Source organism: Octopus sinensis, linkage group LG1, assembly GCF_006345805.1.
Source record: "Octopus sinensis linkage group LG1, ASM634580v1, whole genome shotgun sequence".
In the NCBI taxonomy this organism is placed as follows: domain Eukaryota; kingdom Metazoa; phylum Mollusca; class Cephalopoda; order Octopoda; family Octopodidae; genus Octopus; species Octopus sinensis.
The window spans coordinates 3903948-3976036 of record NC_042997.1 but is presented as its reverse complement, the minus strand read 5'-3'; the positions used below and the strand labels follow the sequence as shown (position 1 = coordinate 3976036).

At 33.0% G+C, this 72089-nt stretch overlaps 1 long non-coding RNA gene and 1 pseudogene across 1 annotated transcript; one reads left to right on the top strand and one right to left on the bottom strand.

Annotated features, from left to right (window-relative positions):
* Window positions 1–22924: 22924 nt before the first annotated feature.
* LOC115220791 lies at window positions 22925–23043 on the bottom strand (annotated as a pseudogene).
* Window positions 23044–41587: 18544 nt separating this feature from the next.
* LOC118766134 lies at window positions 41588–57346 on the top strand. The gene is made up of 3 exons (XR_005002048.1): window positions 41588–41808; window positions 48440–48443; window positions 57336–57346. It is a non-coding gene; the product is annotated as an uncharacterized LOC118766134 (long non-coding RNA).
* Window positions 57347–72089: the final 14743 nt, after the last annotated feature.

The window sequence follows — 72089 nt, the reverse complement described above, 5'->3', positions numbered from 1 at the left end:
ATCACGTTCAGCATTCTATAAAACATGGTGGCTTCAATTCGCTGCCCTCCTCATATTTACTATGTATACAAATGGCTTAGGGAAATATGAAAATTGTTATTGGAAACTGAATGTAATAGGTTAAAATAAAGAATATTTAAACAGTATTAAGCAAAGGAAATTTACATTACACCTACGCACCGGCGCGCACTCATAGAATAAATATAGCATATGGGTCTGTGTGAGAGAGTGCTTGTGTGTGTGCGTGTGCTGGTTATGCGTGTGTAACTGTGTGTATCTGAATTTACATATAAGTATATAAATACAACAAACACATGCAAACAAACAACACTCACACGCACACAGACACACACACACACACACACGCATATACTCTTATACATTTTATGGCTGTCTCATCGTATATGTATGCATATGTATAGATATATTTACGATAAAAAATTGTAACATAGATTATACAAAATTTCACAGGGAATAATTAACGACAGTTTTACTTTGATAGGATGATATCTGCTAAAATTCAGACACGTAATTATCAAAATAATATTTTGAATTATTCCTCTATTTAGTATCACATACATGAATTAGATTGTTGTCGGTAAAAGCCAAGCCCTTTATGTTGATTAATTTACAATTTTCTTTCCTAACAGAATTAAATAAATGTTCTCTTTTGAAATTTTAGTTTCACGTTTGAAACACGAATGTATACAATATGTAATTATTAGAAACCAGTTCACCTTTGATGTTTTACATCAAAACATGTTTACACGAGAGGCATTTAGTACACGCAATTTTTTAAAAACTTTTACAGCATTATTTAGTGATATATATTCAGTTTTCTATTTTTTATCTTTGGGTATTGTTCAGTTAAATTTGGCTGTTGAAATCATTACTTACAGAGGACCAGCAACATTTGATTTTCCTGAATTAGTAGTGTTAGACGAATTGCCATAGAGTAATTACTAATGTTCGACCTCCCTAATGTTGACTACTTAAATCTTGAGTGTATAAAAGTATTTCGTATCAGACAAATACTGATGTATAATTAGTCACCTGTATTCTTCGCTCAAATATGCCCATGTTAATCAAAAATATTTATAGTGTGGTAAATTTAGAAGATAAAATCATACGTTTAACAGTGCACAAGATATTTTGTGACGTATTGTTACGTAAATTTAACTATTGAAATATGATTCTCCCCATTCTCGATGTTATTGCCTCCGAAGCAAATTAATTTCTATTAAAACATTCGATATTATCGAAGTTATCTCGCCTCTATGTGTGAAAATATTTCCGGTATATACAGGCAGAAAGAAATTCGTATAGCTCAGGTACCATCACACAATAGGAGTTTTCATACCCAACACACAATATTAGTTTATATGGTATGAATCACACAATATGAGTTGATATTATACCAAGCACACAATATTAGTTGACATAAATCATAAGACATTATTAAATGATTCTCTAATTTTAAGCATATATAATAATAAGAACGTGTTGGAATCATATACATTGTTAGAAAATATATATGCTTGGCATGTTATTGTATTTTCTTTATATCTAGATTTTATTGTGCAAGCAAGTATATGTACATATGTGTGTATATGTATGTGCTTGTGTGTGTATGCACGAATGTATGTATGTATGTGTGTATTATGTATATATGTAAACGTGCGAATTGAACATTGAACGTGCGCGTAACTTTCCACACATTTGTTAAGGGCTGCACATATAAATTTAAAACGGCTTGACTAAGCTTCATGCAACTTAAAATTTCCTAGGCTCGCCGTAAGAACGTATTTTCTCAGTCATATAAAGAGAGCAGAGTTATGAAAGAAATTCAAGATGGGTTCTAGACGTTAGCTAGATGACGGTTTCTTGATTTGAGAGCAACATCACTTATTTTATTTATTAATCGTAACTAACCACGCACTCCTAAAAATTAATGATATATTTAAGTCGCTTAAGAACACCATCCGACCTGATTTGATCAACAGAGGTCTAACATCTAGATGTCATCGTCGGTTGTTTCATAATCCTTTATTTTTCTATAGACGCCTGACGAAATTTATATTTTTTACGAGTGAAGAACCCTATAATTTGCATGAGAGGAGTTATTAAACGCATATATGCTATCCTCGTCCTCTACTTTGGAGCCTTTCTTACTTAATACCTTAACTCCTTTGGATCCTGAACACACACACACACACACATATATATATATGTGTGTGTATGTGTCGTATGTATATATATATATATATATATATGCCAATCTTGAGGACTTCTTAAAACCAGAAAAAGGGAAGCAACTTTGGAGACTACAGATCTAATCCATCAATGGAAGTGTAAAATTCTGTAAAAGTTTCCAGAAATTTATCATTGGAATTTATCAGTGGCTGTATGGTAAAACGCTTCCTACCCAACCACATGGCTCCAGGCTCAGTCCCACTGCATGGCTGCTTGTGTAGATGACTTTAATGGTATAACGAAAGACAGGTTGCAGGCTCAAACTTCCGAGGTTTTTTTTTATAGGATTCAGAAAAACTGAAGTGCCGCAATGATAACTTTGTGGAATATGCTGTATAATAGAGGAGAATCTATTGAATAAAATCATACTTAACTGATATTCCTGTTTTCCCTTGTACCCAAATTCAAGAACTTTATAACACTCCCTCGTATCTTTGTATGTGTGTGTCCGTTTGTTTGTTTATTTGATTCGTTTTTTTATGTCAGTCCACTCCAGCGATTCAGAACAGTCGTTGTCTTGTTTACGTCCTACTATCCTAGCGTTTCGGCAAAGGATTGAGTGCCTGTTCGACTGAACCCTTCAAAGAAGTGCCCCACAATGGATGTAGTCTAAAAAAGGAAGCACGTAAACGACAAAGGAGAAACGTAAGGCATGCATGGATTTTCTCTTTTAAATAAAACATTTATCCATCAGTGTAATATTCTAATAAATGTGAAAGGCTAGATTATTACATATCTGAAGAGAAATAGAGAAATGTTATACCTTCCATCAGTATTTGCTGATGGTATTACTAACGTCAGAATCAACTAATTTGTTTGGGATATTTTTAGTTATCCTTCTTTAAAACTTGTGACATTATATTAGTACGACATCTGGCTTCGTTAAATATATTGCATGTTGCCTTTCTCGGATATTATTTCATTCGTGTTTTGAATAAATTTTGAAAAAATAATTTCATACTTTGGCCTTCATTCTCCTCAAGTTTATGTTTTAGTAAAACATTATTGATGAAAAATATTCTACACCAGACTTTAAGATTATTTAGTGAATTGCTGCGAAATATACAACCAAAGCACATACGTATGTTCGAATGTTCCACAGGCACACACGGATGTAGATGAATCCGTACACGCAGATATATTCACAACACGCTCACATCATTCATAACATGTTCTGCTCATTCTGATAACAGGGATCACTAAGAATTCGCTTAGTGTTAATATAGGGCTTTGAATTCTGCGAAAAAAAAACTGTAAATAATTTCCGGAATCTATATACATTCATATGTGTAAATGTGTGTATCCATATGGGATTTTACTTTTTTTTCATAAATGAAGCATCAGAAGCATTCCTAGTTGTGTAGGCAAATATTGAATTGGGTTCAGGATGGTAACGTTTATCTATAGCAGGAGACATAATTTTATCCAAGTGTCCTTGGTTTTGTTTATTAACGAAGAGATACGTAAAATATGATAATTTATAAAATAAGTGAAATAATTTCTCTTAAGGGAAGCTAACTGTTACTGAAGTGCTAGCATAAGTTCTCTGGTTTTGCATGTAATGTAGATTTACTAATCGATTATATGTCGTACTCTGTTTCCTATCATGAAGTACACCCACGATGTAGTTCCTGGAGGTGTATACTATTTGTTCTTGAATTGTTATTTAATTTCAAACTGCGTCTCATTTTTTTTTTACATATCAAATAACTTACAAAGTTACTAGACAACAACCATGCATGCCGTATATTTTGAAACTGGATATTTTAAAGACAACAAAGTATTACACATGCACGTATATCGAGAAACAGTGGTATTTATTCAAATCTCTTGAAATGATACGAGTATACATCAATATACTGAATCGTTTTCCTTTACGTTTTTGACAGTGAATATCGTTTTATGAGATAACTTTTAAGACAATATTCTATATTCCAATATATCTCGACAATGATGTAACATTAAATATTTCGTTGATTAGATCAGCCATTCAAGTAGTATGTCTCTGTCCATAAAACAGGAATTCATTGCAAGCTTCCTGTATTAGTTTCATCGCGATTCTATTAATACAAATATCAACTTCTTCCGTAGCAGTTCCAGATTGTTTTGTTATATATATATATATATATATATATATATATATATATGTGTGTGTGTGTGTGTGTGTGTGTGTGTGTGTGTGCGTGTGTGTGTGTGTGAGCGTTCGTCAAGTTCAAAAATGTCACGAAATGTATACGATCGTGTGTGAAGACTGGCAAACTGTGATCCAAAAATGTAGCGATTGCGGATAGCAATAATAAAAGGGAAAATAGCAATCATGACAGTTTAAAATTAAGGTACAGTATGATCGAGAAATGTTGACTCAAGACGTATGTCAACGGTAAAAGAAAGAAGTTGCAAATTGCGAAAATTCGATCCAGAAATTCTAACTTCTTGCAATTTTTGAGGTACAAAGCTGAAGGAAAATAGTGGAGAATGTGGGATGAAAAATTTGTTCACTCATATATATATGTGTATGTATGTGTGTGTGTGTGTGTGTCTTTGTGTGTACTTATACATATACATATATCGATGTGTGCGTGTGTGTGAGCGTGCGTGCGTGTATGTCTTAGGAGGATTAATTAGACTCGTGTTATCTCATTTCTGTATAAATTTCAACATAGTTATTTGGTCTTAATATTATGAATTATGAAATCGCTATATGGTGTTCGGTAAACTACTTCCACCGAAATGCAAGTGTGAACGATAGATACTCACTTGCAGTAGCATTACCAATGTGAATCATCAACAATATATGAAGTCCAAGGTTACATTATTCACTACGTCGTTTCATGTATAGACAAAGGAATGACATCCCAGTTAGATTTTGTACAGTCACACAAAACCTTAATTAATTCAGGTAAAATTCTCTTACTCATCGTATTAGTGTGCTCTTTCTGACTTCAGGAGGTAATGCATATAGAAGCATTAACGCCAACGAAGTAGAGACAAGTATCTTGCGATTTTAAATCGAGAAGCAAAATTTCTTCTAAGGAAATGAAAGTGCACCTATTTTATCTACTAGCATTATAGGGTTGAAGCGATATCCTATCTTACTCATACGAAATTGGAGCAGTTTTATTGCTTTCAAATCGTTTAAGATGTTGCTGTTTGTTCATTGTAAGTTTGATCATTGAAAGTTTGCAGTTTTGTATCCAACAATAAAGCAAGTATATCTTCCTTTTCCCACCAAAATTTACTCATTGAAGCTGTCATCTTCTTTAACAATGTTTATTTCTTCAATAGAATAAGGCTTTGTTTTCCAAGCTTTCCAACTTGATTTGAATCCATGTATCCAAGCTGAATAACATAACCAAATCCATTTACCTCTAGTGTTTATTTTCAAATCTACTCGACGCTAACAGTTTTACATTTATTCTTTCCTCTTTATTCTAGACAAGATGTTCCTTTATTTTTCACTTAAACAAACAAAATTTATTTGATATGCTCACTATCCAGAAAATCGTTATATTAAGCGTCGGGTTTTGACAGTATAAATATTGAATACAAATTTTAATTTCATATTGATAGTTTATTTCATATTGAATTATGCCTCACAGATTCATAACTCAAACACTGGATACCAGTTCTTCTGAACAGCATCCAGATGGTCATTGCGGGTCCATATAAGATTTCGTCGTTAATCTTTATCTGCAATAATTTTTTTATACTTCTATAAAACATAAAATATTTTAACATATTTGTATACAAATCTTAATAATATTTAAACATGAAATATGATAGGATTTTTCAAAACATCGATTGTATAAGGGGTGAAGCCGATTTTATGATCCTTTGTACTTAGGCTAGATCATATATTCCAAAATATTTTGTGCAATCTAATACAGAATATAGCTTAAACTTTTAGCAACACATCTGTAAATGCTGTATTACAAATAATAAATAGAAAAAACACAACCCACAAAAGAGATTTCAGCGATTTTATATACAGGAAGCAATATTATTTTTCAAAGTGACATCCTTATTCTAAAGTATAACAGTTAAAATATTCCATAAGAAAACATTTTAAAATTTACCTGTCATTATTATATGGTATTTAAATGTCTAATCTCAGTAAAAGAATGAAATTATTATACGTAAACTTAACACATTCTATGTATGTGTGTGTAAAATTTCAATATTTTTGGAATTGTGCATTGTCAATATCCAGTGGTTAGACACCACAATATAAGAATTCTGAGGATATCGCAAGGTTACCTTTAGTATTCTGTGTATCGTTATAAAATATCGCCTAATACGTTTTTTCTAATTTAGGGATTATTAATATTATAACTTGCTAAAAAAATAATTACATCCCATCTGTTCCATCTAGAGTGAGGACTGTATACTGGAATACTTTGAAATCCAGGAGCTTACAGATATTTAACGCCCTACCAAATCATCTGATATATCTTGATGGAGTGGTGTTAGATGTTTCCAAGGACAACTTGACCTATCCAAGTTCTCAGATGAATTAATATCAAGGTAAGAGAATCAAAACAGGTCACCTGTGTCGTACTCCCTCTTTCAACAAAATCGCAGAAAACTGGTCGTTAAAAATGTGATTAACCTGGCGGTGTCCCAGCATGGTTATAGCCTTAAGCCTGAAACGTATAAATAAATAAAATATAAAAGAATTTGTGAAAACTATTATCGGTAATCTTCTCCATTTCTTTCAATATTATTTTCAATTACCTTTAATTTGCTTCGAATTATACATAGAACAATTACTGAAGATTTAAAGCTTTGGAGTTGAATCTTTTTAATCAAAATTTTAGCCTTTGCACAAACGAATGAATTAATTCCTGAATCTTAAACCTCGTTGCAAATACTTATATTTAAGGAAAGAAATATCAATGTAATACAACACACTATGCAGCCTTTCTCATACTATATACTTCATTTCTCATAATCTTCTCAACGGTATAATATTAGATTCTACGCTAAATATACATATACACAGGCACACATATTTATATGTGCTTATATAGTTTATGTTTTGGTAAATTAGCATTTGTTTCTACAAGTTAGGGCTAAAACGTTTTAAATTTTAAAAATAATTAGTATATATATATATATATATATATATATATATATATATATATATATATATATATATATATATATATATATATTCAGAATGAGGTAAAAATTCAACGTTGTGAAAGATTTTAGAAAATTTATAAATAGAATGTTTTACAGCTGTATCCGGGATATTTTATATATCCTTTCAAAAGAGACGGTGTGAGTAAATGGTTAAGCAATAGTTAATTTAGATAAGATATGAAATAGAGAGTGAAGTGGGGGAATGAAAATAGATGTGAGATACGCAGGGATATTGCATCTGTAGATACATTATTTAGACAGAATTGTATACATATAAGATTCCAATACGTTATGAGTAAGTTCAAATAGTGTTTCAAATTGGTCATTCCAAGTATAGAGTTTTCGATTTGACCTTACAAGTACATTCCCTAATTTTACGTCACATTAAATAAAACCATGGATTCGATACCACTGTGTACAATCTCTACACTTGGAAAGACCGATTTTAAATACTATTGGAACTTACCAACAAATTATTGGAATCTTGTTATATGTATAAATTTCTGCCTAAATGATGGATCTGCATATCTCACATCTATTTTCATTCCACCACTTCACACTCTACTTCATATGTTATCTAAATTATATATTGCTTAACCATTGTATCACATCGTCTCCGATGAAGGAGTTCATACAATATCCCGGAAACAGCTGTAAGACCTATTTATGAATGTTCTAAACACTTTTACGGACTTGGATTATTATTACGTTCTGAAACATTTATATATATATATATATATATATTATATATATATATATATATATATATATATAATATATATATATATATATATAAATTTATATATATATATATGTATATTATGCGAATAAGGAGTCCAATGTAGGTAATATATCAGGATGTGTGTATATATATATATATATATATACATATATATATATATATAATATATATATATATATATATATATATATAGATATATATATATATATATATATATATATATATATATATATATATATATATATATATATATATATATATATGTGATGATATATAATCTACATTGGACTCCTTATTCGCATAATAATCGAACCTGGTGCTTAACTTTGTTCTGTCCATAGCTATTACTCACCATTACCTGATACCTGTGGTTCTTATTGGCATCATTACCTCTCCTTACCCATATACACACACACATATATATATATACATATATATATATATACACACACATATATATATATATATATATATATATATATATATATATATATATATATATATATATATATATATATATATATATATATATATGTATAAGGGGAAAATGGAGAGGTATGTAATAAAATATTTATCAATAATAAAATATGACATCTCTGACAGGTGTTTCGATTCAGAAACCATTAGATAATTAATTTCTAAAATTGAAATCATTATAAGATGAATCTCTTGAGACATATATATATATATATATGTATAAACATGGATGCCGACTTTTGAAACTGTGGCCACTTACTACAATAGAATATGTCTTCTATCCTATCAATTAAAAATAATTTTTTTTTATGAAGATTTACTGAACTATATCGGAATGTTGCTCCGATTAAACTGAAATATATTTTAAACTGTAACGAAATACGCTGATGCAATGGACTAATGATAATGCTGAACTTAAAATAAATTCTGCAATTACTGTAAATTCTTGCAATTTGCTGTGTCTATAACGTACTGGAATCAAATGCACAGTCCCCAGAGAAGATTAACTAAAACATTTCAGAATCATCCAGTCACGTCCAACTCAGTACAAGGAGAACAACGATAAAACTTGAAGTAAACGTAAATTCAGACAACACCACTGAACATTTGAGGACTGTGACGCTCTCCATATACACCATTCAAAATATAATAAAAATTATATGTTGCTTAGAGCTCTAACAACAGTAATGCTAATAAATTGTGGATTATGAATGAAGGTTTTGGCATATCGCTTGAGTGGAATTAAGCACATAGTATAGCAAACTATTTACTCAATGAATGTAGCTAGCCAATGCTTAAAATATGACGCAGAATTTTTAAGCAATTCCGCATCGGAAAATATCCTTGGAAGTGAATTTTTCTAAATGAACACATGTCAGTGTAATTTATCAAGAAATATTAAGTATGAAATAATTTAATTTTGAAAAACTGTGTGACGTTTTGTTGACATAGATTTAGACATGCGTATTTCTTTCCGCAATTTTACGACATATTTGAAAAGGTACCGATCATAAGAAACAAACTTTGCCAGCAAAGATTTTCAATATTAGCAAAGTCCTATGTTTGATTAAAGCCGAAGTATCTATCCCAAATTTACAATGATATAAAAAATGGTCTGGCTATTTGTTAGGAGCGTTAATATCTCTCGAAGTAGGAATACTTTCGTTCGACAATCCTGTATAATAGTTTGCTGTAAAAATGGTAACATAGAATTTGGACGTGGATGCTTTTTGATATTTTCGCTTCCTTTTGTCAGCAATTGTCAACTGTATCTCTGTTACACTAACATGATTCTAGATGCCCTTCTGAAATACGTTTGTCTATAGCTATAACGGATTTGTGAAGATGGCTATATAGTTCAGATCAGATAGTGTCCAATCACTCACCCTAACTCAAGTGCAGCATCAACTGTTGAGGCACAAACGTTTGTCTGAAATCGAGCAGCTGCCACCAATTGTTTGAATTGTTGATGGAAATTTGCGATTCAATCATTCAAGCAAACAAAGATACTGTTTACGTCTTGGATAATTCTTACTAAGTTCTGAGGCGAAGTGAAGTTCTGATAGTGCACCTGGATTCAGAACAGGACATCTGAAATTTAAGTCTCACTCACAAATTTTCGTGTATCCTTTCACCAATTACACTTCCGCTCGTGACTTGATAAAATCATGAGAGACAAGGAAAAAAGAGTCCATCGAGTAATTACAATATCGTAATGATTGATGTCGCAAGCATAATCACGTCATTGTTTCAGAAAATCCTTTTCAACAACTCTGAAATTTGTCGAATTCACATTATTACGGGCGTCACAAAAAATAATAATACCACTTCCTTAAAAACTTTTATCTATACGATAATGAGAAGAAGAATTGTTGCCCTACAGAAAAATAATGGTATCTTTCATAGAGTTTTCATGTAGTTGCTGTAATTATTAATTAGATTTTAGCGATGACACTACTGCAGCCTACTACTCACATTCAAAATTAAAGCGCATTAATTTCGTTCGACATTTCTGTATAATAGTTTGCTGTAAATCTCAAGTGTGGGGAACAGCTGGTAGTGGTGGTGGTGGTGGCGGTGAACTTCGTAGTCAATTTCCCTCAACTTCTGAAGCGTCAATAGTGACACGTGTGGTCGATCATTGTCATGCAGAATGATTTGCCCTTTTCTCTTGACCAGTCTGTGATATACGACTAGCGGATTTTCGTTCGTTTTGACAATTTGCTCAGTATATTCGTTTCGAAATATTATTCAAGTTTTCGAGAGCACTTAGATCAAGACTTCTCGTCCACTTCGTAATAATGTTCATCTTCGGGTATGGAAAATATGGTAATTGTTTCGACACCGGGATAAATGCAATATAATTCATCGTGACGGCTGTAGAATTTTCAACAGTTTGGGTTATGTATAACTAGTTTGTGTGTGTGTGCATGCGCGTGTGTATGCGTGCATTTCAGGCGAATATTCTTCGTGCAGCAACAATAACTGACTTATCTTCACTATTTATTGCTCTTTTTCGCTAATGATGCAAAAATGACTCGAATTTTGGTGTTGTCGATACTTTGCTACTGTTGTTGATTTTGAGCTTGCTGGTGTGGCTGCTGATGCAGTTGCTGCTTCTGCTACAGTAGTGCATGATCATTTAGTTAGCAGGGATGTCTATTGACAACGAGACTCCTCTAATCTCGAAAACATTCCTTAGGATATTTCAAGGAAGTAGGTGAGTAATTTAGTGCAGGACGTTTCGATTCCAAAAAGATTCAGCCTTTTAATTGGTATTTAGACTAATGCCGGTAGTGTAGCAATTACCACATGAATAAACGCTCTCTTTGTCCTCCAGAGTCTACATATCTCTCTGGCGTGGTTCTCGTATTTCACAATTTCATGCAATTTCATTTAGTATCGACTCTATTTTCGTAGGGAATAGCAACATCAAAGATTTGGCACTGTTTCATTTTCATCAATACTAATATATAGCCTTCTTGCTTCAATAGTATTGTCAGTCCTTATGAGAAACTCCCGCAAGGACCTGTATTTCTCATTTTCTTTGGAAGACTGTTGATCATGATTGTAACAATTTCCAGTTATTCATTTATTTTATTATTAATATTAATGTTGTTATTATTATTATTATATTATTATTATTATTATATTATTATTATTATTATTATTATTATTATTATTACTACTACTACTACTACTATTATTATTATTATTATTATTATTATTATTATTATTATTATTATTATTATTATTATTATTATTATTATTGTTATTATTATTATCATTATTATCATTATTACCTTTGCACAGCTTCTAACGCTGGAGATGCACTACGGTGTCAGCTGTTCACAACCAATGAACTAAGGTAACACATCTTAATTTTCGAGCACCTTCAAGAGTATTCGTGCGGTCCTAAGCAGTACTGTTTTCTGCAAGTGCTCAACCCTTATTCCAGCTCCTGTTTGTTCCATGTACTTCTCAAGATTTTTATTCACTGCTCCCTGAGCTTCAACTATTATCGGTACTACTGTTACCTTTTTCAACGACCACAACTGCTGAAACTTCCAAGTTAATATGTCATATCTATGGAATCTCTTTCATCCTTATCGCATATCTTGTTGTCAGCTGGGCATGCTATATCTCTCATTCAGCATAGTTTGATTTCTTTCTCAACCAAGATTATGTTGAGCATCCTATTCTCTATCACATGGTCGTACTAAGTCATAAAATCCAACAGGATCTTTGCATTACCATTTTCGATGACGCCTTCGGGTTTGTCGTCGTACCAACTTTTTGCTCTGTCATGTCAGTACCTGTTGCAGAACGCCCAATGAACAAACCTTGTTATATTGTCGTGGTATCTCTTATAGTCATTTTTGGCTAGTGGCGTACATTGTTTGGTAATGTGCCATACGGTTTCACCATTTTGTCCCCGTATTCTGCACTTATCACTTTCTGATGTGTTGTATATTCTGTATTCTATGTATTTGTTAGTGCTTGCACATGGGCAGCACAGATTTGAGACCCTGTTTTCGGTTTTAAATCACTTTTAGTCATCCACAGTCATCTTTTTTCTCTGTCTATCGTATCTTCACCATCCCTTTGAAATTGTCCATGCATTCTTTTTTTACCCACCTATTTTCAGTTTCATTCATTTTCAATTGCATGTTACTTAGTAGTGTTGACATATTTTTCTCTTTTTTCTATTATTATTATTACTATTGTTGTTGTTGTAGTTATTATTATTATTATTATTATTATTATTAATAGTAGTAGTAGTAGTAGTAGTAGTAGTAGTAGTAGTAGTAGTAGTAGTAGTATCATCATCATCATCATCAATGTTATTAATAATATTAATAAGCTATGTTTTGTTTATTTCTGTACGTACATGTGGTGTGTGTCACAGTCACTTTAAAGGAAGAGTGAAATATTTAATTGGACAGGTACAAAAAAAAAAGAGAAATAAAAGAGTTTAAGCTCAGGTGACATCGCTGAAGCGAGTGGCAAATCGAGTTTGAGGGGATTGGCAAAAGCAGAGGAAGTATAATTGAAGTGAAAGGCAACTCTGCAACGAAGGGGAAGTGTTATGTATGTATGTATGTATGTATGTATGTATGTATGTATGTATGTATGTATGTATGTATGTATGTATGTATGTATTTATCTATCTATCTATCTGTCTGTCTATTTATCTAGCTAGCTATCTGCCTGAGAGTTATATTGTCTTTCTGTCTCTCTCTCTAAAACACAATATCTCTCCCTCTCTCTGTCTCTCCCTCTCTTTCTTTCAGCAAATTGCTGTGGATGCTACTGTTACTTTTCTACAGGGGAAGGGACAGGTAGAAAGAAAAAACATGATAAAATGTATTAAACAGAGGAAGTATATTTGAAGTGAGTGGCAGAGTGAGTGAGATTGAGTGATGGCTGAAAGGAAAAGAGGAAATGTTTTTTATCAATATTTTCAGAGTGGACTGATACATGCAGTAAAAGTAGGGAAGATACAAAAGAAAAGTAGATACATACAAACATTGTTTACTCAAAAACAAATAACTACAGCAAATATTGATGCCACTTTCAAGTTTCATTACCACACCAGGAAAAAAATTAAGGCGCAAGTAGCTGTGTACTCCACAGACATGCATGACATTAACGTAGTTCTCAGAGATATTCGGCCTCACACAGAATGTGATAAGGCTGGTCCTTTTCAATTAGAGCTGCAGCTAATTTTGGCCATGTGAGTGGACTGGAGGAAGATAAAACTTCAAGAGTTTGGAAGAAAATGAAACAATATTCAATACAGAAGCAGGAAAATATTTTCAGACATTAAGGTCAATATGGGTATTAAGCTGGTCTTAACAGCGGCCTATGTATGTATGTATGTATGTATGTATGTATGTATGTATGTATGTATGTATGTATATATATATATATATATATATATAATATATATATATATATTATATATATATATATATATATATATATCTAGCGATCGATCTATGTGACTGTCTGTCTGATTCTCTCCCTCTCTCACAAGCTCTCTCTCTCTCTCTCCTTCTGTCTCAGTCTTTCTCTCTCTCTCTCGCTCTCAGCATATACCTGTTGATGTTGCTCCAACATTGCTACACCTGAAAGGATAAGTAGAAGGGGAAATAGAAATAAAATGTGTTAAGTATTGGAATTATATTTGAAGTGAGCGGTAACGTGAAATAAAGGAGGGACAGGGAGGGAGTGAGTGGGGAATGAAAGAAAGGTGGCGTTTGCTTTGTGTTTTTAAATGATTCTCAGTATTTTCAGAGTAGACAGATATACAACCGCTGCACATATTGAATGTTACCTTTTCTTTTTTCTTTCCTACAATGCAATTTATTACCATATTCTATATATTGAATACTAAGCTAATGTTGGATATTTCTCTGTCACAATATAAACATATTTCTCTGCGCAGTAGAACACAATTTTCAAATGCTTACATTTTTAAAATATTTTCCGAGATGTTTACAGGGTCCATCTTATTATTATTATCATTATTATTATTATTATTATTATTATTATTATTATTATTATATTATTATTATTATTATTATTATTATGTTGAGACCAAGTCTCACCCAGGGACCACAAGAGACAACAGCTTAGATGTTAATGTTGATATTATGCCTAGGCTGTCATATATGTGATATAGAGAAAGTTTAAGTAAACAAGAAAATTATGAGTTTGTTTTAAAATTTGCGATTATATAGACAGTATTTTAAGTAGGTTATGGGCAGTTTCCATCAACAATATCATTTGAATTTCTGCTATTTTGTGATTTGCTGATATCTGAGATAGTTAGCAATCAGCCCCTTTGCTATAATTCCTAGGGCACATATGACAACATGTATTGTGTTACACTTGAGGTTCCACATTTTGCCAATTTCTATTCCAAGTTCTTTATACTTGCTCAGTCTTTGGTAGATCTTGACAGATACATTTATGTCGATTGGGACAGTCAAGTCAATGAGGAGGCATTGAATTGAGACCTGTATTTCGGGAATATTTGAATCAGGAGCTGATGAATCGCCCCAATCTGGTTCATCATTTGAGTACGCGGTCCTAGGTGAAGCGGGTGGCAGAAAGTCTGGATCTCTCTGTTTAAGATTAAGTGTTTTTGAACAACACCGCCTCCCAGTTCTTTGAATGAAAACATTGCTTGAAACGTAGCATGTTAAGGCTAACAGATGGGTATTCGTCTGTATTTTTTTTTTTTTTTTGCTGATAGATTTATTTACGGGCATAGTATTTTCTGGCGTTTTTAAACGTATAAATTATTCACTCCGTCTATGATAGTTCGGAAAATAAAATTATGTTTGGTTCTTAGTTTAGGTTTTGCTTCGTTTTTGAAACGTGTTTTGATATGCGTGTATATGCGTGTATATGTGTAAGTTTCACGTAGTTATGTCGACATTAGGATAAATGTGTAGTCATATGGGTATTAAAATGTATGAATATGTAGACATTCGAGTGTATGTCTAATTAAACAGTTTATGTACTTAGTGTTATGTTCCATTTAAATTTACACGTTGTAAACTTTCAGATGCTGGTTTCGTGTGTTTTTCGCGCATTTTTCACTGACACATCGTGCATAACAGAAACTTTGCTTTGTATCGGAATAAAGTTTCGCTTTTGTGATTATTTTCGTTAAATGTCGCTTCCTTCCACTATTCCACAAATTCATTTATCCCATTCCAGCAAAGTTATTGGATCAGATTTGTCTTTGTATGGCGAGCCCGTTGTACCACATCAGGAAAGCCCGGTGTAGCACACCTTAGAGCTAGGTTTTAGCACATATCATTAGTATTATTATTATTATTATTATTGTTGTTGTTGTTGTTGTTGTTGTTGCAATTATCATTACTATCATTATTATCATTATTGTTATTATTAATATTATTATTATTATTATTGTTATTATTATTATTATTATTATTATTATTAACATCATTATTATCATTATCATTATTATTATTATTATTATTATTATTATTATTATTATTATTATTATTATTATTATTATTATTATTATTTCAATTTAAGAAGTTGCTCAGTATTCAATATCGTGATGATTTTGATTGAAGATATTCTTTCTCCGGGGGGTTTTGTTATTCTTATTAATGTTGTTAACCGATCAGATCATCTGATATCCGATTATCCTTATGTTTACCAAATGCTTAAGAAAAACCCAAGCAGTATTGATATATGAATGTGTTTCCATGTATAAGATTAACTTTGTTCAATATTCCAGCAATATTTCTGATTAAGATAATTCAATACGAATGCATTTGCAATGAGAACTATCAGGCAGACTTCAAATTATATAACGCTTTGAAACAATAATATACATCAAAATATATTTAAAAAATGTGGAAAGTTTATGCATCAGAGTAAATACCATTATAATCAACACGTTTTTGCCTACGGGTTACAAGTTTGTTCATTCCGATAACATAAAAAGACAATGTGGTGTACTGGAGCTGAGGAAATCTTTGAACAGACTTTCAGCACGGGTTTGATTTTTGAACTCCTTGTGACGCAGGAAACAATGAAGGTGTTTGAAAAAGCGGTAGTCGCTAGGAGAAAAGTGTGGGGAACAGCTGGTAGTGGTAGTGAAATTCATAGTCAATTTCCCTCAACTTCTGAAGCGTCATTAGTGACACGCGTGGTCGATCATTGTCATGCAGAATGATTTGCCCCTTTTTCTTGACCAGTCTGTGATGGACGACTAGCGGATTTTCGTTTGTTTTGACAATTTTAGTGGATGAGTCTAGCCCTATACCACCAAAAAGTAACATTTTTTTGAAGAGCTCGGTTTTAGTGAAGGGTTTTCTGTGATTCATTTTGTTCCTATCACTACGAAGAAAGTATTATTATTATTATTATTATTATTATTATTATTATTATTATTATTATATTATTATTATTATTATAATTATTATTATTATTATTATTATCATTGTCATTTACGTTATTATTATTATTATTATTATTATTATTATTATTAATAATAATATTATTATTATTATTATTATTATTTTACAGAATCCAGTTCGTAAGTTTCAATACGGTTGAGAAATGGAGTGTTCTGGTTACGGAGAAGTGACGAACAAAGTACGTCTCTGCGCATTTTTGATTTTCATTCAAATCGTATGGCATACATTTTCCTAGCTTTTTTGATTTTCCGATCGCAGGTACTTTTCTGACTAACTTGAAATTATTTTGCCAGTTCTCGTGTGGTTTTACGTGGATCTTTCTCGATGATGGTCATTAATTGACCGTCATCGATGACAAATGTGCTTCCATTAAACTCATGGTCTTCAAGGCTCAGGTCTCCACTGCGAAATCGTTTAACCTTTTTGAAAGCCGAAAACTCATTGGTCATTTCCTCATCAAACATTTCGTTGATATCTCGAGCTCTTTCAGGTGATTTACGTCCTTTTTTGAAGCTGAATAGTAAAATTGCTTAAATATCGCACTTTGACAGTTCTATTTCATATGATTGCATCAAGGGTGAAAAAAATATTAAGGTTCATTTATTGATGAATTTGGTCAAGTCTGTGTATTATCAGATAATTGCAAAACTTTTTTCAGAAATATTAAAATTCTGCAAACATCCGGTACAAATTCTTTATGGTTCACTTCGTTGCTTTCTTCTTACTCGACCTGATATTTTCTTTCGAACTTGTCATCATATATTATACGAATGATTGACTTTGAAATCTTTCCTCAGTTTTAATATAAAACGGAGTGTTTCACGGCTCTTTTTATTGCATCCCATTTTTGAAATAAAATTTAATTTTCTATTGTCATATATAATAAACATAAATAATTAAAGTACAATAATATTCCATTTATGTGTCCAGCAATCTGAAGTATATCTCGCGATAATTCATTTTTAAAATTTCGCTAAGAACCTTTCTTCCAAAACATACTACTACTGTTGGCGTTCAATAAAATATATCATTAAGCATAGGATGTAATATGGTCAGACTACTGACGAATATAATTAACCACAAATACTCAGAAATATATACATTTAAAACAATACACCATTACATAATACACAGATACTTCTATTTGTCTATGATTTCAAACATGACATCCATTCAATAAATTCAAGTTCTTTCAGCACAATCAACGTTCTCAGTTGTGCAATTTTATAATGATAGGATACACGCAGGAAAGTGTATACAAGCGTAAGTAAAATAACTAACATAATCTGGCCTACTCACAATATTCAGAAATATCTAGATTCAAAATACTATACACTCACATTATACACTGATACCTCGATGTATATGTGATTTCAAAGATGACATTTATTAAATAAATTCAAGATCTATCAGCACAATCAATGAGCTCATTTGTGCAATTACATAGTGACACGATACACGCTTCAAAGTGTATACAGGCGTAAGTAAAGCAACTAACACAATCTACTCACATTTTGGGGCGGATAATACAATAATATGCAGGTTAGATATAAGACAATGATGCAACTCTTTTTCGCAAAACTCACAAAATTCATAGAAGTAACACGACGAATTTTGCAACTGGGTCTCAGATACTCCTGCCGTTGCTCGTTTTTACTTAACATGAAACCTTAGCATATATATATGAAACTATCTTATTCTACCTAACCCAACTTCAAATCTCTTTACTATCAAAACTCACATAACTACAACTCTAGTCATGCCAACACTCAACATACACACAGCTCCACGACAGATACCCTTACATTAGACTACAATCACAACCCAACCCATCTTACTGACACTACCCGGAACACCACCCTAACAAATAGTACAAGTAATAACAGCAATTGTAATAATAGTAATAATGATAATGACAACGTTAATAATATTAATAATATAGAAACTTCTACACTCTTCGCTACATCTCATCTGTTTGATATTACCTCCCCTATTCCTGAACACAATCCCTAATATTCACCTAATTGTAATTGCCGTCCTGGAACCATCTGCCCGTTACAAACCCATTGCAGAAGATATAAAGTAGTTTACAAATGCACTGTCCTTAATTTATTACACAACTCTATAACCATATACATAGGATCAACCAAAAATTTTACGCCATGATATACCGCTCACCTCCATTCCTTTAGATACGATAAACATAGTAAATCTACAACACTCGCCAACCACATACATCATCTCAAAAATACAAATATACCCTATATTCTATCATAGTCCATACTGGACTTAGGGATTCTCTACCGAGGTCAACGCTCAACCTGCAAACATTTGCCTGAAGGAGGCATTTCACATATTAAGGCACAACACTCCAGCACTGCTAAATAAACATAATGAGGCACTAAGCACATGAAACGACCGCTTTTTTCACACATTCAAATTCTACCTTTAATCCAAATGCTTAAACGTCCATACGGTATATTTAGACAATACCACTTAGGTAATCCCAATAACCTTATAAATCTGCTTTTTAACTCTCCATCCGTATCTAATTCCTCACTCATACTCGATTATCACACCCATCTCATTATATTCGTGTGTATATGCGTCCATGGATGTGTACGTGTATATGTATGTGCGTATGCGTGTATTTATGTGTGTATGTGTGAATGTATGTATGCATGCAAGGTATGTCTACCTGCGTATGCAGGGGCGATAATACATACATATACAACCTATATACGTGTGCGCATGTGTACATTTACACATGAGTACGAGTTATATATACATATGCATACATCTTCACATATATATTTTTTTCTTCTACTACTAATCACTGACGTATCCAACCACCTAATCTATATTCCAAAATTCTTCATTCCATATGTATACCCCTCTCTCTACCCCATCACTTAGACTCTACACTACATAACCGACACATTTGGGTCTTACTAACACCAATGCCTCTTATATATATATATATACAGAGAGAGAGAGAAAGAGAGAGAGAGAGAGAGAAAGAGAAACAGAGGTGCACAGACACGCTTACATGATTATCTAAATTTTGTGCATTCACTTAATTGTTTATTGCAGCGCTTTTACTCTCTATGGTTACCTGTTGTCATCCTAACTTTTGATACGTTACTGATCTACTTGAGGTACATCGCAGTGCTCGTTAAGTTTATAACAAATGATGAAAACAGAAAATGGAATTCCCGAGTATCTCTATTCATCAGGTGCGTTTCATCTATATTTTTAAAAAAATAACCTCGCTAAGTATTCTTCGCTTCGCTTGGTTCCATTATACATGTTATGCCGTATAATCGAACTTAGCGAAAACGGGTTTATTGAGACGGGTGTTGTTTTCTTTCTACATAAAGAAGCACCTGATGAGAGACATTTGCACAATAGGATGCAACACAACCACTTGTATAATATCCCACCCGCAACATAATTTATTTTCTAGAGATAAAATTTTCTCTATTTATATAGGATACATCGAAGTGCTTACTATATCTGAGCCATAAGGAAATGGGTAAAATAATCATGAGACATACATTACTAAAATGTATCATGTTGTAAAATTTTTATGTGCACGAAATAATGTTCCAAAAATACATAAATACGTTTAAAATATATTAAAAATGTATAGGTATAGATATATTTAAAATATATTTAAATTTATAGATATAAATATATAAATATGCTAGAATATATTAAGAACATAAATATATAATTCTACTTATAATGATGGCGTTATTAAAATTTATTCTGAAACGCACGATAATGCTAATATAATAACATGAACAGGATAAACTATTCATATATTTTAGAAAATATTGTTACCGGCCAGCCATGTGACGCGAAATCACATGTCTGATATTACGCGTCAAGCGCTTTAATTTTAAGGTAAACTGCCCATTAACGAATTGTTCTGCAATTTAAGGAATCTAGCTATATAAACGCTATCGTTAGATTCAACTTACAAAGAAAGTAAACATACAATGTTTGCTTTAGAAGCGTGGAAATGTTTTGAAGAAATTATTTCTGTATCTTTCACTACATCTAAACGCTTCTAAAGCATAATTTGTTTACTTTCATCCTAAGTTGAATTTAAGATTCGCATATTATAATCCTAGATTTACAAATCCTAAAATTGCAAAACAATTCGGTACTGGGCAGTTTAGCATAAAGATAAAGTACTCGACGCGTAAGCACAGGGGTGTAAGTTCGAGTCTCATGACCGGCTGGTAACGATTTTTTCTGCAGTATATGGGTAGTGTATCATGTTCATGCAATTGTATTAGCATTATCATGAGTTTGAGAATAAATTATTTATGTATCTTTCAATATGTCTCAACGCTTCTAAAGCAAACATTGTTTGATGTATTTCATAATAAGTTGAATTTGATATTAGAATTATATACACAGAATGGGTAGACTGTAGAGAAAAGCACAACACCATACAGAGCTTTATATATCATTAAAATCCGTCGGCTGTTTCTGGGGACAGAACGGTGGTAAGATGTATTATTATGGTGGGTGGATGGGTGCGTGGTAGACACGTAATTTTTCATATATAGAAGTAGGAGGGGAAAATATACTACTATTGAGGGGTAGATATAAATAATGTTAGAAACGGAGGGTTCGAGAAGATGACATATACCAAGACATTTTATATTTCAGATTTAATAGAATAATAAGTTAGGTAAATATGAACAGCGAACCAAATATCTAAGAATCAAAACATTCCTATGCCTATAAGAGAAGATGACATCTGAAAACGTATCTATCATTGAAGTAATGTGCATATGCAGAACGGTTAACGATTCACTACTACAAATATTATATTTACATATATATTAATTGTAAGCGGGCGGGCTTCCGTTGCTATCCAAAAAGATAATTTATACCGAATATTTCGCGCTTTGAGACTATGGATATGCGTAACTAAAGAAGTAGAATATTTGGTTTTAGGATTAATAAAAAATCAACATGTGCATATCTATGATTAACTTTTAGAGTGTTCTCAATATACATCATTGTTTGTTGTTTGCGGAGTACCAATATAGCGCACAGTAAATTTTTGCGTAGGCAAAAGCTTTCAAGAGGCCATAAATGGGATGCACCGACAACTTCAGGATTTTTTGTTTTTATGATAGTTAGTGTCGCCATAGTGAAGTTAATCTAGATTGAGAAGTCGCTGCTAAGTGTGGATCTAAAACGGTGTTTATGACACAATAGGGGTGGATGTATTTGTTGAAATGGTGTTTAATAGTTGATAATTGAGGTTGCGATATACTGTCATACTTTTAGAATTACTCACCATAAGAGAGTTGTTAGTGGATGTTGTACTATTATTGTCAGGATTCTTTTGGGGTGATATATAAGGATTTATATGTTCAATCAATTTACCTCTGAGTTTGCGACTATTGAGAGCAGCTATGATATATCCGAAGTTAGGTGTGGCAGAGTAAGCTATGTTTATTGAAGATTTATTGTGAGATGATGCAAATCGACCCCAGGACTTATTCTTTGTAAGCTTAGTACTTATTCTATCAGTTCTTTTGCCGAACCTCTAAGTTGTCAAGCGATCCTGGGTGACAGACACAGACACACAAACACACACACACATACACACACACACACACACACACACACACACACACAAATATATATATATATATATACGATGCGCTTCTTTCAGTTTCCGTTTACGAAATCAACTCACAAGGCTGTGGTCGGCCCGAGGCTATAGCAGAAGACACTTGCCCATGTAACTAGTCATCAAGCTAGTTACCACACAGCCACTCCTAAGTCTAAAAGGACAGAAAGACGTTTACTGCACCTAGGTCTCTCAAGCGGTCACGCATCTAAGCACTAACTAGGCTCGACGTTGCTTAACTTCGGTGATCGGACGAGAACCGGTGTTTTCAAGGTGATATGTCTGTAAACATATATGTGTGTGGGGGTTGTATACACAAACTTATACATTTACATCATTTGTGTAGCACTTAAAGTCAGTTAAATAAAAAATTCACTTTTCTAAAATCTGTGTATGCATGCATCAATATATGTATTCAAAAACATATGTATCTATAAAGGTTGGGGACCAGGAGTTTTTAAATATCTGTAATAATATGTAGTTAGACACAAAACGTTCAGTTATCTTGTAACATTCTTTTCTATTCTTGACTGAAGTTGTACTTTGTCAAATACAACTCGTCATACTAGCTGACAGCTTTTGACGGTATCCTATACCATGACGAATAACTCATAGAATTATCTCGTTCCGCGATTATAAAAAAGCTATTTCGATTTTTCCTAAAACTAGACCCAGAAATCTAGGAAATTAGACGTGTATCTTCGTCTAGAAAATCAGACTGATGTAGTTCAGAAATAGCACGAAATTAATGTTTCACTCACTTTTCTCTCCAGCAAACTACAGTGTTTTGTTTTGTACGTTTGAGCCCTCGTCTGTCTGTGTGCTTCTGAAGCAGTCTCCATCTCTTCCACTATTTTTTGTGTGTGTATCTATCTACATTGCTATTTATCTATCCATCTGTCTATCTATCACTTCTGAAGATGTGTATATATATGCATATATATGCACATATATACATATATATACATATACATATACGTATGTGTGTATGTTATATATATATATATATATATATATATATATATATATATATAATTATATGCGTGTGTGTTTGCCAGTGTTTTAGTATCTCATTACACTTTTACTGTTTCAGGGATTTCATTAACTTTGCTATCACCTCGATCGAAACTGAGGCTATAAGCCGTTATTTCATTACACATTTACGCCTATGACGGTCTACGATGCATCACAAAATATCAGCTATTCTGTTAAATATTCCAATATATGACTGCCTTCTGAAATCCCAAGAATTTCTCCTGTTTGACTATGATGTTCATACTGCAGCCTTTCCCAAACATCATTGTGATAGCTGCATATGGCGTTGACATATTTCAAAATAGATCACAGACATATTTTGAAAGGTAAAGAGCTACAAGATAATAGTTCACAAATGAAACTTGTTTATGGATTGAATTGATGTAACTTTCATCTATAATGATGTTCACACATTTCCGAATATAACAGGCTAAAGCTTCTGCTAACTTCTCTAAGACTGATGGGCGCATTCAATATATATTGATGGAATTATCATTGATCCTGCACACTACTTTTGAAACGGTTTTTCATTATATCGTGTTTGGCACCTCTAAGGATGGTAAAGATAATTATGTGAATCTGTAAGTCACTAAACGTGATAATGAGTTACATTTCTCTGGAAGATTATCAATTGTAATTTTTTATAGATTATTCATCATAATATCAATCAATTCGACACGTATTCTTCAATTTAATGAACTTGTGATTATTTTTCTTCATAGCAGTTGCTAATATCAGTTCATAGAAAATGGATTATCAATGCGATATGCGTTGTCTCTTTTAATATCAATCACATTGTGTTATCAAACATATCTTTATCAAATGGAAGGCTACCACTACAAGCACGCTCACAATACTGCATATGCGTGCCGACAGTTGAAAATAGAATTAATGACTCAGACACAACAGTACAGCAATTCATTCAGTGGTGTATTCTTCCACACGTCTTCAATCAGACACAAATAAACGTGCGCGAATAAACAAGACTACTTACGTATTTCACACACCACGCATGCACACATACACATACTCACTAACACACACACACACACCACACACGCGCGCGCGCGCGAGAGAGAGAGAGAGAGAGAGAGAGAGCTGGGTAGATATATAGATTCATAGATAGATAGTGAAACTGAGAGGGAGATAGAGAAAGATAGAGATAGATACACACATACATCCGTACATACATTGATAGATACGTACATAGATAGACGGATAGGTGCGTATCGTTTCTCTTGCCCCTGTTTACATTTTACTTCAAACCTTACACTGTACGTCAAACTATGTCGAATACTATTATTCAGATTATCTGGCGCCATTTGATGGTCCCTAATCTTTGTATCTACAATAAACTTTCACCAAGAGTAAATAAAAAAAGTCTCAAGTCCAAAAGTTCTACTTATCAATTTCGCTGAACACTTCACAACATGAATTTGGACACCAAATTATCTGTATAAATGTTCGGTTCGAAAAACGGGTGCACAAAAATATACATTGCACGTTAAAACCCTCCAAAATATATACAAAATCCAAATAAGAAGTGATACATAATGCATAATAAACTTCAAGTCGTATGACAATTATGCTAAGGAAACACAAAGAGTGATACAGATAACATGAACTATTTAAATCTATTTCATGGTGAAAATGTTCTTTTCATTGTTTTGCAGATATTGAAATATGTAAGTGTATTAAATGTATATATATATTATAAGTGTATCATACAGACGCGCGCACACACACACACACACATGCATATATCGATATATGCATATACATATGTATGTATGTATATATATATATATATATATATATATATATATATATATATATATATATATATATATATATATATATACTACATATGTATATATATATTACATATTATATTATATATGTAGGTCCCGGGTTGATTCGGGGTTAACCACAGTAAATAAGGTACTCAATACATAGTAGAGTAAAATTAATTTATTATATAGAAGGAGCTTCTACAGGACTAGAACTGTTTCATTCAAGAGAAATCTTCAGGAAGCTAGTTAACAAGAATTGTATTGGCATTTATACATTTAGGCAGGTTGGACTTTTTGGGGGTAGGCATAGCGCAAAATATCATACTTGGGGGAGTGGTCAAGGAGTCAGTGTTAAATTAGATAGAAGAATAAATAAAAAAATAAAAAAATATGTAAAAAAATATATAAAAATATATATTAAAAAAAATGATATATGTATACTTTTACGCATGTGTGTACTTATGTGTATATATGGATGCGCGCGTGTGTGTATGGGTACGCATGTACATGTGTATGTGCGTGTATGTGTATATGAGTATGTATGTATGTGTGTGCGTATATTTGTATGTATGTATGTATATGTATGTGTGTGTATGTATATATATATATATATATAATATATATATATATATATATATATGTGTGTGTGTATGTGTGTGTATGGTATGTATGTATGTATATGCGTATGTGTATGTATTTGTATGTGTATGCATGAGCGTATATATATGTACGTATATGTATACGTGTGGGTGTGTGTATGTGTATAAATGTATGTATGTAGGATGTATGGATGTATGTATGTATGTATACGTATGTATGTGTAGTGTGTGTATATGTATGTATGTGTATGTGTGTGTTATGTATATATAATATATGTATATGTGTATATGTATGTATATGTATATATTATATATATATATGTATTATATATGTATGTATATATATGTGAATATGTATGTATATGTATATATATATATATACATGTATGTATTTGTATGTAGGTGTATATGTATGTGTGTGTTATTTATTTATTGATGTATATGTATAGACTAGCCTTCTAAGAGTGTAGACATGAATCTGTAGGTACGGGTACGTATGTGTATATACGTGAATGTATGTAGATATATGTATGTATGAATATAACGCGTGCGTGCGTGTATGTGTATGAGTGTGCGAATGAGTGAGTGTACGTCCTAAAGAGTGTGCGTGAGTAAATGAGTGCTTGTTTCCAGTAGACAGAAATGGACTGGCTGTCATAGCCAAGATGTTGTGACCAGCGATCAAAGATAACAAAAGTAATAAATGAAGATAATAAAAATTAAAATTAGGGAATGGGTCTGTATTTGTATGTGTATATATATGGTGTATGTGTAGGTATGCATAGGTACACATATGTATATATATTTTATATATATATATATATATATATATATGTATGTATATGTATGTTGTGTATATGTGTGTGTATGTGTATATATGTATATATAGGGACTAGTGTGCTGTGTGGCATATGTGTGTGTGGATATGTGTGTGTATGCGTGTATGTGAGTATGTGTGTGTATGTGTATATATATTTTTCTGTGTGTATATGTATGTGTGGTCGTGTGTGTATATATACATGTGTGTATACGTGTATGCATGTGAGTGTGTGTATGTGTGTAGTATACATATATGTGTATGTGTAGATATGTATATGTATGTGTAAGTGTATATAATGTATATATGTGTGTGTGTACGTATGTGTGTATGTATATGTATATATGTTGTATGTGTATGTATAATGTATACATATGTGCATAGGTATAAGTGAGAATCTCCTTAGTTACCTAAAACTCTTTTTTATATATATTTTATATATTTTTTATATATTATTTTTTTTTTATTTATTCTTCTATCTAATTTAACACTGACTCCTTGACACCACCCCCCAAGTATGATATTTTGCGCTATGCCTACCCCAAAAAGTCCCCCACCAAAACCCCTTTAACCTGCCTAAATGTATAAATGACAATACAATTCTTGTTAACTAGCTTCCTGAAGATTTCTCTTGAATGAAACAGTTCTAGTCCTGTAGAAGCTCTTTATATAATAAATATATATATATATATATATAATATATATATATATATATATATTATATTATAATAATTATATATACATATAAAATATATGTATATATATATACATACGTACTTGTGAGCTATGAAAATGGAAAGAATAAAGTGTAAGAGTATAAATGGGAAACAATATAAAAAAAAGTGTTACGAATTATAAATTAGTCCTTCGAAGGTTTCACTTTTATTTTCGTGTTTTGGGACGTAATACGGAAGTAGTGCCAATGTTGCTTTGTTTTAATTTCAAAAATACATATTGACAATCACGGGGTCACATAGTATTATTACAATGTAAAAATTGATTGGATTTGGTTGACCCGTATATATATATATACATATACATATGTGTGTATACATATATATATATGTATATATATGAATATATGTATATGTATGTATAATATATATATGTATATATATTATATAAAAGGGCTTAGTAAAATAAATTACTTTGCCGCATACTGAACTCATTAGAAATAGCAGCTAAAAAACTTTTTTAAAGTTATTTCTAATACTTAAAGAAAATCTCTCTCATATATAGTGTTTGCTTAATTCAACTCACAAAAGTTTGGGGGTAAGGACATCGAAAAATCAAATGCTAAGGTTATTCGAGAACGTACGTTTCAAGATTAGTCAAAACAACATTTCTATCATCGGCTCAGAAAATTCTGGTTTGGATTTGGAACACTGAAAATAAGAACATACCCTTTCGAAGATCTGCTCCCAACTAACAGTGCCAACAAATTCAAATAAGCAAGCGAAGAATCTCTGTTCTCCCCTTTCCACCAGCGTGGGTTAAAATCATCAAACACTATGCTTATTTCGGTAAAATCCGAAGCATTAATCAGAGGGAGATTAATTATAATTTCAACAATTGAGGGCAAAATTAATTAATTATTAATCAATTTACCAAGTGTTCAGTATGCAAAGGGACCATTCAAGGCGAATTCAAATTATTACATTATATAAAAGGGCTTAGTAAAATAAATTACTTTGCCGCATACTGAACTCATTAGAAATAGCAGCTAAAAAACTTTTTTAAAGTTATTTCTAATACTTAAAGAAAATCTCTCTCATATATAGTGTTTGCTTAATTCAACTCACAAAAGTTTGGGGGTAAGGACATCGAAAAATCAAATGCTAAGGTTATTCGAGAACGTACGTTTCAAGATTAGTCAAAACAACATTTCTATCATCGGCTCAGAAATTCCTTGGTTTGGATTTGGAAACACTGAAAATAAAAACATACCTTTCGAAGATCTGCTCCCAACAACAGTGCCAACAAATTCAAATAAGCAAGCGAAGAATCTCTGTTCTCCCCTTTCCACCGCGTGGGTTAAAATCATCAAACACTATGCTTATTTCGGTAAAATCCGAAGCATTAATCAGAGGGAGATTAATTATAATTTCAACAATTGAGGGCAAAATTAATTAATTATTAATCAATTTCACCAAGTGTTCAGTATGCAAAGGGACCATTCAAGGCGAATTCAAATTATTACGTTATATAAAAGGGCTTAGTAAAATAAATTACTTTGCCGCATACTGAACTCATTAGAAATAGCAGCTAAAAAACTTTTTTAAAGTTATTTCTAATACTTAAAGAAAATCTCTCTCTCATATATAGTGTTTGCTTAATTCAACTCACAAAAGTTTGGGGTAAGGACATCGAAAATCAAATGCTAAGGTTATCGAGAACGTACGTTTCAAGATTAGTCAAACAACATTTCTATCATCGGCTCAGAAATTCCTTGGTTTGGATTCGGAAACACTGAAAATAGAACATACCCTTTCGAAGATCTGCTCCAACTAACAGTGCCAACAATTCAAATAAGCAAGCGAAGAATCTCTGTTCTCCCCTTTCCACCAGCGTGGGTTAAAATCATCAAACACTATGCTTATTTCGGTAAAATCCGAAGCATTAATCAGAGGGAGATTAATTATAATTTTAGTTAGTTGGGAGCAGATCTTCGAAAGGGTATGTTCTTATTTTCAGTGTTTCCAAATCCAAACCAAGGAATTTCTGAGCCGATGATAGAAATGTTGTTTTGACTAATCTTGAAACGTACGTTCTCGAATAACCTTAGCATTTGATTTTTCGATGTCCTTACCCCCAAACTTTTGTGAGTTGAATTAGCAAACACTATATATGAGAGAGATTTTCTTTAAGTATTAGAAATAACTTTAAAAAAGTTTTTTAGCTGCTATTTCTAATGAGTTCAGTATGCGGCAAAGTAATTTATTTTACTAAGCCCTTTTATAATGTAATAATTTGAATTCGCCTTGAATGGTCCCTTTGCATACTGAACACTTGGTGAAATTGATTAATAATTAATTAATTTTGCCCTCAATTGTTGAAATTATAATTAATCTCCCTCTGATTAATGCTTCGGATTTTACCGAAATAAGCATAGTGTTTGATGATTTTAACCCACGCTGGTGGAATGGGGAGAACAGAGATTCTTCGCTTGCTTATTTGAATTTGTTGGCACTGTTAGTTGGGAGCAGATCTTCGAAAGGGTATGTTCTTATTTTCAGTGTTTCCAAATCCAAACCAAGGAATTTCTGAGCCGATGATAGAAATGTTGTTTTGACTAATCTTGAAACGTACGTTCTCGAATAACCTTAGCATTTGATTTTTCGATGTCCTTACCCCCAAACTTTTGTGAGTTGAATTAAGCAAACACTATATATGAGAGAGATTTTCTTTAAGTATTAGAAATAACTTTAAAAAAGTTTTTTAGCTGCTATTTCTAATGAGTTCAGTATGCGGCAAAGTAATTTATTTTACTAAGCCCTTTTATATAATGTAATAATTTGAATTCGCCTTGAATGGTCCCTTTCATACTGAACACTTGGTGAAATTGATTAATAATTAATTAATTTTGCCCTCAATTGTTGAAATTAATGTATATATATATATGAATATATGTATATGTATGTATAATATATATATATGTATATATATGAATATATGTTATACATATGTGTATATATGAATATAAGTATGTATGTATAATATAATATATATATATATAATATTATATATATATATATATATCTATATAATATATATTATATATATATATACATACATATTGGGATATCGGGAGAGATTGAGAGTGAGAGAAGGAAAGAAAGAGATGAATCTAAATTCAGTGAGTGTTAAGCACCAGATCATGAAACTGACCGTGGAACAGCATCTTAGTTATACCATATATATAAAGGACTGCTTTTAAATAATGAGAGAACTGCTTCCAAATAAATACAGATAAAACTGACGTAGTCCATCAAATGGACATCTTAAATACTTTTATTTGTCTGTGATTTTCTAGATTTGCGAAAGATTAATGAATGAATATGTCTTTAATGAGAAACAGGTGAGGAGTTCGAAGTCATTTAGGGGAACCAAGAATCATTTCTTCATCTTTCTATTAGGACTATCATCAATATTTATGAAGAGGTATTTTTTTTTGTATATTGCAATAGGAGACTATGCTTAGTATTGAGTCATCCCGTTATAGACAGACATTATATAAATTCTCCTGGTGAGATGTGATACTGCTTTCTAGTGTCAAGATGACTCGAGTATTGTTAGTATCTTTAAAATAATTCTTTTCGAAGCGGTGAATGAACGCATAACATATAATGCCCATACACAAAACGTAATACTGACAGACATCATTAGTGTAGCTTTTATAGAAATTCGATACATTATGCTTGTATAGATGAATATGAAATTCTTGATATGCGATATTCATCATAGAAACAGCTGCGCTTGCTAAATTAAATGTATCTTCTGAACAGTGGCTTGGGGTTTGAATATACCTATGTGGTCTAGTTATGTTGGTTTTCATTAAGCAACATTTCACCGATTGAGCTAATAGATTCATGTCATCTCCAAGGGATAGGGAATTTACTGGGAATAATTTTGACTGTCGTACGTTACTTTAATTTAAAACATTTCGAAGATTGGGCTCTCGTGGGAATTATAAACACCTGCATTTAATTTCTAGATATGCAACAATGATTACGAGTAAAGAGATAATTCTGTCATCAAAATTCCAATAGCATACTCTATCTAAAAGACGGTCTGCGCATTAAGGTTAGGCTTTTTGTTTTCGAGGAGCAAGGATTTCTTCTGGCAAATTACGTCTTGTAATCTTACGTCAGTAATACAGACGCAAGCGTTATGCATTCTGTGGTCAAGTATATTGTGTATACTTTGAATACCGTTGTGAGCATTAAGATTATTTAGAAGGTATGATGATAGTTGTTCACCTACAGTTTTCTATTATATTTTCCACGTGAGAAAGTATATTCTTAATCTCATATATTTCGTTACAGATACTGAGTCAAGTTAAAAGTTTTGAAAATTTGCCTACGTGATAAATTGCGGCCTGTATATTGCCTAACCAAAGTAGATCGAAATCTGAAAGGTAGCCGTCACTAGTTTCATGCTAGCTGTTCCCTACCTATGAGATTTAAAGCTGCACATATAGACTTGCAATGTAATTTAGTTTGGGAACCTATACTTTACGAGATCGAAGAAGGCCATAACGCTATGAAAGAACCAAAATCATCAGTTTTGCGAATCAAATATCACGCTCTGCTTGGACGATTAGGCAAGTTTAGGTAGTCCTAAAACTGTGAATTACGAGGCTGTGCTCCAAGCAATAGACACACAGGCCCTGAGTAACACTCGAGAATGTCAGGTTGGCTCGGCATAAACTCCAGGAGCTCGAGGAAATTGACTTGATACCATCCCCAGCAAATAGCCTGGAACTGTCTGATTATTATTTGTTCCGAACCCATCCATGCATCCTGCACTCGTGACTTTTTATCAACGAAAGGAGTTGGAAAATTTAGAGAAGGAGGTCGTCTTTGTTTCAAACAACAAGAAGTGTCATCAGATTTTTATCAAAGAATTGACAGGAAAGTGGAGTCAAACGATGGACTATAAATGCCTTTACCTTGAATGATAGACTGCTTTTGTTGTAACTTTACGAATAAAGCAAATACGTTACCAAAATGTTGCAACACTTTTGATATAACACAATATTTTAAACGTTATCGGCATTTCTTTCACCTAGAATAAAAGAAAATAACACCTGGATGCCCCTTGATGAATTAAAAAAGTGGCGTTCATTAAACTAGTCTTTAGACAAATGGAAAGCTTCAAGAGGAGTGTAAGCATTGAATGAAACTCTGGATGAAATGATGAAACCACTGTAGGGCAATATTTGACAAAAACATAAGGTCCATAATATGAATATATTCATAAAGAATGCGTTAGAATTGCTCTTAGGGATGGAATATTTCCATTTTTTTAATTTCTTAACATCTCATTCAATACAATTAGGAAAACGGAATATAATTAAAAAGAAAATGAATATAATAATGGCCGTACAAGAGAATAATTCACATTTCTTTTTATTTTGTATTTACCGATACATACACTTACACAATGTACATATGTATGGCGAATTTAATGTGCATTTCGAATAGCGTACAATAAATTTCATCTTCGTGTATATATAATGTAAACATTAATCACATATTTACAGCCGACGAATTTATAAGGTGAAGGCAGTGACAAAAATATTCAATGACTTCTTGTCGTTCTATGAAGCTAGCAATACGTGTAGGAGTAAAGCCGTTTGATATTGATAGATGGTATTAATGTATCTGTTGAAGTGATGCATATCAACAATTCAGCGGGTATGAAATCTCAGAGGTGCCGGAAAGAATCGACCGAGAATGTTCGAGTTAAAATAACTTGAAATTTTTGAATTTTTGAATTTTTGAAAAGTATGTGTGCCTTCTATGTTTTTAGAGAAAACGTTTGCGAATTGCTGGGGGGAAACCACACAAAATAGAATGACCATTGTTTCAGGTGATTTTGTATGTAAATTTGAACTGCAGTAAGGCAGATTTCTGAGTGATTCTTCACCCTACTATCCTTTAAGTTGTTGCCAGTCGTTGAACTGAAAGTACTTAGAGATAATGTAGTATAGAATGGCCGGCTTTATAATACATTCAAATCGTTAAATATATATCTTTTCATCGGGATTTCTTGTACATGATGCTGCCGCCAAAAGGACTTTGATAATTATAGCTACATATTTTTCATGAAGTACAAAGATTGAACATCAAAAATGCCGTACTATTACAATTGATATTTGCTATATATTACAGTTCCAAGGAAAATCATAACGTATGCAATTTTATTAATACGTTCACTGTCACCGGACACGGATTTGCAGCCAGGTAGTCACGTAATATAGGGGGTACTGGTTCATCTTACACGGTTGATAAAATTATGGATGAAGCTAACTTAGTGCAATCTCCGTCACTGTGAACTAATACAACTATATTTGTAAGAAGAAAATGTGCAAAGCAAAATTTGTAAGCACAATCACTCAACGACGAATTGAAAGATGTATATTAATGTAAATCACGTGTGTGTGACTGATTCAAGATGAGTGATTCAAGAAATGGACAGGATGGTTGAAATGTTTGGGATTGTCGAGAAAGGCAACAATGTTTCCCAAAATCGTCTCTGAAGAGAAGTTCACTGGTGTGAGATGGGATACCGTTTCTTAACGGAAGCCGAACCTACTCGCTAAGTAGAATATGAACAAATAAAAATAATTGAAGCTCCGCATGGTTAATGACGACAGCTACAGGGCAAAGCTTGTAGACTTTTCTTCAGGAAAGGGAATTTGATACACTATGTTACAAGTAATCATCATATCTCTATTTCTGCCAGTGTCATACACACATACACACGCATATACACCACACTGAAATATATATATATATATATATATATATATATATATATATATATATATATATATATATATATATATATATATATATATAGGCGCAGTAGTGGCTGTGTGGTAAGTAGCTTGCTAGACAACCACATGGTTCCGATTTCGGTCCCACTGCGTGGCATCTTGGGCAAGTGTCGTCTGCTATAGCCTCGGGCCGACCAATGCCTTTTGAGTGGATTTGGTAGACGGAAACTGAAAGAAACCTGTCGTATATATGTATATACATATATGTGTGCGTGTGTGTGTTTGTTTGTCTGTGTTTGTCCCCCTAGCATTGCTTGACAACCGATGCTGGTGTGTTTATGTCCCCGTTAACTAGCGGTTCGGCAAAAGAGACCGATAGAATAAGTACTGGGCTTACAAAAGAATAAGTCCCGGGTCGAGTTACTCGATTAAAGGCGGTGCTCCAGCATGGCCACAGTCATATGACTGAAACAAGTAAAAGAGTAAAAGAGAATATGCGTGTGTGTGTGTGTTTGTCTGCATTTTTCCTCCCTGTAAATATGCACACGTGTGTATAAGCACACACACACACATATACACACACACACACACACACACACCACACACACACATATATATATATGTAAGCGAACTTAAGCTTCCCTCGTCAACATAATGATAATAGTAATTATAGTGTTAATAGAACAGACCAAGCCACTCAGTCTCTAACCTTTACTCTGACAGTATTACCCCCTCCATTCCTGAGAATAATCTCCACAATGCACGACCATGTAATTGCTGTCGTGGGACCATCTGTCCTCTACAAATTCATTGCATAAACTCTAATGTAACTTATAAATGCACTGTCCTCAACACGTTACACAATTCTACAACCATATATATATGGTCAACTATAAATTTTAAACAGCGTGACGCTGCGCATCTCAATTCTTTTACATACAAGAAACAAAGTAAAAACGCATCGCTCACCAGTCACATACATCATCTTAAAAATATAAATATTTCCTATATCTTGTCATGGTCCATAGTAGATTAAGGCTTTGCATACCAAGGTCAATGCTCAGCCCGTCAGCTATGTCATAAAGAGGCATTCTACGTACATATTAAAACAACGCTTCAGTTCTACTAAATAAATATTACGAGGCTGTAGGTACATGCAACAACATCTTTTTCCATACCTTCAAATTTTACTGCAAACCTAAATGCAACCTATATAACGACAAAGCACATATCCCGAACACCATTTAGATAATCCCAACTACCTTATTTGATATTCCATTAATTTTTAACTCTCAAAAATTGGGACATGCATATTCGTATGTATACGAATGTGTGTGTGTCTGTCTAGATCACTAACTACTGCACATTCTTTATATTCTCTCCTTGTTTATTTATGTGTTCCGTTCTGTGGAAGAGCGTAGACTCGAAACGTTAAAAACCTTTTTCACTTCCCGAGCAATAAACAATGGCATCTCCTTTTTGTCTGCACCACCGGTTTTCGTCTTTTATTTTTTGTTTTCTTTGTCAACCCTACCCCATAAGCCCACCCCAACACATTCCTACTCCATCTTCCCTATCCTATCCACACACCCTCTCCCACATACCCCACCCTCTGCCTACCCACATACCCCAAATCTCAGGCGAACCCACACCCCACCCGTGCTTTCCCCACTCTCGCCTCCAACACCTCCCAACAACATCACACCACACTACACCATACAACATTACACATCACATCACAGCACACCACCCACACGCCGGCACTGACCAATTCCCATCCCTACATTTTCACACCTACACATATATACACGCACACGTCCAGACCACCAGCCCTCTTTCACACGCACATACATACTCTCTTATACACGCACGCACCTTCATGTTGGGAGTCATATTTACTTTGTTATCTCCCCTACTTCTTCGCTCTAGTGTGTGACCCTTCTGTCTGGCTGTCGCCATGATAAATCGTTTAGCCACTACACACATTTTTTCTCTCCTTGTTTTTCTGTTTCTCTTCCTATAGAAGAGCGTAGGCTCGAAACGTAAAAGACTTTGTCTATTCCTGAGCGTTATACTAATACATCTGTTTGTCTTGTACACCACCTGTCTTCGTCTTTTGTTTCATTCGTAAACTCCCTATACATATATACATATACGTATACATATATGTATAGAAATATCCATCATATATACGTATATATACAGACGCACGCACCCACACACATATATATTATTGTAACTACTACCAGCTTGCATCTTGTTATTCGAATTTCACGTATTCGATAATCATATTTGATATGAAGTGCGGCATAATTGATCCGTTCGTTATTCATAGTATATGGATAAGTGCCCACAGAAAAAGCCGCTGGTTAAGGTGACAATGAAAGAAAGAGAAGGAAAGGCGAAAATCGATCATTTACTTGTAATGAGAGATGAATATTTGAAGTAGATTGTATATGCTTATGCACCGGTTGACGTTTGGAATTCAAACAGAACTGGAAGACGCCGATAAATTTTTACATGATAAATTGCATAATCAAATTCTCACGATAACTTCGATCATGTACATTTCAAAGAAATTTTCTAGACAATGAATAATACAGGCGATATCCATTTGCAGGATATGCTATATAATGATTTCCTCTGAAACGTAACAAAAAATAATTTACAGATTCCTACATTTTGTAATAAACATAAGAAGAGAAAAATAAATTTAAGTGACATTTCATAACGGTATGCTCTGATGTATTATGTCATTATGTAAATTTGCAAGTGTTCAAATATACTATTATTTTAATTGATAAATTGTTAAGCAACAACCCGAACGGCTGTGTTTCAGGTGCGCTTATGCATGTTTCAACGAATTACATCCTGCAAATTATTTCAGATGATTTGAGATTGATATCAGATACTCTACACATATCTTTCATAAATACAATTATCAAATAATTTATATTGCAAGGATAATTACGTTATTATAACTCCTTAATGCATTACAATATACGTGTATTAATTTCTTTGGGTTCATGCACCCTGAATTATATGAAGTTATATATGCTTCTATGTAAAATGTGTTTAGAAGCTAGTTGCAAGTATACATTTTACTTGTTAAAATTGTACGTGTTACATTTGGTTTAAAATTTTGTCAAAAGGCGCCATTTTATATGTGTTATTTATGTAAATCATGGATGCGTCGCGTAATAGGTGTATGGGCTGCGTATTTTAGAGGCAGTTAAAATCAAGAAGTGCAGGAATGGAATGTAAATTACAAGGTGAGCACAGCAGCAGGAATGAAGTTTTACATATGGTGTTTATTACTCTTGAGTTGATGATAACTGATATATCGCAAATGATCAAGCATGTACAGTGACATACCGGGCATATATTTAGGAATAGCTATAAAGAACTTTTAGTATTGTTGGTGTGACCCCTGTGGAGTTTTGAAACATTTTTAATGTGGAGGGCAGGTTGACATCTATAGGATGTATTTTCACGTTTTCTAGTAGTAGATGCAATCATGTAATAGTAACGTCTTTGGCTCTAGTGTTTAGATTATTGTTCATCGTATTTACGTTCTGAATATTCAAATACCGTCGAGGACAACTTTGTATTTCATTGATTTAGAAACGCTAACATGAATACTAGTTGAACACTTAGGTCTATGTAATCACCTTTCACCCTCTCCTGAAATATATGGCCTTCGTTTAAACTTGAAACCGATATCTATCGATCGAGCTGGTAGAATCTTTAGCAAGTCGAGCGAAGTACTTAGCGCTATTTCGTCTGCTGTTACGTTCTGAGTTGAAATTTCGGGGACGATTAAATAAGTACCAGTTACGCGCTGGGGTCGATGTAATCGGCTTAATCCATTTGTCTGTCCTTGTTTGTCCCCTCTATGATTAGCCCCTTATGGGCAATAAAGAAATATATTTTCACACGCTCTATAGTAATGAAAAAAGAAAACACGTGCATATGTATCAATTAACTTCATAGCGTTCAGATCCACTTAGGCTTTGAGTAGAGTTGATAACTTATTCAAACACAAAATTCATATATATATATATATAATATATATATATATATATATATATATATATATATATATATATATATATATGGCCAAACAACGTATACAATCATAGCCATAGTCATTTTGAATGTGTATTAATGCGCTTTATGATAATACGAGTGATAAACCGCTTCGTGGCATGCACCGTGTCTTACTGTCTGTCCTTCTGTCACAATTAAATAATTATCACTTTCAACTAATTGCTTTCTTGTTTTTGTAAGTGTGAGACGCAACGCCATTAACATCAATATGCAACACCCAAGTATTAGGTTACATCGGGTGATAGAGTAAGTCTGCCACTCATATAAACCAATGTGGTTTTGCAGCTCAAAAACAAAAGTAGAAGAGAAAATGCCGGAAATTATATGGTCCATGATATCTGTATGATCACGGTCGTGTACAAGTACCTACTTTTATTGATTTCGATAGAAGAAAATATTTCAAACTGACTTCAGCGTAATTTGAACTCGGATTGCAGAAATTCGAAATAAATACTGCATAGAATCTTGTTGCTTGCCACCTCGGGAACCGAGTGGGCCACCTGATTTAGTATTCACTGAATTTTCATATGTAACATTATGAGTATGATTTGTATTTTATTTTTAGTGAAGTTTTACCGTAGGAGACTAGAAGTATAGCAAATATAATGAACATGGCGGCTGACTTACAAGAGATTTCAGTCAGTAGAATTGGTTCTGCTTTTAAACTAGTCTTGATTTATTGGATGCATTTCCTTCTATCACTTGAAACTATTATTTTTTTAGTTGACTTATCTATTTTACAAAAGAAATTACAGTCTGCAAAACAGTGAATAATGCTGTTTCGAAGTTCATTATACACTTTTCCACTTCAATATTCGTTGATATACACAAAATGTGAAATTTTAAAAAAAGACGAATAATATGGAATCTTCTTTTGAGAAAATAAATAAACATTTTCTGAAACATATCATTTAAAATATTCTATGAGTATGGAATCTTTTTTTCAGTTATTTCACTGACATCGCACGTTATTGTTGTTGACAAATGTATTATAGACCATCCGTCGGCATTTACTACCACATATTTCATTAAGAAACAAGCATTTATTCACAAATCTAAGGAATAGCAGCCAAAATTCAGTAAGTTAGAAAGACAATATTTTAATGTTGAAATATTAGCTCAACATTATAAATTTTTACTATATCAAATGTGACATACATTAAGATATGTAGATTAAGGGGGAGATTGTTGAACTGTTAGAAGATACAATGTGATTAGCGGCATTGCTTTTGGCTCTTTATGTCCTTAGTTTAATTTTCCCCGAGCCTTTGGAGTCGATAAATTAAAGCAAGAATCAAGTCTTGAGGTCAATTTATACTCTGTCTCCATGTTACTGGCCTTATACTAAAATTAGAAAGAATTAAATATGTGTATTTGCAAAAGATTTATTTGGATCTTTTCGGCAGTTTTTAACACAATTTCTAGGTAACTAAAAAATTTTAAACTTCGTATACTGGTAGAATGTGTTTATAAAACATCTTTTTCTCTTGGCTTTATTGAGAAAATTCTATAGTTTGTAAGCTATCTGTTGTTCCTTTTCTTCAATTTCTGCAATTTCAGCCAATCAGTGACTTCTATGGAGTTAAAAAGCGTTCTGTGCCGTATGAATATGTCCCTCGTTTAAGAAACAGATTGTGTTTATTTACATTTGTGAAGAAAAAAGATACCCTTCCACCACCCCTAACCCTAACCCTAACCCTAAAAGAGATTGAAATGCAATAGATCGATTCTAGGGTCATAATTATGTGTGACAAATTCATATGACACCGCTAGAAAAAACTGCCGTTCAAACCGAAAAAATCCGATTATTTTTTAAATAAGGAAACATCATTGTTGTCACACGTAGTTAACCAACAGATTTCTTTATTATGTATACTAGAAGAAAGACCGTCCTCTTGGTGGTTTTCTGCTAGCCACATGAAAATATTTACACATTTAATTCCCATGTCTAATAATTTTTATATTTTACGTCTAATTATGTCCTTGTATAATAGTTCGCCCTTGCTTAGTAAATATTGCATTCCTTATTTTATCACAGTCACAATCTCTCTTTTTTGAACAAACATCACGGTAGCCCAACAACACAGAGAGAAACAGTTTGTCAAGTTTTAACTACCCCTCAAAGAAATATAGAGATTTCACTTCAGCAGTACGTCTGTAAGTTTTGCAGTGTGAGAGAGAGAGAGACAACATAGCAAAGAATGAATGAAATAACCATGAAATGAAAAAAACGTATAAATAAAAGGGAATTGCTTCAGGTGTTTACGCCCCTGAAATTGTTGCCTCATAACATCCAGGAAAACGGATATATTTTAACAAAATTTTCTACAAATACAACTTAGATGCTGTGGTTTGATAGTATATAGGGAGTTATGGGAAATAATTTTTGCGGGGGGAGGGCATTTTCCCCTCCATAACTATGGATTTCTTTTAATGGAAATTTATACAAACTCCTTTCAAACGGCATATATTAAGATTATAAAGTAATTTGTGGGGTATATGTTTTCCAGGATCGTTAAAACGACTGCATTCGAAATGATGGTTTTGATGGGAGTATCTTTGTATGAACAGAACTGTGAAAACGCTTCACACCCTCATCATCCAAATCCGGACATATTTTGGCCAATTTTTTTTGCTCTTCCAGACCACGGAAAGAGCATTTTCGGGAAAAAAAACAAAAAATATTGTGAATATTTTCAGAGGGAAAAGTGATTTAGAGGTGACTGTGCTGGTGTTTCTGGCACATACAAAGTCACCCCTCCTCGTTTCTGTATCACTCTCGCATGTTTTGATGCTCTTCAATATTTTCCCCACAAATACATTCATATGCTAGAAAAAAGAAAAAAAAGAGAAATTATGAATTTTTTTGCAAACCCACTCCCTGCCTCCGATTGTTTCTGTTTAGAAATTAAAATATTAGAGCGCTTCAGATGGTCAATACCGGCATTTATCTACAGTGATTAAAAAAAAATTACGGAGATGTGCTTGCATAGCATTTAACTTGATCTGAAATCGTATGCTGAAACAACAACAATTGCAGCATGGAAGATGTTGGTAAACTATTTACGAACACAAATACCGTTAGTTTCACTTTAACATTAAAACTTCATTTGTGTCATCATATTTTCTTCTCTTTAAAACCGTGACCTCTTCACTGACAAGACTTCACAAAAGTGATGTAGCACGAAGTTTAGTCAGTTAACAACACACACACACACAAATACTCACACACACACGCGCGCAAACAGACATTCATTACCTTTCATATGTGTGTATGTGTATCTATGTGTGTGCGCGAGTGTGCACTGGTGTGTGTGTGTCACTTTTGAAGTTGTGTTCGGAAACTGTGAATAATGTGGAAGTTTCGTGTACTTGTCGGTAAGGTTTTTCTCCTCGTCTTCTAATACTAATTACCCAACTTTCTAAGTTCTTCAGGCAGCTATCAAGCGTTCAAAAATTATACGTGTATTCTAAAAAGAAATTCACTTCAATAAATAATGTTTTGCATGACGTGTACATTAATAGCGACTTAAGTCTTGAAAGAGAAAGTGACAGAATTTGCCAATGAAAATAAAATACTCCGCAGGGAATGCAATGAATGTTTCAATCTGTGATGAATTGGATGCAGTGAATATTTAAATTTACAAAAATTTAATTAAACTTGAGAACTTAAGGTTATATATAATTGTTTAGAACATAAAAATACTTCCAGGTGGTCAACCCTTTAATAATTGCTATCTTTTCGTACTTTTAGTAATTTTACTTACCTAATTAATAAACAGCTTTCTCCATTATAGTATAGATTAAATTTATGTATTATAGATGAAATTATTTGAAATTGTTGGCGTAATGCAATAAGAAGGTAATTAATCTTTAGTCTGGTGATTAAAATATATGTAGAAAAATATCGTACATGGGTATTTTTATATACAAAATAAACAGTATACTTGCACCAGTTTTACATATGATTAACCATGCTTAGCAAGTTTTGTATTTTTCTCTTTAGATTTTCTAAATATATATATTCCTACCTATTATAATTTCAGGGCATTGTATTCAGCGGCTATAGGTATAATGGCATGAAGTAATAAAAAATGGAAGTTTTAACATTTGGTATATAAATTTTATTTATTAAAACTAAGGTTATTTCAAATATAAGAGAAAGGTAATATAAAAGCATTTAACATTTAGTTTGCTAATTTAATTTTTTGCAGACGAAATTTATAATTTCAAATGCCAATGTAATATTTATATGATATAAAAGAATGAACAACAGTGTTGAAAGGAAACAAATCCTGCAACCGAGGAAATTTTCCCATTTCATATTCTTTCTATTTCCTACAGGTACCGCCGCTTAAAAAATCAGCCAAAGTTTCAATAATTATTCAATTAAAAGTTTCTTAATATAAAAACTATTTTTCAATTATTCAAAGTCTCAAAGTCTCGGAGTTAGAACGTATTTCATTTTAAATAATGGTAGAATGGGAAATTGAAAAAGGATTTAGCTTTCAGGAAAGCGATGGGTAACTATTAGGTATTGCAAATACATTCATATAACCATTGGCAAGGGCAACTTGTCTTTTGCTAGTGAATGTTGAATGAGGAGAAAATGGATTGGAAGAAACTGTATTTAAAATGGTATAGCTACGATTATGTTAGTCAACATGCTACACATGAAGGTGATGATGATAATGGTGGTGATGATGATGGTGGCAATGTTGACATCGAAGACTAAAACTATGATGATGATATCGAAGATTGCGATAGTAGACGTCCTTCAGTAGTTTTAATCCACCACTGGTGAAACATAAAAAAACTGGACTGTTTAAACGGACTCATATCGATTACAAACACACCATTTATATATATATATATATATATATATATATATATATATATATATATATATATATTGATAAAACGGTAAGATAACAAAAGTAAGAAAGAGACCTCAATATTATGTAAATAGAGAAAATTTATCTATACAATAATATGTTACATTACGCGATAGTCAAGATAAAACTCTGAGTTTCAGATGCCGAAGTGGGAATCCACGACATCTCTTCGGTTATCTGGCTATTTGAAAACGCTATCTTTTTCATAGAATAATCTATGTGATATGCATCCATATTAAATTCTTCTGTGTGTGAGAGTCCTCAACCGATGTTAGGCGATAATCCAAAAAGGCCGTATAAGCTCTTAGTTGAGAATAACGTCGTCCGGGAGGTTATTTATTGATGAAACGGTAAGATAACAAAAGAAAGAAAGAGACCTCAATATTAACCGAAGAGATGTCGTAGATTCCCACTTCAGCATCTGAAACTCAGAGTTTTATCTTGACTATCGAGTAATGTAACATATTATTAGCATTTTCACAGTATAATCGGTGAGTGAATACAAGTTTATGGTGAATTAAATCTAAAATTTTATATGTATATATATATATATATATATATAATATATATATATATATATATATATATAGATACATATAAAATTAAAGATTTAATTCACCATAAACTTGTATTCACTCCTCGATTATGCTGTGAAAATGCTAAGTTTCGTAGTAACTAAATAACTAAAATATACTTCAATTTGTGTCTATTTGTATTTTGAGATTTTAGCTTTCATTATACCTACAATATAGAAATTCCTGCAAGTCCAACTACATTCCACTTACAGGCAATCTTCATGTTTTTATGACTCCGTTTTGCTTCCCCAAATATCATTTACTTATTTCATTCATATGACGGGGGCCATGATGGAGCACAGCTTATTATATATCTATGAATTTTTTATTAATATCAAAATACGCATATTTTGTAGTTTCGTATTTCAAAGGTCTATCTCTAAGATGTCTGTTTCATTTAATTCCTTAGTATTTGTCTTCACACACGCGCAAACACACACACACGCACACACACATACACTCACACATACACATACATATACATATTTATGGATTACAGTATGAAAATTATAACTGTGTGCTTTCTCATCTGAAAATATATAAATTTTACCAGCTATATTCTACTAATTTCCATGTAAAATAACAGCTTCGGTCTTAGGTACAGCACCAATAATTGTCAGAGATGAGTGTGAGCTAATTCCATGAAACCAACTACATCACAGGTAATAAATTCCACCCACCTTGAGAATATAAGATCCAGTTTGAATGCATTTTAGTTGAAACAAATAAATCAACGCATTTTTTCTACGCATTCAAGGTTCTGCCGGGTCACTGCCTTAATTTTGCAGTGAAGTAACTTTCATAAGTAATTTAGAATACTCTTTCCTGTTAAAAACTGAAATGGATATCAATTGATGATTGGCAGTATTCACGAATGAATTATAAGTTTACCTGTTATAATTGTGGAAATGTTTCTAGCAGTTAATACAATTTTGTTATATTTGATCAAACTTGGAAGTGGTCTGATGAATAAGTATCCGGAGTCATCCTAACGATGCTAAAACACGCAGAGAAAACTCGCTTGGCACAGAGTGACCGGATTAGCGTGTGTAGCATTTCACAAAAGCTATGCAATATCATCCTAAGGGCCTATGCAAAGTTATTAAACAATTTCCATTGTTCTCGACACAATCAAGAAAATCTTGTGCACTTGAAACCCAAGTGTCTTTTTGCTGAGCTGAGAGCAGTTGTCGCGCAAACTTGGTAGACCCATGTGTCACACCCAAATCTTCAGTGATAAAGGATTTAACTGAGCCGCAACTTTTCTGCACATCCTGTGAAAACTTATGGATGGTGATTCGATGATTTCCCCTCATAGCTGCACGCACATCAGTGATGTTGTTATCACTTTTGCTGGTTGTGGGTCTCTCAAACATTCGTCAATATCGACATCTTTTCGGTTATCTTGGAAACGTCTGAACCACTAGTACACTTGTGGGCGGCTCATACACACATCTCCGTACACATTCTGTAGCTTTGTGTTGGCATCTGAGCAGGTATTCTAATGACAACATTTTCTGTCATGGTCAACGCGACGATCACACACTACACACTGTCCATCCAAGCATTGCTGTAAACAGCGTAAGTGAAGTAGAACGTGAAAATTAAGGATACCTGCAGAGACGATTTCAAGGTCAATCTTTGTCAAACGGCTTTACTCTGTATTTTATACCTTCGTTACTATGGCAACAGTTCGAAAATTTATTGATCAGACCTCGCGCGAAATATATTTCTTACAAGGTAAACTATGAATTATGAGTTGTATACTTAGATTATGGTCTTAATAAATATGTAATATGGATAGTATCCGACTCAATGTGAAGCACTGACACATCAAGTCAATATAAATGAAAATTATTCCAATATAAACGACGAATTATTATACAGGTGAACTCAATCATTTATGCATATTCGTATCGCATATGCATATTCGGAATAAATTTTCAATAAATCTCATAATAACCAAAACAAAAATAAAGTTATGGAGAAGTACAAAATACATCGAAATAATTATTGACAAGAAAATACAAAAATGGAAAACAGAAAAGAAGTGGCATCAGAAAATATAGATTATTAGAATAAAGATTAAATTTTTAACAAAAAAATATTAAGAAGCCTGAATAGACGGAAAACAGTAAAGAAAAAATTGTAAGACTGTAAATATATGAGTAACAAAAAACAAATAGGTGGAAAACTAGAAAAAAAATTGTGAATAGAATAATTCAATTGTCTGTTGGCAACTTCCCTCTTTTTGTATTTTAAAGTTTTGGCAATGTGACCACACACAAGTGATATTTACGTTCTCATTTGCGTTTCAAGCATTTCAATTTATTGTCATCTCTTGACAATCAAATAATAAATTCTCAATGTTGACCAGTACTGATTGTCTAACAAGGCAATTCAATTGAGAATTTCATCATTAGTAAAGGTAGCAATACGTGATGCCTTAGAACACTCTGCCTGATTTCTGACGAAAATCGCAAATGAAATAAGAGTAAACAGACAAGATTGTACGGATAGAAAATATAGTCAACATTCATTATAATTGGCATACACACACACACAAACACACATGCAACAAACTCGATAACATCCGTTCACACACAACCATACATATAAAGAAACATTAGCTAAAAGTACAAAAGGAGACAGTGACAGAGCACTGGGGAATTAGTGAGAAATTGTGAAAGAGTGGGTCATAATTGTACATTATTGAAGAAAAAAAAAGAAGACGAGAAGGGAGGTAATCGATGAATGTCCGCCTTGGGGAAAGAAGTAGGCGTAGCAAATATGCTGAATTAAGACGAAACCTTTCTTTACCGTAATTTACTTTCAACAATAGTTGCCACAGGCAATATTTAATATTTAGTTCAGAACAGAACGTATTATACGAATCACTAGATATTCAATGAAAGACATTGATTAAGAGGTTAGTTTCGAGATATCTTTGAAAGAATGCTAATTGCAATTTTTTTGAGATGAAAGCAATTTTATTTAAGATGGCAATCGAATAAATCCTAGCGAAAAATTTAAGATATGCATAGAAAATATCTTATCAGATTCATATCAAGCAGAAAAACGAACATATAATTATTTGCAAATTAAGAGAAGAAATTTGTTACGTTAAGAAAAAAAAGTGAATTTATTTGATGCTATAGAGAAACCATATATGACGTAGCATATGTATATAATAAGGGTGTGTGTGTGTGTATGTGTGTGTGTGTGTGTGTGTGTGTGCATTGGTGTGTCTGAGTGTGTTGTTTTTGCATGCACAATTGTGAGTATGCAGTTATGAGTCGGTAATTGTATGACCAAGAAGTACAAAAACGAAATACTGTCAGTTAAGAATTTTCTTTGTAAACATTAAATAACGATACTGTCAATAGCTCTGTTTGCGTTTATTTACTGTAGCATTGTTGACTGTAATCATTTTAGTGACTACGTAATTAAAATTTAATCAGCAGCGTATAATCGTATATTCTGAAATATTTTAGAAGTTATAGTGAAGAATCAGCGATTGAAAATACAAATCACCTCTCAACACTGATAGTGTTGCTTAGCAGAATAAATAACAAGCCGGCAATGATATTCGTTTTTATTGAATTCATTGAATAGTTTAGCGTTATCTGAAGGGATTTGTTCATGTACAATACTAACGCCCCGGCAATATGTGGAACGACAAAATAAGCAATGTAATGAAAGCATCACCGTCAGGTCATTCACTTCTATTACGTAATACATACTCTCATGAAGATAGCAGATGATATGAAAATGTTATGAAAGAATCCATAGGAAAGTCAGCTTTTCATACAAACCTAAGGGGACGACATTCAGGTAAACAGGTACGCACACACAAACACACACACACATACACACATATGTATATATAAACACATACTCAACTGCACCCAGCCACACACAAACGTATATACAAATATGAATGTACGCATGTGTGTGTGAGTGTGTGTGTATATATATTGTGCTGGCAAATAAGTTCCAGCCGGGGTTTTTGTTTTTTTAATTTGTCACCGTTTTAAACTTTGGAATCTAACTTTTTTTTTGAGAATTCTACTTTTGAATCATTTTGGAATATGTTTTGTTTTTTTCTACTTAATTTTAGTTAATTTTTATCTATTTTCAGATCATGAAAATGGAATTTCAAGTTAAGAAAAACGAGCATTTGCGACACATCCTTCTTTTCGCAATTAATCAAGGTTCCAAGGCTACAAAATCTGCTCGTGACATTTGTGATGTGTATGGATAGGGTGCCATAGATGAAAGAACCGCTCATGATAGGTATGCCAAATTCAAAAATGTAAATTTTGACCTCAAAGACGCACCTCGTTCTGGCCGTTCAGTTGAGTTCTATGAAGAGCGATTAAACCAAATTTTGCACGAAAATTCTCGTCAGACGACAAGGGAACTGGCAGAGAGAATGGAATGCTCCTAAACTGCTATAAAGAAGCATATTCACTCGATGGGAAAGGTCCAAATGGAGCATGGGTTCCACATGCTTTAAGTGACAAAAACAACAATCAACGAGCCACAATTTCCGCTGGTTTGCATGCTCGTCACCACTCAACTCATGGACGCAAGCAACAGTTTTTTTACTGAATCGTTACTGGCAACGAAAAATGGTGCTTGTACATCGATATGAAACCACGCGTGAAACAAGATCTTCGTCCGCGTAAAACGATTTTGAGCGTATGGTGGGCACTGGAATGGGATTATCCATTACGAATTGCTTGAACAGAAAAAGTTGGGACAACTGAACAGGGCTATTAAAAACAAAGGACCTAATCGGCATCATGGAGTTCTTCTTCTGCACGACAACTCCCGCCCTCATATCGCCAATATGACCGAGGAAGCCATTCAAACGAATGAGTGGAACGGGCTGCCACAGCATCCGTACTCTCCTCATTTGGTACCAACGGAGTTCCATCTCTTTCAATCTGTTTCAAATGTTATGCGTTGGGATTCGTTCAATACTGATGCAGAAATAAGAGATTGGCTGGATCAATTTTTCGAGTCGAAATCAGGTGGTTTCTACCAACTAGTTATTGACAATCTTATTGGACGTTGGGAAGAATTTGTAAACAACAAGGCTGAATAATTGTTGATTAATTAGTTGTTACACTTTTTATTAAACTCTTTTTAAAAATTTTGATTTAAAAAACGGCGGCAAATTAAATGCCAAAACAGTATATAAATATATTTCTTAATTGCACAGAGAGGTCGACATAAAGAGGAGGCAAAGAGGGGGAATAAGTCGGTTACAGCGACAGCAGTGTGTAACTCATACGTATTTAATCGACACCGAAAGATTAAAGTTAAAATCAACCTCGGCGGAATATGCCAGCTAGCCGACCTCAATGATTATATATATATATATATATATATATATAATATATATATATATATATATATATATATATATACATAAATCATGATAGATCGCTATCCACTACCCATTCTTTATTTTCTCTCCTTGTTTCTTTCTGTATCCCTTTATGTGAAAGAGCGCAGGCTCGAAACCTTAAAGACATTTTCACTTCCCGAGCGTTATACTAATACATATCTTGTTGTCTACACCAACTGTCTTCGTCTTTTGTTTTCGTTTTGTGAAATCTCCCTCTCTCTCTCTCTCTCTCTCTCTCTCTCTCTTTCTCTCTATGTGTATATATATATAGATATATATATACATATATAAACGCGAAATTGTCATACCTGCTTCTATTCGTATGTACATAGATATATGTACACACACTTATGCATTTATATGTATATATATGTATGTATGTACGTATCACTGCGTGTGTGTGTGAATATGTGTGTGGTGTATGTGTGTGTGTGTCTTTGTGTGCGTAATTGATAACAACTAGAAGAGACTGATTCTAAGGTGAATGGAGATTCCACCAGGAGGGATTTATATAATCAAACGTTATCCAAAGATAATCTGGTGTTTAGACCCTTAACTATAACACTCTCACTTTGATGGTCTAGCAAATATGGCCAAAAACACTGTTCTTTATCCTTTGGTTTCCTGCAAAACTTCCTTCTATCCCTCCATAGCTCGTATGATTTTCTGTTACTTCTTCCATTCAGCAGGTGGCCACTTTTCGCGCCTTTCCTCTTATTCCAATAATTGTAAGCGCCCTCCATACTGATTGGGCAGGAAATCCTTTACAGTCACATGTATAATACAATATCTTATTTTCTTTCAGTATATTTTAAGCGAGAAATTTTATAATGCGTTTTATGATAACTGAGCTCAGTCTGTTTTGGCCTTAGGATAAACGTCAGCAACAATTATGACTATAATTTTGATAACATATTATTTGAGTTTGGTAGTAAAATTGTAAATATATCTCATTTACGTCACACTAATGTTTTATGTATGTAGCAGTCTTACGTTGAAAACAAATTTATATCTATGTTTCCATATATATTCATGTTTTATATTAAATTTTTTTTCATATTATTGGGATTCGTATGTCTGATGTAGTAAATTCGAAACTACATATATATGCTTCTGATGAAAAATGAAATAAATCAATATGCGAATCTAATTATTGTAAACAGAAATTTGAAATTACACTGTATTACTATCACGAACTTCATTCAGCTGTTTTACCATTTGATTTATTTTGATTTAAAATTCCCATCATTACGATCCATTAATTGAAGTGCTCAGAAATTTATACACAAATGTAACTAAGAATGCAATATTTCTGTATTTTTAAATTTTCATATATTGCTATCATATATTAATATCACTACGATTCAATCTATAATCAAATATAGTTTGGACTGTAGTTGAACATCTACTGACATCTACACACTATCCCCACGCAATTAGAATATAAGACTAAAGAACCACTAAAGTATATTATATGATATTATATAGATAAACAAAGTATCTTGACGCATCACATTGTATCAAATATATTTTCATTGAAAATTAGTTACATATTTAATGTAGTATATACATATATAGGATATATGAGATACTTGACAGGGTAAAACATTGCTTTAAAGATATCTCTTATTAATAATGTTCCTTCAGGGATATGTCACTTTATTTCCGAAGAAAATATATGCGACATTTTAACGTCGTTTGCATTATTATTCATGATACAATGCCGGAGAAAATCTTAGGACCAGTGAAAACTTGTGAAAATGAACTTTTTGCAGACCAATTTATTCGTCTATTTTTCAGCATAGATTCATTATTGGCAAAGAGAAAATTATATACGACAACTTAAAGAAATGTTTAACATTTAAACACAAAATATGCATTGTATTACAAGTACCCAAAAGTTGAAGGTCCCTGCAAATAGCAATTGAAAACAATTAATAGATAGTAAAGAAGGAGTCTTAAAACTTAGTAACTCCACCGTTCACAGATTCGTTGTGGCATACTCGACACAAGTGTTTCAAGGAAGTTGTCCGGAATGTTACGCGATGAAAGAAAGGCTGTTTGGCGAGGAGCATCCACAATCTCAAATTGCGTCCAATTTTTGTAGACGGCTCTTGCCACAGATCCCTAAAAATTTTCGATGGAGTTTAGGTCAGAATAACATGGAGGATGATTCAAAAGATGAACGATATTCTTTCTTAAGAAATCTTTTTGCTTGTGATCATTATCGATTGTAACAATATACGGTACATAAATCTACTTTACTAAATATAAACGAGGACCTTCTGTTAAGAGTCATGACCGCTTCAATATACCAACATAACCGACTGCTATTTGACGCCCCTGAACAAACATAAGATCTATAGTTTCTGTGTACGAGAAAGTACCCCACAACATGATATAATCTCCACCACTTTGTCTCATTGAAAAAGTTTACGGTTGAATAGCTACAACATTCCAATATCTTCTGAAACCACCAGGACCATGAAGGTTGAAATGTTTCTCCTCCGAGAATAACACTTTCTTCCAGTTGTGAACGTCCCAGGTTTGGTGATTCTAAGCATTCAAAGCGGGTAGGTTTCTGGCGTAGAAGAAGACGGGTTACTATAGACTTTTAGCATTTTAGAATGTCGTCATATTTCTAAAATATCGTCTGAGCTACATCCTGCATCATTAACTTGGTTTGATGATAGACAAGTGTCTTTCCTAACTTTCCGTTTTCTTTGGTCTAACTTTCCTAAATAACCGTTTCCTTTAAGAGGATAAAAATGGCGACCAATTTACTGCGACCAATTTCACTCGATATTGCACATTGAAAAAGACCTTTTCCTGGAGCTCTACAATCCTATCAGGTTCAAAATAAACCAAACGGCAGTTGTTAACAAAAGCGGAAGCTTCAATATAAATGCCAGAATTTATAGACTTTATTCCAGATTTAAACTTTTTATTGTCATGGCGTAAAATCTTTGATGTGGAAAAATATTGTTCAATTTCATACAATGCATATTTTCTTCATTAAATGTTAAACGTATCCTTTTGCATATCTTTTGCTATTTGCCAATTATGAATCTATAAAATATTCATATATATATCCGTCTGCAAGGCGTTGATTTCAGCGGTCTTTTCAATGGTCTTAAGATTTTGTCCAGCAGCGTATAAATGTAAGCAGAGCGTCCATTGATGTGGGCTTTAGTGCTTATTCTAGGGATAAAATTCGTACAAACTAAAAGTATATGTATGTGAAATTTTCGTTAAAAATCCATGCAATCGATTAATTGATTAATCTGATTTTAGTGCGTGCTTAGTAGTCTTAATATATGTACTTACCTTAGTAAGTAACGTGGTGAGGCGGTGGCATACAAAGCGCTTCAAGATTAAACCAATTCAAGTTCTCATTATTGAAGCCAGGAATGAGGAATGCACTAGTACAGGAATTGTAAAAGGCCTTTTTATTTATTTTTTAGTTTGAAAATTGCATCATATCTTAACATAACTGACTGCTACTGAAATTCCACTCATTTAAATCTTATAAAATGATTCGAAAATTTGAATTTGTATAATTGTCTATCTCTGTGAAACTTGTTAAATAATGGAATTTGTATGAAAATTTGATCCATTGAAGCACGCACGTTTCTCCAAATTTTCCCCTTAACCGTCATTCTCTCGTAAACATTTTTTACCGTTGAACGTAAACGAAATCATCGAAACTGGTTTGGTAAATTAATAAATTTGTTACAAATGTTAAGTCTGCTACATATGTGTGTGTGTGTTAGCGCGTGTGTGTGTGTGTGTGTGTGTGCGTGTGTGTGTGTGTGTGTTAGCATGTGTGTGTGTGTGTCTGTGTGTATGATATGGAGCGTTGGTTTGGGGTTTGTGAAACTGCATGTCAGACTTAAAAGGAGCTTGACTAGAAAACTTCTAATTCAATGCGACGTGGTTCATCTCAGCAACTAGTGTTTTAGGATATACATTTTGTGATTGAACAGGAGTCTGAAGCTAGGACTTTGAATATCGAAGGCAGCCTGTTATTACTACTTTAGAATTTTATCTGCTCTTTCTAGTAATTTTTCATGAGTAACTTGAGTATTCTCATTCTCCTGTCATAGGTTATTTAGCTGTGGTTACTGGGTATTTATATTTCTTAATAAATACAGATTCCCTATTCAATTGCAATTGGGCTGAAGTATTTCTGTCGCATTGATATATTAGGAAAATTAAAAATTTTGGAAGTTAGATTTCGTGAAAGAGATCTAGGTGTTTACATGTGGGTATATTCCTATTTGTGGATTCCCATTGGCTGTGTAATGTCAATATTCCTCTCAAATGCAAGCTGGTTTGACCAATGTAATCACCACTACATCTGCTGCAATTGAGGACATGAATTAAGTCCCTCAATGCAAAGGTGAAATGTTTTATTTTTATGATGAATATTTGGCTTTACTCGAGCTTATAAATGGAACCTTCCGTAAGATTGATGCAGGTACCGAAGTCAAGGCGGGTAATTTTGCCGTGTATTGGGATTGTATTTTTGGTGTGTAATTTGCAGCTAGTAAATAGCATTTCTATAGGCTTAATTTATTTTTTTCTTTTAATAATTTTGGAGTGCGTTTTCTATTCGCATTTTATTTCTTCAAAACGGATACATTCTGACTGATGACGCTGTATGCTTGCACGGTTCTCGAACTGTTGATATATGGGGTAAAGTGTTAAGTGTAACTGCCAGTTTTCTTTATTCCGCAATTCTTTGACGTCTATCGTTTTTGTACGTTCTATCCCGTTATTTATTAAATTGATTGAGTGTTCTATTTCGACTTATATATTTTGAAGTCATTGCAAAGGTACTTTTTTTTTCAGAGTACCATGATTGAACAAAATGGTGCAAATTCTTCTTCTCAAGTTTATATAGTCGTTTTGGATAGTATGAAGAAAATAGTAGATATTGTTTTATGCCTGTGAGTTTAAACTAGATGTCGGTTTCGGTGTTAGTATCCCTTTTCAGGATTTGGATGCGCCGAAAGCGTAGATAATTTTCATTGAATTCCATTGCAAATTCGGAACTGTGTTTTATGTTATCAAATTTCTTAAACTCCAAATGTTTATGCAGATTCTGTTACCACACAATGCAACACATCTCTAGATAACGTTTCAAGTTGGCGAGTAGGGATTTAAGAAAGTTATCACCGAATTACAATCTAGCATTTTCGAATAGTTCGATTTCTAGTATGTCATAACTAGATTACAATATGGTGGAGGGGAATAACCTCTTTCGAATTGGAGTTCCAGATATCCGTTTGGTATTTTGTAGGATGAAATTTAATCCTTCAATGATAAACCGTTTCATAATTTGATCTGGTATGTCATTTGGAATTAATTTCTGACAAAATTCTAAAGCCTCTATTCCGTATTTGGTTAGAATCGATGAGTAGAATCTCAAGTACATTTTCAACTCCCAAAAACTTTGCGCGCCGGAATTCAATTCATCTTCTTCTTCTTCTTCTTCTTCTTCTTCTTCTTCTTCTTCTTCTTCTTCTTCTTCTTCTTCTTCTTCTTCTTCTTCTTCTTCTTCTTCTCTTCTTCTTCTCCTTCTTCTTCTTCTTCTTCTCCTCCTCCTCCTCTTCTTCTTCTTCTTCTTCTTCTTCTTTTTCTTCTTCTTCTTCTTCTTCTTCTTCTTCTTTCACTCTCCCTCTTTGTGTGTGGGTAAGTCTGTATATATTCTTGAGAGTATATATAAATATATATATATATCAAAAATAAGAAACAGGAATAACTTCGGTAATTTGGTACGATTGTTTCATGCTACATAATTTTATTAAATATTGTAAGTATTACAATAGTTTTTAAATGAGCAATCATCAGCCATTTATAGGGGTTTTCCATTAATGCATCATTTTCATATCAATTCATAACATTATAGAGAAGGTAGAAATATAGACAAAGATGTCGATTTAAATTTTAAGAATATTAAGGTATGTAGAGTTTATTTTCTGACTGAAGAATAATCTGGTGCATCTAACTTAAGTACCATATTTATTTGAATCTAAATTTTGCTGAACGTAATATATATATATATATATTATATATATATATATATATATATATATATATTATATATATATATATATATATATATATTTATTTATCTACATATATATATATATAAATATATGTGTTTATATATATGTATGTATGTACATATATGTACGCTTGTGTGTATGTATGTATGTATATATCTATCTATTTACCTACCTACATACATATATATATATATATATATGCGCAACCGGTAAAAAGAACTTTCACCTAATTAAATTACTTAAATTACTTCAATTATTTGTCAGCATTTCTTCATTTCCTTTTTTTTATATATATATATATATATATATATATATATATATATATATAGTTCACCAGATAGGAGAACGAGTTCTCATCACCTCGCCCAGGTAGACTAGGGGCTTCTAACAGAAGTCTTTACTTTGTTAAGAGACGTGTGGAATATAATCCCTCTTGAAAACAACTGTCAAAGCAGAACAACTTGATATCACTCCCAGAACAGCAATGAGCTATTTTCACGAGCTTGGCTACTCCGGCAGAGCATCAAGTAAGAAGCCACTTCTTCGACCAGCCAATATCAAACGGAGAAATGATTGGGCCAATGAGAAGGTCGGGAGGCCACTTGCATTTGGGGACACTGTCATATTCTGTGATAACTCATGATTTGCAGTACTTACACGTGAAAATATTGCAGCCAATAGTGAAACATGGCGGCTATTTTGTGATGATCTGAGGAGCAATTTCAAGCAATAGTTGAACAGAGCTGGTGGAGTGTGAGGGAAACATAAACTCAAATAAATATGTTCATGAAATATAAACTCAATTAAATATGTTCATGAAATATTTTTCATATATTCTACTGCTTTTTTATAACTTCCTACGCCTTGATCCTTGGATCTTAACTTTTTATGTATGTGTGTTTGTTTTGTGTGTGTGTTTGTCTAGGTGTTTGTGTATGTATGTATGCATGTATATATGCATATAATGGAAACGGTTGGAGTCAACAACAAGGAGTAAGGCTGGATTTCATTTGCTATCACTGCAATTGCTTCTCCGCAATTATCCATTTCCATATTAGAATCTCAGATGCAAGTATGGTAATATGTATAAAATGTCTACTGGACAGTACATGGTGAAATTTGATGGTGAACGAGATTTATTGTATACTCTGCTACGTTCTTAACACAATATATAGCATGACAATTTATGTATATTCGCATTTGTGTGAATATGTGTGTATGTGTGTAAGTTTGTGAGAAGTGTAAGTGTATGTAGAGGTAACAGTTGTAACCATGAGATATACAACATAGAAAATACCTCGTAACACTTAAATGATTTTACATTAAACACCGAAACACTTATAGACAAGTCTCTCCTTCCCTTGAAGCCTGAATTTGAACTTAACATGATATTTAAATGTATCCACGGTGCGTGGCTTATTCTTGAATTTAAACGAACTGAATCTGCCAACGTTATTACGTAATTCACACAAACAGGAAACAGCTGTCGGACATGTAAAACCATATAATCATTCTTATTTTTTTAATTATATTTGTACTCTATATAAATCTTCTCTATTAATATACGAGCGGGGGTCTAAAAGTAACCGGAAACGTTTTCTGTGGTACAAGCCCTTGTAGTTCAGGCTTCCGCAGTTAGAAGCCACTTGATGCGGGAATCCCCCTGCCAACAGGAGTCGTGCTGCCACATGGCATGTCTTTTTTTCCTTTTTTGCCGTACTTCTCACATATTCTTTGATGTTTCCGATGTCTGAATTGAAGAAAGTGCGTGCTTCCGGGTAATTCTCTTTTCTGGTGGGAAAACGGCAGCCGAAACATCTGTCACGCTCAGCTTAAATAGGCTGCTTTGAGCAAAGCGCAACTTTACGAGTAGTGTACACGTTTAAGGGAAAGTTTCTTGTCGCCTGAATAACAACTTCATTAAGGGCCACCGTGACACTCCCGAACGAATGAAAACACCAGGAAAATTCATGAACTCATCTTGGAGGAGCGGTGTCGAACAACTGACAAACTTGTTGATAGGACAGGAGTATGCTGGAGCTCCTACCAACGAATTCTGAGCAAGGATTGCGAATGCAAAGAATTGCATCGGCATCTGTTGATCCCTTGCTCTCGGAAGAACAAAAGCAGTCACGACTGAATGCCTATCATGAACTGAAACAGTATTTGGAAGTCGATTGGAATTTATTTCCGAAAGATATCACTGCAAACAAAATCTGGTGCTAGGGATACGACCCTGAAACGAAGCAGCATTGAAGTCAATGGAATTATTTAATGTTACCACGCCTCTAAAACAGCGTGTCAAGTGAAGTCCCGTGACAAGACGGTGCTGATTTGTATAATGGAAGCGAAAGGAATAGTCTGCACAGAATTTGGTCAAATTGTTAACCAGACATTTTACTTGGCAGCTATGAAGGTTTTGCGAGACTCGGTGAGACGAAAACTTCCCGACCTATGGCAAAAATGGTATAAGCTCGATTACCCGATCACCCGATCTTGCTCCCTCAAAGCAAAACATTGTGCAGACGTGGAAGAGGTGATGTAAAATAAGACGAAGACGGCTAAAGGCATCACTTCACAAGGGTTCCAGGACTGCTTCCAACTGTGGAAAAAGCGTTTGGACTGATGAATTGCATCAAATGGAGAATAATTTGAAATCGAAATATGTCTAAATTTGCAAAACTAAGTGTATAAAATGATATTGCAAAATTCCGGTTTCTTTTGGATAAAGCCTCGTATAAATGTTTATAAGTTTTGTTTATGCATGAATGCTCATTGTCCGAATATATTCACTCTTTGTGTCTGTATTTGCATCATTATCCATCTATTGTGCATCTATAAATTGGTGTATCTATCTGTCTGGTTGTCTCCCTGCCGCTCTCCGTACACACACACACGCACACACACACACATAAGTATATATATATATATATATATATATAGAGAGAGAGAGAGAGAGAGACAGAGAGAGAGACAGAGAGAGAGACAGACGGAGATGGAGAGAGATAATCCAAACATGTAAACAAGAAGAGAAAACACAACCTGAGGACGCGGAACAAGTATAGTGTTATTGGACGCTCAGGAAAGGAAAGAAAGAAGGAACATTTAGCCTTTCGAGCGGAGCTCTTCGCCAGAAACATAGAAAAAGAAATATCCAAGGAAGGGAAGACGGAGGGAAAAAAATCGCGAAAGATGGATGAATGGATTTACGTACATATATAGAAAGAGAGAGGGATATAAAGAGAAAGAATGAGAAATAAATGAGTGAGAGAGGGAGAAGAGAGATAAATTGATAGATAGATAGATAGATAGATAGATAGATAGATAGATAGATAGATAGATAGATAGATAGATAGATAGATAGATAGACAGATAGATAGATAGTTTGATCGATAAGCGTTTTCTTCGCAGTCCCTCTTGCATTAACCATCCTCTCCTTGTTGCTATTTAATGTCAAATATCCCCATATCGGTACATATATTCTTTCACATAGACATTGCCTCTTTAAGATATTAATATTTATACAATCCTTCGTTTGCTGTAATCTCCGTAAACTTTACTACATGTCCACGTGCATCTCAAACCTGTTCTCCCATAGTTTTCCTTTGAATGGCGTGTCATATTTAATTAGTCACAAGGTGTAACGTTTTGTTATATAAATTTTATTATCCTCACGTTTGATTTGTAGCTCCCTTGGAGTATCTGCATTATACTTCACGCATTCTACTCCAATTAATTTTGTGAATTAAATTTTGCTTCTATAGATGGACATGCACTTCATATTGTCATTCAAACAACCAATGCAGTAAACGGTACATCACTAATCTGATATTCCAGTAAATTATATTTATTAAAACTGGACAGTTCATACAATTGTTCTGTACTGCAGGATCTTGTATTCTTGTTGATATATGTGTGTGTATGCATGTGTGTGTGTGTGTTCATGTATATGTGTGTATGTGTGTATGTATGTTTCTGATAAGTTTTATGTAGTGTCATGCAGTGTTTACATGTTTTTTTCTAAATCAGACGTCATTTTAATACAAATTTCCGGCCCCTTTCCTTTTATAATTATTTGCAAGCTTACAATTGATTCATTTAAAACGCATAAAAATTAAATGATCAATTGAATCTATGAATAAACTCAGATATTGATCGTAAATAGATCGCTTCAGAAACCGTTAATTAAAAATTAATAAGCTGTCCATCTTATAAAGGAGCCACTCATTCGGAAGGATTTTAATTCGTCTGTTTCCTCTGTAATTATTCTCCTTTCAAATGCGCGTCATTAAATCTAATTAATATTGAATTCTTTGAATAGAAATTCCAAAACTAATGGATAAGTCCAGATAATTTATACATATGTTAATTTGGCATAAACTCTTCTGTCATGTTAAAGCAAATCCATGATATAATGGGCAATGCATTTCATAACTTATGGATCATATCTTGTTACCCTCTATTTATTATAAACGCAATATTTCGTCAATTGATTCGCATTAACTGTCTGTAGCACAAAGCTCTGTCTAATGATGTAATAATGGTATACACTTTGGATTTAAATACCATTGGTACCTCTGATGAATGTGTCATTCTTCCGGCTGAGCTACATTTCCATTTCTCTTTGTTACACAAGTGTGTCAAATTTTCATTCTCAATAATCGATTTTTTTTTCGATCATTATACCACACATCTAACACAAAACTGCTGCCTTCTTGCAATTTTTGTTTCAAGGATAACAATTCCTATTCGGCAATCCTTCAACAAGAGAATAAAAAAATTACTTTAACCGGGTATAATTTTACATTCTTCAACGAACTTGCTATTTTATCGTGTATATCCAATGTTTACCCACTCATCTCACTTTCTTACCTTTTTACATTATTTTTTTTTATTTAAGATAAAATTATGAATGCATGAAGTTCCGATTGTCAAGCCTAACACCAGCGAATTGTTTTATATTTATCCATTTGTTTGATGTCCTAATGTGACACCTTCAAAATCACCCGCCTGTTTCGTGTCTACATTTGTTGATCCGATGGACACTAGGGTATGATGTAGCACCGTATGAATATTAGGCAGATCACTAATGCACTCATATATTTCAACAACATGTATGTACCTTTGATCAGATTTTAAGCCTGAAATACGTCCAATATATTCTTTTAAATGTGTCTCTAAATCATTCTTCTACATCGCATACTATCCATCCGAGTTTTTCGTATGTTTTGGAAGTATTCTGAGTTATTAGGTTGTTTAGAAATTGGCTTTTAAGCATCTCATGAAGTGTAATGACTTTATAGGTTACCCTTTTTACACTTTTTAACATATATGAATCAGTGACAACTAGAATAATATATTCCGCAATCTACTGTGTGACTGACATAAAGCAAATCAATGAAATCCAGTTAACTTTAGCATATATAATGAAATTTGATATTTTTCATTACTAATATTGATAATTTAGTGTTCACAAAAATAATGCGGACAGGATGATAAATATATATATTCATATATATATATATATACCTATATAAGTATATACATATATATGTACATATATATGTATGTATATATATATATATTATATATATATATATATATATAATATATATATATATATATAATATATATATATATATATATATATATATATATATATAAATGTATGTACGTATGTATAATAAATGAATGACAGAAGATAGAATATTCGAGTATATATTATTAATCGTAACAATTCTTTGGATAGATTTAGCATCCACTCCTCTTGTTGAACATACAAAAACTGGTTCAGGATTATTCAGTGGTGCAGGCATATCTCCTCGGGGGATAAATACATTTTTAAAATGTCGTTAAAATGACTTCCATAATGCAACTTTCTGTTTTGTGGAGAGAAAAAAACAGCCAGACGGAGGGAAATTCTTCATATCTATAGAAGATCCAAAAGTAAAATTGCAGAAGATAAAAAGTGAAACGAACACTTAATCTAGTGAGAAAAGTATTGAAAATAACCGTTAACCGATAAGCAATACTGGTAATTTCTTCTACTGCGATACACATCGTATGCCACCACAACATTACCGTTTTAGGAATCACTCGAATAAAGAATACAGGCTAGAAGGTATTGGTCATATCAATGATCCACCAAAGAAAACTCATAGACACATGTGACATAATAATTCTTCTGCTTGTCCAATCCTGTAGAACACACGAGATCAAATAAACCTAACAACAAATATAGGAAAGAGGATGTCCTCTAGTTCAACCCAATTTTCGGTTTGCATGTTTCAACCAGCATCGCTGCCAAAAAAATTTTAGTGCTTTGGACAAGTCTTTTCCAAAATTCAATCTGTACCATGCTATATTTAATCGGCAAACCGTGAAGTTATCCTACGCTAACTAATTTGGAGCATATCCTACGCTAACTAATTTGGAGCATCTTATGCATCGCATAAGCAATAGCAAAATGCGACAAAATTTCAATAACCCACCAACTGGATGTAGCAAGAATTTACATCTAAGTGCCAACCAAGGAGATGTAAACTGCATTGATAATCATCAACTTCGACTAATTTGTAGTAATAGAAATATTCATGGTAGGGCTAGCACGATAACAATGCAGGTAAATGAAGTCAGAGCCGCTTTCTGTACAAATAAGAACGATAAATGCTCATGCAGGGATAAATCAAAATGTCCTTTGATGAATCTCTGTATACGTACAAATCTTGTCTATAAATGTACCGTACACACAGGGAGAGGGTCCTATGTTTACATTGAACAGAAAGCTGATTCATTTAAGAATCGTTATCGTAATCATGCTGCCAGCTTTAGGTCAATCAATAAGAGACATCGACATCTTTGGCAGATTATATTTGGTGACTGAAGGAGGCTAGTACGAAATACTACTTTAATTGGTCCATAGTTAGACATGCAAAACCATACAGCGCAATTTCCAGGAGATGCCGCTTCTGCTCCGAGGAATTCCGGTCTATTCTGTGGAGTAATGACAAGATATTTAATAGAATTTCTGATAGACTATCGTCATGCCTACATGCATATAAATGTACTTTCGTACAATGCAGTGTGAATGAATTTTGAGTAACTGTTAAGTTAGTGTAATTTTATTTTATTTTACTTTCAATTATGGAGGACTTCTATTTACTTGATGAACATGGTGAGCTAACGTGAGGCACGAACATGAGATCACTATGATTTTCGTCCTGAGATTCCATTACATTGTGTGCGCGCGCGTGTGTGTTATATGCATGTAAACACGCCTCGAAATGTTTACCTTTGGATTTCCAAAAGAAATATTTTTAAATACATAGCAGCTCTGTTAATCAACTTCATTTTTGTTTTTCTTAAGTGGTATATTACGCATTAACCACTAGCAAAATTAAAACAAAGGAAATTTGTTTGAATGCTTCGTATTATATAATATTGACTTTCAGTATTATATATACTTTCAAATTGAAATGTATCATCAACATCATCATCATCATCATCATCATCATCATCATCATCATCATCATCATCATATCATCATCATCATCATCATCATCATCATTATCATCATCATCGTCATCGTCGTCGTCATCATCATCATCATCATCACCACCACCACCTCCACCATCATCATCATCATCTCATCATCATCATCGTCGTCGTCATCATCATCATCATCATCTTTGTGATGATACTCATCACAATCATCCGTAGCAACAGCGCTGCAACAATATCCATTATAAGTATCAGCATCATCGCCACTATCAAATATGCAATACTTTCTTTGACGATATCCTGGAGGCATTGCGAAATAATCTTAAACATAGTGTCTCGAATGCCTTCATGATACTGCTTATGTGACGCATTAAACAAAGATGTCAATTTCAGATGCAGAAGTATGTTTTCTAGGTTATTAAAACATACTAATTAATAATTGAAGCTCAGTTAATACTTGGTGTAACAAGCAAATATATAGCCATAAGCTATAAATCCTTATAAGTATAAGAAGCACACATAAGTTGTGTTCAACTTGCAATATCAGCATTCTTAGTTCTCATATTGTAAATAGAACACTTCAATGGAAACTGTTAATATGCAACTATTTACCTATCAATCTACCTATATAATTTCCCATTTATCTATATAACACACACACACAGGCACACACACGCACACACACACACACACACACACACACATATATATATATACATACATATATATAAACACACACACACATATATATATATATATATTATATATATATATATATATATTATATATATATATACATACATACATGCACACACACACAAATATATATATATATATATATATATATATATATATATATATATATAATGGTGAGTTCAGTTAGAAGTTGTAAAAACCGTCTACGAATTTTTTATATCCAATGAATTGCTGGTGTATTACCTATATGTGATTATGAGTATTAGTATTACTGCACATAAATGGTCGGTAACGAATGGGATAAACAGAAGTTTATCTATATTTAAGGAACAATCAGAAAATGGAGATAGCACTGATAATTGATGAAAAATTTATTGATTACAATAAGTCAATATATCATCTAACAGCTGTTTCTGTCCTCGCTATATCATGGAAAAATAAAGAAAAGGGAAAATAAAGAAAAAAGAGTGAATAAGAAGATACCAATTGATGTTGCATGCTTTTCCTGTAAAAATCTTTCGACTGATTGAAAATTTTAGTTATACAATTGGAATAGTTATAATAATTAGTGGTACATCTACGTGTTGGGCATGGCGTAAGCTGAATATATAATACTGTTGCAGTATTTTGTTTACGTTGTGCAGTAAATTGTAAAAATGAAAAATACCGAGAGTTACAGGACTCAAAGTGATAACAGTTAACCATCAGTTATTTATCCCTAATTTCCTAATCGATTAGCATAATGAAATTAAATGAAGAACATTTCAAAATGCGAAAAATAAATTAGTTAAACTGGGAGTTAAAACATTTCTATTCTGCATAACTGATAATAGAGTCAGTCAAGACTTATCATACAATTCTACAAAATATAAACATAAACGTTGGAATAATTTACTGCCTGACACATCTATATAACATAAATCAGGATTATTACAGAGAATATCAATAGTTTTGTATATGCTTACTTGGAAGTCGAGGTGAAAACATGCTGTGCTACCCCAGTTATGAAGTAAGATGTGTGAGGCTAGTTAAAAGGAGATTATTGATCAGTTAATTTCAGAAACAGAAGGATGGTTATTTTAGTTAAAAACCGTTAATCTTTGGTGCGAAAATAGGTATATTGGGAATATTTGTTGCAAAGGGTGATAAATATGAAGTCGCTTATATCCACGCAGATTGAACTCTATACATATTGTAGAAACACGGAGATTATAAATGGTTAAGAGGAGGCAATTATGGATTTTTAAAGTAATATTTCTAAGCTTATGTATATATTTCTCAGGGAGTTAAGATGATTTAACAAATATTATTTATGTGTTATATTATATAATAGGTATGTATTGATGAGCGGGTTATATCTATATCTATGCATATGTGGCTACAATAGAAAAAACATATTTCTATCTTAATTATGTATATATATGTATACTTTTATTATATAATATATGTTTCTATATAATTAATGATAAATAAATTCAAATGGGTCATATAGCTTTTCAGTTCACAAAAAAGAGAAGTGGAAACAATCAATTGAAACAAGGAAAAACCTTTTAAAATGCTGTGCATATATGGCGGTGCCCCAGCCTGGCCACACCTCGTGAGCAGAAACTAGATAAAATAAAAATAAAAATATGTGCTTATGTGTGTACACCATTCCAAAACACTTACACGAACACGTTTATTCTCACACATATCAATATTTGTACATGTATATGTATACATGAATGTATATGTACAAATACACAAGTTGCCATACAAATACAGATATATAGACATACATATTTACATTTATCTATATGTTATTACAGAAAGAAAAATAGGGACGTACATACATTAGAGTAAAAAGTGGTTATGTATGTTGCCATATAAGAAGAGTGTTTGTTTGTGTGGAGGAATGTGCTAATAGTAAAGTATTTGACTGGAGGGTGAGATTGGTGTATCTTTCTGAAGTTAGTAAAATGATGATTTGTAACAAAGGTGGGGGTAAATTAATGAATTAGTCATTTATGGTTAGGGGTAAAAATCTATGAATACTATCGGGGAATGGAAGGGGTAATTATTAAATAGTTACAATTATATTTAGAGAATACATCTTTACAAACAAGAATGTTTCTGTTTCTCTCTTAGGTTGAGCAAATTGATTCTAGGCATTAGGATGAAGAATTTTTCATTTATACAGAGAAGACATTTTAAAAAATTTCTTACGTTATAACAATTTGCTGAAGCAAGTATATCCCAATCTAAGCCAATGTTGATATTTTGATCCTTAAGTTTCCAAATGTATTTATTCAATCCTGTTGAATTATATTCATTCCTGTTTCAAAAGGTGTGTAAGTGTATGGATAAGAGTTCCTTCATTTTATTTTGCGTGGCACCTATATAGATAAGCTTAATATAATGTTATTAGTGTACATTTGTATGTTACACTTTTTTCTTTTTACATTTGTATTTAAGCAAAGTTACATCCATCTTTTTTAATCAGACACGTTATAAATATTATTGTTATATTATAGTGGGTGAGATATTTGCGTCTAGATTGCTATTTCTAGAGAAGTAGTTATTTGCACAGTCACTGTTATATGTCCCAGGTCTATTAGAATTGTTAGTATTATTATTGACCTCCATGGACATAGGATAGATGTTGTTAATATCTTTTCTATTTAAGTAAAATATATCTAGCTTCTTATTATTTAAGGAGGCTCTGATATCAGCGAAGACGAGGGTTAAACTATTGCCTATATTTATTGTTTTATTGTTAAGGATTTCAAAATATCTATTTTTCATGTTAAAATGCATATTAATAATATTAAACGTAGATGTAACTAAATTAGTTCTATTAATAGCCGCTGAGATTACTAAAAATTTGATTTTTGGTATTTTCTGTGTTGTTACTATACACTCAAGTAATATACAGTATGTTGAGAGGATTTGGAAATATAATGCCTAATAACTTAGGGGTAAGTCTTCTCTGCTCCGATGTTGAGATTTTGCCCAATACAATGATATAATTACTGAATATAATTATTTGGGGAAATTCGAAACAGCTGTAAGAGAATATGTTGAAGTTTTGATTTAATAAATTATATTAATGTCACATCAGCCTTTTCTGAATTTTAAGTTAAATATTTATTAACTAAGATTTATACTTATACGTATTATTTTACGAATATTACTATCCATAAAAATGATAAGCAATGAACCAGTAATTCATTAGATAATTGTGTCCCTTAAGGATGCTATTTTAACCTCTATTTGAATTAAATATATATTTATGTCACTATACATGTATATATATACATGTATGTATGTGTATATATATATATATATATATATATATATATATGTATTATGAATGTTTACATATATATGTATTATGTGTGTCTGTGTGTATATGTGTGTGAGTGAAATGTCACAGTCGTCATGAAGTGACGAATAGTTTACTGAAAACAATTTCAACAATGTTTGAAGCGAACTCTATTCTCATGTCTTATAACAGCAAACTGCTCTTTTGAATAAGTAGATTTCCTCACACATAGTATAACTGTGTACATACAATCACCTATTTACACATTTATTCTCAAACATGCCCAAATATATATTTGTAGTTACCGTAGCCTCTTCTCTCTGGACTGAAATCGAGATTAGCATGAACAATAGCAACTACAGTTCGACATGTAGTTTCGCTATTTTATAACTACCGCAGTATTCCTCAACTAATTGGTTTGTTACTCGCATTTCTTATCTTCAGAACTAATGTCTTCAATATAACTACACTGAATTTTGAAGTTTGGATATTTCTAAATTTATTAATTTTTGGACGTCAGGTTTTTCAAACATTGACGCTTAAAAAAAGTTAATTTAACCACAATAGCAATTCTACTCAATGAAAACTACTTTATAGGTGAATAGAATAGGGATGGCAAGATATCTGATTAAGCATCTAGTGATATACTGTTAATATATTTAGCGTTTAATACATTATAACGAACTTCTAAACGTTGATAAGAATGGTAAATATATGTAACTCGCATACAAAAACTAATCTCTTATGTATTAAATAAGTTGAAACAGAGAAAAGTCAAACACCCTGCAAACGTTTGCAGATTTAGCAAATATTTAGATTGGACTTGGTTACAATACAGCTTGTAATTGATTTTATATTATAATAGTAACAATAAAAATATATTCCCTACACAAGTATTACTTCTGTAACTAGATAACATGCATGTTTACGTTGTCGCAGTATTTGTAAATTTTTATTAACATTCATATAGCGCAAATAGGAATGTGCGTCGCATTGAAATCAAAGAATTATATTTTACAACGATGAAAGAAATATATTTCATGTTGCCTTGTTTGAACTTGAAAATTTATCTTGAATATTTATCTAATACCAGCAGAAGTATCCAGTGTTGCTCGGGATACAAATACTACTATGTTTTTGATATTTCGTACATTTCATGTGTCATAGATAACGTAAACGCCAAATTGTAACAAAACTGGTCGCTGATAGTAATAAAATTATAACAAAATCTGTCGTCGTAACTTATAACAAAATCTGTCGTCGTAACTTGTAACAAAATTTGTCACCGGGCACCACTGAAGCCAAGCGGTAACAGTTTGCTGACATGAACTCCTGAGCAGATTTTTAATCCTTTATTAGATGGTGTAACAATTACAGGGGAAGTTGCCCTGAAAGGGGCTTTTTTGTCGTTCTCACAGAGATAACAATTTGATAAGAAGCCCTGAAATGTGCTGTAATGCGTTCTCATGTGGTGTAGTGATCATACGAAAAGTGGCCTTGAATAGGGTCTTTTGTCGTTTACACCAAAAGCAACGGAACTGTCGTTGTGAAAAGTGAAATTCTGTGAAAATAGATGAAAATCCTAAGTTGGACAACGTAAAGAAACATGGTTGAAGTATATTATTAACTTTGGAAAGCAAATTTTGACCACGCAGTCACGATCATATCAAAACACCAAACCACGCCCAAGACATACACAAAAGAATATCAAATTCAAATAACCACATTCTGATACATACGCTTATAGAAAAATACTTCATTGAAGTAAAGAGTTCATCGAACTCGGGAAGATAATACAAACTGACACATACATAAACGCCCAAGCGCATCTACATACATTTTCAAAAGACATTCTTCCATAAAATTTACTGCGTTTTCATTACGAAACAAAAAAAATGAAAATTAATCGAACGTAAATAGTAAAATTCTTTAGAGCTATATTTGCAATAGATATGCTCTCATTTACATCTTTCAAAAACGCATTTCTAAGTAGAAATACAAAACCAACGTCAGAAAGAACATTTTTTTCAACGCTAACATATGCGCACACATTCAGACACACACAGACACAAATACACACACGCACACAAATACAAACTCGCATACACACACACAGCATACATATATGCAAACTCACACACATACACACAAAGGAAAACGTAAAGAGATGCGTACCACCACCAATTCACTAACGGATTCTAAACAATTAATAATACTTCCTCCAGCCAACAATGCAAAGGAATTACAAACGTATCAAAATATATAACATAAACTAACGCCAAAACTAAGATCGCATCAATTAACAAAAAAATTACGCTAATGAATGAACACAATCACAGGAAGACAAACACAAAGATAAACACATTCAAACATTCACAGCCGACACTAAAATGTACTTACAGATACACACAGTAAAACACTCGCACACACACACACGCACATTAAAGGATACATATGTTCACCACCGATACTGGTGGTTGTAACATTGTAACCTGAAGGTCGTAGTTGTTTGAAATTAGTGACGCCAGAGCGACTCACATGTTTAATCATTTAAACATTTCCTCTGCAACATGTATTAAACACGTCTCTCCTATACACTCAAGAGAACATAGATAGGATGGTAGGTAGGTAGGTAGGTATGTAGGTTGGTAAGTAGGTAGCTAGGCAGACAGTCAGGTAGATTGATCGACGAATATCTGGGTGGCATGATTCTCAGATAAATAAAAGCAAATCTATCTACTGTTGATACATTTGATGTACATGATTAAAACTTCTTTATCTACTATTGTGTGTTTCTTCTCGAGCCACACCTAGTTCATAAGGGCCGGTTTCCCGGTTACCTTGGCTTATAGGTTCCCCACTTGGAAGGGACGCCTGTCCGTTGCAGGTGAGCTGCAAGATACAGGAGGAAAGAGTAAGAGAATGTTATGACGAATGAGTCAGCAGAAGTACGCTATTACCTTCTGCCGGAGCCGCGTGGAGCTTAAGTGCTTCGCTTATAAACACACACATCGTCCGATCTGAGACTCGAACCCGCGATCCCTCGACTGCGCCATCTGCCTCCACTTTCTTCATCTACTCGGTCCAAGCAATACAATTCCGATGGAGTGAGCATTTCATCCTCTGACACAAAATCACTAAAACATATACATTCACTTGAAAATCATCTAAAAAAAAATCATTGCAGATATCCACCTTTATTTCCTTCTAAACGTGAATGCATTGCAGAGGTATCCAACCATTATATCATTTTGGATACCCATGGTCTGATATTCAGCGTAACCGCAATACCGTGTTACAGCGAGGTTAGATTATGACTCGTCTGCGAATCATTTTATACTCAAGCTAAAATTTTGTATGAATGGTGGCAGTTGATCGTCTCCTACTTTGCGGTGTCTCTTCAATATCGGTTGTGCCTTCAGTAAAATCATTCCTTCAGCTGCGTGCAATGTTTCTGTCAATGATACCATCCTATTTCTTTATTACCCACAAGGGGCTAAGCATAGACGGCACAAACAAGGACAGACAGCGGGATTAAGTCGATTACATCGCCCCCAGTGCGTAACTTAACTGGTATTTAACTTATCGACCCTGAAAGGATGAAAGGCAAAGTCGACTTCGGAGAAATTTAAACTCAGAACGTAGCAGCAGACGAAATACCTTACCGATAAGCATTTCACCCAGACAGCTAACATTTCTGCCACCTCGACGACTTGTTTCTGTCAATGATACCATCCATGTAGTAAAATATGTGGCACATTGTGAAAATCACAAACCTGCACGCCTCCTTCGTCTAAAACGCAAAAATAGAATGTAGATTATGATTGGAAGCCATTATTTACTTGCATTGAATACGTTCAAGAAACATCTTATTAGAAGTCAGTTACTTGTGCGAAATATTTGAAGTGTGTCATTAAATAAAAACAAAAGTTATGCTTACTTTTGCAATACTTTTACGGCTAACTTTGCTTTTGTGAAAGTAAATATATGTAAGTATGTATGTATGTATGCGTGTATGTGTACAAGTGTGAACATTATATTTATCCGTCTAGGTATAGTTTAGTACTATCGGATTCAAATAAGATTGTCATGTATATTCAATCGATATGAAATTTCTTATAGTCTAGAATCGACCATCGACTAAAATCCTTGCCGAAGGCAAGACTTGCTAATCTTGTTATTATATAATCGAGAAATTTACCTTCATTACCTGAGAATATGTTCATTTCTACAAATCAATTTATATATTCATAATTCTTCTGTACGATATAACTAAGATATGTATATCTGTGTGCGCGCGCGTGTATCAGTTTCTGTATATATATATGTATATGTATATATATATATATATATATATATATATATAATCATACATACATACACCTGTGCACTTATATATATGCGTATGATTATGTGTGCGTATTCTAATATGAGCAATGCACATAGACAGAAATGTAGTTGTGATAAGGTTCATGTGTGCTTCAGCTAAAACTACTAACAGTAAGAAAAACCACAATGAAAACAACCAGAGCAAAATAAAAAAATACAAGAGTAACATCACAAACATTTATGGTGATGATGATGATGATGATGATACTAAGGAGTGGCTGTGTGGTAAGTAGCTTGCTAACCAACCACATGGTTCCGGGTTCAGTCCTACTGCGTAGCATCTTGGGCAAGTGTTTTCTGCTACAGCCCCGGGCTGACCAATGCCTTGTGAGTGGATTTGGTAGACGGAAACGGAAAGAAGCCTGTCGTATATATGTATATATATATATATGCGTGTGTGTGTTTGTGTGTCTGTGTTTGTTCCCCTAGCATTGCTTGACAACTGATGCTGGTGTGTTTACGTCCCCGTCACTTAGCGGTTCGGCAAAAGAGACCGATAGAATAAGTACTAGGCTTGCAAAGAATAAGTCCCGGGGTCGATTTGATCGACTAACGGCGGTGCTCCAGCATGGCCGCAGTCATATGACTGAAACAAGTAAAAGAGTAAAAGAGTAAACGTAATAAGT